The sequence below is a fragment of the Pinus tabuliformis genome, chromosome Q, assembly GCF_031772625.1.
Source record: "Pinus tabuliformis cultivar Carrire ecotype Pingquan chromosome Q, CPIR1, whole genome shotgun sequence".
Lineage (NCBI taxonomy): Eukaryota > Viridiplantae > Streptophyta > Pinopsida > Pinales > Pinaceae > Pinus > Pinus tabuliformis.
In genome coordinates, this window is record NC_142296.1 from 792,103,119 (window position 1) to 792,175,207 (window position 72,089).

The window sequence follows — 72,089 nt, forward strand, 5'->3', positions numbered from 1 at the left end:
AATATCAGCTATTCCCTCATTTCACAAAATAAAATAGCAGTCACTTCCTACATACATTACTCACCCTCATACTTTAAAAATCTCTTCATACTCATCAGTTTTCACTCCAAATTTCTAAGTATGGAGACAGATTCAGACTATGGGAGGGAAGATGAAACTTTCAGTTATTCCTCCTCAGAGTTTCATGTGCCAACAAAACCACATAAGGGAGGAAAAAATATCAGAGAGGAGCCCACCACTCTCACAGAATTACTTGCTTGCCCTCTTGCTATAACTTGTTTTCAACACCAGTCTTGTTATCAGTTTTGTGAAATGGCGGAGAGGGTTAAATATCATCATGAGCTTGCTAGGTTATTTTTTCTTCATCTTCACAATGGCCAAGTGAACCTAGCTGGTGTCTCTTTCACCTTGAAACCTGAAACCATTGCAGCAGCAACAGGCATCCCTAATGTAGCTGAACAGTGGAATAAGGGACAGCTTGTGGGCAAAGAGCATTATGAGCCTTACATTAAGGCTAGTTATCACAGGAAAATCAGCAGGGTTTTTCCTTTTAAATACTTGCAAAACACTTATGCTCCACTCATGAAACTCATCATCAAGTATTTTACCTGTGAAGGGAGGTTTTCCCGTCTATATACATACCATTTCAAATTGTTGATGCATTTCACAAGAGTGAGGATGATGAACCTCCCATACTTTATTTGTAGGAATATTGAGAAGATGGCTCTATATGTGCAAAGAAAACATTTTCCTCAGCAGTTCAACAGCATTTACCATTTCTCATTGATTAAAATTGTTGTTTTGCATCATCTAAGCTTGCTGACATATCATGGGATAGCTTCATCGCACATGAGATTTTCAAAGGCCCTCTGGTGACTCCATCGGTGCTTCAAGAGGAAGGAGGACCTTCAAACCAGCCAGATGTTCATGAGACTGAAACTACAAGCATGCCAGTGTTTGTCACTTATGAGAAAGGCACCAGGAGACTTTTTGTTGTTGCCAAATGAGTATTATCTCCACTAGGGGTGGAAGGGGTCTCATTTTATTCACCGGATCACAGGAAAATGCTATCTTCACCAGGGGTGAAATGGGCTTTACCTTCTTATTCAGTTGAATAGGTACAGGGTAGAGACAAAGGAAAGAAATAGGTGCATGAGGAGGGACCTACTGAAGGGCAAGACAGGTATTTTGTCTTAGTTGAGGAAGATGACATTGATTTGGGCTCTCAAAGCTTAAGACTCAAGGATATGATCATCAAAGAAATGGAAGCTGAAATCCAAGCCTTGTCACTTGACCTCGAGAGGGTCAAATGGATCATTAGCTTTCTTGAGTAGGAAAACAAACAACTGGAGGACAAACAAACTATTATGGAGCTGCAAACGATTAGAGAAAACAGGCAAGTGGCAAAAAGAAGAAAAACCAAGATGACATCTCTTGAGCAAGAAATTGAGGCTGGCCGAGAATCATGGTTAGAGAGGGCAAACATTCATCTGGAGAAATTTCTTGAGAAAGCTAACAAAGAGAAGAAAATGTTGCGCCATATGGCCTATCACTACTTAACCCGAAACAAAATTTGCAAAACAAGGGTAAAGAGGTTAAAGGCCAAGCTAAGAAGAGTTTTGAGGAGAAAAAAATAACAAGATAAGCTCAAGATCTTGGTTGAAGCATCATTGGCCCAGAAAATCACCTAAAAAGGATCACTCATGCCAAATTTCAAGGAATTTGGAGCATTTTTTGTCATTTTTTAAATTTTTAATGCAAAAAACAGGTTTTTTTCAGCAAGTGCGTAGTGCCACCGGCGCTGTTGGGGGCATACGTTTGCAAAAAGGTTTCCATTTTTGGAATCAACATGAAAAAATATGCATGCTCAAGAATGGCTGAGATTTTTGGACAAGTTCTGTTTCTCCAAAAGGGCAAAAAACACTCAAAAAGTGCCCTCTTTGCCACTTTTTTGCCACATATGAAGCAATCTTGGGAGATTCTGTTTTTGGAGGGGCAAATGAACTCCAAATCCAAAACTTCAAGTTGTTCCAAAAAGTAGACTCGCCAAGATTTCCAACAAGCTATCTTGCACTTGATTTTGACTTCGGTAAGCCTTCCAAAAGTGGCCTATAAAAATCGCTATGCATAGGATCAGTGGCACTGTGCATAGGAGAAATTTCGCCAGTTTTACCTGTTTGTTCAGAATTTCACCCAGTTTAGCTGTCAGTTGACTTTTTCTTCTCTCTTTGGTAAATTAATGATGTAATATGATGTGATATGATGTACTATTATGTAAATATGATAAAAAATGACTCGAGGGGGTAAATACATCAGTTAGAATTGCTTGGAGGATGAATGAATCAGTTTCCATAATTTTAGAGGCAAGTTGTTCCACTACCTATTTTGTAGTTCCTAGTTTAGATGTTGCTGAAACAGCTCCTTGACTCGTGGATTTGACCCCTGATGGCTAGCATAGGTGGTTTGATTCCTATATCTTGTACTTTCTTAGTCATTTGTTAAGGTTGGACTCTTGTGGATGCATTGAGCATTATTTTAAATTACTTCTGCAGTTTGGCAAGGAAATGAACCAGGGTTTTGCAGCATTTTGTGGGATTCTTTTGGTAATGTGTCTTGGCATTGTTTTCCCTTCTGTAATTTAGTTTCTCTTATATGTATGTGTTCCAGCATCTATTTCTTTCTTCATAACTAAATGAATCAATAGAATTAGGTAGAACCCATTGATATTCAATGTTCTGCCTAGAGGATACATTTAGTTTTTAATGTTTTCCACTATTTGAAGAGGACTCATGAGCCTTGCATGCCCTCTCCAACTCCTCACCAGCCTTTAGACTCACCATCACATTCATTTCAAAGTGCTAAAACACTTGACTACATCGCCCCACAGAAACCTCTACAAATCTGAGTTGATTTCCCAAACCCAAAGCTACCTTCCTCATCTAATCCAGCAACCAACCATTAAAAGCAATCAAAATCCTCTGAGCAAATATACCTAGCCTAAAATCAATATTCATTTTAGTCATCTCAAGCCCTAATTGCCGATATCCTAATTGAGATTTACAAGGAGAGAGCCCTCTCCCGACCTGGTAGGGCTAGCTACTGGGTTAAACGTGGTTTGATGTTACCCTAGACCTTCCTTCCTTCAGCCTGAGGTAGATTTAAGCTCTAACGTAATCAATGCACAAACTTAGAGTACCATCCTTCTTATTCACAAAAAATACCGATGCACCCCAAGGTGATACATTTGGCCTAATATATCCCTTATCGAGAATCTCCTTTAGTTGTAACTTCAACTATACTAACTCTACTGTGCTCATCTTATAAGGTTCCTTTGATGCTGGTGTTTCTCTTGGTACCAACTCAATAGAAAATTCCACTTCCCCGTGGGGAGACAACTCCAGAATCTTTGTTGGAAACACATTCTAGAATTGTTGTAATACAAGGTACCTCTTGAATATCTCTGCATCCTCAACATCCTTACCCTTGTCATTGGAAATATGAACTGCAAACATTACACACCCTTTCCTATGACTGCGCTTAACTTGCATAGTTGTGACCATCCTAACTTATGTAGGATTCCTCTTTCCCTACAAGATTATATTTTCCCCATTATCATCTAGGCACTTAATGGCCTTGTCATAACAATATACTTTGGTCTTGTGAAGGTACAACCAATCAATACCTAAAATCACACTATATGATCCCAATGGTAGTACATTCAGATGTATTTCTGTAGGTATACCATTCAACTCAAATGCACAAGATCTTACCCAATGATGAACTTTCTTCTTGGTACCTATAGCCAATTGAACCAACCAAGACTTTTCATGCACTTATTTTCTCAAGCCACACTTATCCACTAGGTCAAGATTAACATAACTATAATTAGATCCAAGATCAATCAAAATAGAAACATCTCAATCACAGAGCTTCCCTTTCATCTCAATAATGGATGCCTAGTTATCTTCCTACTTGTTGTCCATAAATGCATAAATCTAAGGAATGTTATGACCAACATCCCCAACTATCTGTGCCCCCTGATCACTATAGATCTTAAGCCTACCACCCTAGTGCAATGGAAAATCCTTCTTTCTATGATCTTTGCCACATATCCAACATTGTAATAGTATGCTACCATCACCCATGTCCCTTTTCATCTGCATTAAACTTCTTTTAAGGAGAAAAAAATTCTTTCTCACCTGCATCCTGAGGTCTTCCCCTCTTTGGTGGACATGTCGCTTTACCTTTCTCATTTCCAAGGTATCAAATTAATCACCACCGGTTAATTCATTCTCCTTCAAAAATGGTCGGTTGCCATTCAGTTCCAACTAAACCCTTACCTTTATTTATTTACACTATTGATTCCTAACTTCTTCACTCATGGATCTATTGTTATGAAACCAACCCAAGAAAAGATAGAAAAGATAGATCAATGCCTTATAATTCAGCCTCTTCAAGGGGGCAACCTCCTTTACATTACATAAATGAACAATTATTGGATGATACAAATGACAAAAACTCCTTTCTATATATAGGAGTCTAAGGAGTCACAATATAACCCAGCCGTCCTAACAATAATACTATAAAGCCACAAAAATAACAATAGAGGGTTTCTATGGGGCACAATAATAACAATATGGGGGCAATAGGGGCACAACAATATTAATAAGGGATACAACTACAATAGTAATGGGGTAATCACTAGTATTATAGGGATCTAACATGCCCCTATCCTTCAAAAAAGTGTTGTCCTCAACGCTTGAGTAGTTATGGATGCTTCTGTATAAAATTCTCATCCTCCCATGTGGAATCTTTAGTGGATAAGTTCTTCCACTTGATGAGATACTTTGAAATTGATCGATTTCGTAGTTGTCTAGTTCTTGTCTCTGTGACTACTTCCAGTTCCAATATAATTTTTCCTTCCTCGTCAAGTTCTGGCAATATTGTTTGAAGTGGGAGCTTCTCGCCTATAACCTTCTTTAAACACGAAACATGGAAAACTAGGTGCACTCGAGAAGCTGCATGAAGCTCCAATTTGTATGCCATAGTACCAATCTTTTGCAACACCATGTATGGACCATAATACTTTGGTGATAATTTATTATCCTTCTTAGCTTGCTTTAGGGAAATTTGTTTATATGGTTGTAGCCGTAGGAATACCCAATCACCTACATCAAAACTTCTTTCACTGCAATGTTGATCTGCCTATTGTTTCATTCTATTCTGTGCCAACACGAGGTTATCCTTTAAAAGTTGGAGGACTTGTTGTTGATGTTCGATGTGATGTTCCATTGCCTGAACCTTAGAATTTTCTCTTAAATATGATGTGATGGATGGTGGCTGATATCCATAAAGTGCCATAAATGGGGTCATTTTTTTGTTGTATGGAAGGATGTGTTATACCACCATTCAGCTAGAGGCAACCATTTGACCCATTGTGTCTGTTTATCAGAGACAAAGAAACGAACATATCCTTCCAAACATTTGTTTACTATCTCAGTTTGCCCATCAGATTGAGGATGATAAGATGAGCTATGAGCTAACTGAGTACCAAGACAAGAAAATAATTCTGTCCAAAAATTTCCAGTAAAGATGGGATCTCTGTCACTTACAATAAGCTTTGGATTTCCATGTAGCTTTTGAATTGTTTCCATAAATGCAGTAGAAATTGTACGAGCTTTAAATGGATGTGATAATGCACAAAAGTGTGCATACTTGGTAAGTCTACCAACTACCACCATGTTGACATTCTTTCCTTCAGACTTGGGTAAACCTGTGATAAAATCCATTGAAACCTCCTCCCAATGTTGGCTTGGAATGGATAAAGGTTGTAGTAGACCCGGGGTCTTAATTGTTTCAACTTTATTTTGTTGGCAAACCAAACATTCTGCCACAAACTTTTGAATATCCGATTTAAGGCCATCCCAAAAAATTTCGTTCTTAACCCTTTGGTAAGTTTTTAAAAATCCTAAGTGCCCTCCTAAGGGAGAAGTGTGCAATTTCATAAGAATCTTTTGTTTGAGTTGGGAATTCTTACAGAGTTATAAGTGATCTTTGTACCATAACGAATCATTTTGCCAACTAAATGTATTAGATGTACTGGAATCTTGTTGTAACTTTCGAATAAGTGCCCACACTTCTTCATCATTCTTCCATTCCTCCCTTGCTTCGTTTATCCAATCGGGTTGGATAATAGAAATGGCGCACAAAAATGCTTCCACATCCTCATCCTTTCTTGAGAGTGCATCTGCCACCACATTTTGCTTCCCTTTTTTGTAGATGATTTCAAAGTCATAACCCAACATCTTTGTGACCCACTTTTGTTGCTCTTCAGAGGATAATCTTTGTTCTAAAAATTATTTAAGGCTATCATGATCCGTTTTTACCTTGAAGTGTCTTCCCATTAGGTAGGGGCGTCATTTCTTAAGTGCATGTAGTATTGCCAACATTTCCTTCTCATAAATAGCTTTGTGTAAAAACTTTCCCTTGATTGGACGACTTTCAAAAGCAATGGGTCTTTCATCTTGCATTAAAATAGCACCAATTCCATTTCCTGAAGCATCACATTCCACAATAAAGGTTTTCGTGAAGTCCGGTGTAGCTAAGACCGGTGCTTGGCACATTGCCTCTTTAAGATGTTCGAAGGCCTTTGTTGCTTCTGGAGTCCATGAAAATGCATCTTTCTTCAATAATGTTGTTAGAGGTGCTTCTATTCTCCCATAATTCTTAACAAACTTGCGATAATACCTTGTCAACCCGAGAAATCCTCACAGATGCTTTATGGATGTGGGGATTTTCTATTCCTTAATGGCTTTAATTTTGCTAAGGTCTACCTTAACTCCTTCATGAGATACAATATGACCCAGATATTCCACCTCTTGTACTCCAAAGAAACATTTGGATCTTTTTGCATACAATTGTTTCTCCTCCAATAGTTGTAGCACCCTATCAACATGTTCAACATGATCCTTCCAAGACTTGCTGTAGATTAGTATATCATCAAAAAATACTAACACAAATTTTCTAAGGAAGGGTTTGAAAATGGAATTCATCAAACCTTGAAATGTAGAAGGTGCATTAGTAAGGCCAAAAGGCATGACCAAAAATTCATAATGACCCTCATGAGTTCTAAATGTTGTTTTCGGAATGTCTTTAGTCTTCATTCTGATTTGATGATATCCTGAACGAAGATCCAACTTGGTGAAGTAAATTGATCCATGCAATTCATCCAGTAATTCATCAATGACAGGAATGGGAAACTTATCTTTAATAGTGAGCTTGTGGAGCTCCCCATAATCCGGACACATGCGCCATGATCCATCCTTCTTTTGCACCAATACTACTGAGTGGAGAAAGAACTTTGACTAGGTTGAATTATACCAGCCTCTAGCATTTCTGCGACCATACGTTCAATTTCGCTCTTTTGGGCATAGATATCTGTACGGCCTGATGTTTGGAGGAATACTTCCTGGAATTAGATGAATAGCATGATCATGATCATGAATAGGTGGGAGACCTTTGGGAGTCTCAAATACCTTGGAATGATTGTCCAAGACTTTTTGGAGATCTGGAGAAATATATGATTCTGATGTGGAAGCATCTAGCGAACATAATTGTGCAATTACACCTCTTTGTTCCTTTTTTAGAAGCTTTGTCATACCGTTAGAGCTGATTATCTTTCCTGATTTCCCTGCAATACCCCTTAATTCAACTTCCTTTCCTTCCACATAAAATTTCATGAAAAGTTCTTGAAAATTAAAATATATTGTACCCAAGGATTGTAGCCATTGGACTCCTAGTACAACATCAGCACCTCCCATTGGAATGGAAAGCATTAGGCTAGTCAATACATATTCTCCCATGGATAGCTTGATATTATGGTACTTTCCAGAGAAATTTATAGCTCCTCCATTTGCAACCATCACTTGACACTCTGGTGTTGGATATAAGAAGCAATTCAATTCTTTTGCTACCTTACAATGAATAAAATTATGGGTACTTCCTGAATCAATCAACACTATTACCTTTTTCTTCTTGATTTGTCCTTCTATCTTGATGGTTTGAGGAGTTGTAATTCCCGCCAATGCATTACAAGATATGGTCGGATTCATTTCTTCTTTATCTAGGCTTTGTTCCTGGAGTATATCCTCCTCTTTTGACCTTTCTTGCTCCTTTTCTTCTTCCTCTTCGCAATCTATGCAGAATAATTTCTTCTCAGCACACTTATGACCTCTAGTGTATTTGCTATCACAACTGTAACAAAGCCCTTTTGCTCTTTTTTCTTCCAATTATTGTGGTGTCAACCTTATAGGTTATGGAAGACTAGTGGCAACAACACTTCCATCTTTATAGTTGTGAGTGGTATGCTTCCTGGTTGCCATAATTTTTCTTTCCATTTTTCTTGCTAACTTGAATGCCTTCTCTAATGAATCAGGTTCCCAAAGGCAAACATCATGTTGGATATTATCCTTTAAATTCCCTATGAACACATCAATCCTACGCTCCTCTGGAATATTTTTTACCCTTATGTTCAATTTTTGGAACTCCTCAATGTGCTCCATTATTGAACCCTTTTGTTTGAGACTTATCAATTGGCTAAAAAAAGTCTTGCTTTTTGTATCCTCATAATGTGGTGTCAATTCTTCCGTAAAAATTTCCCAAGTGATAATTTGTTTACGAGAGAAAATCCATTGATACCATACAAACTGATTTGGTTCCAAATATAAAGTGGAAATACGTACCTTTTGTGTGTTGCACATTATTGAGATTGAAAAATTGCTCCATCTGTAATATCCATGTTGCGGGATCCTTTCCATCAAACTTCCTCTTATCGATTTTTGGAATATGGTGGGTCTTTGATCCAACATTAGAGTCTATGAAATCATGATTAAGATTTCTTTTGTTCTCATAATGAGTTTCCTTTACTACCCTTTCACCATTAGTAAGCATTTCTTGTACAAACTTTGTCAAATTTGTCTTCAAATCTTCCATGCATGTCTTCAAATCTTCCATGCTTGTCTTTAAACAATCCATCTTAGCTTCTATGCCTTTCTTTAAACCATCCATCTTAGCTTCTACATCTTTCTTTAAACCATCCATCTTAGATTCTGTTGCTTTTTGTGCAAGTGACAGTTGTTGCACTTGGTCTCGTAATTTGGATATATCATGTTGCATTTCTTCCTCTTCTTCATGAGTCATGCTAGAGCTTTCAGGTTGCCTACTAGGTGTTTGCATTTTCTTCCCTCAGGTCATCAATTACCGATAATAATGCTTTACTATGCCCTTTGAATTCCTTCAAACTAATTTTTCAAACCAAGCTTATGCAAAATTTTTAAAAAACTACACACCTTTTTTCACTTTGTAGGAGCTTGATATTGAATCTAATGTATCTTTGTAATTTCGAATCATCTAGTTCTGAAATTGCAACCTATGATAGCCCTCTATGTCCTCTTTCCAATGCCACCAGTCTGATCCAAATTGGATTCTCCACACAAGAGTTATGCGAAATCTCCCACAGTGACATGATTATAGACTAGTTCAGTAGAGTGAACTTGTATGACGTGCCACGAGTCACTGCTTCAACCTTTGGCTTTGAAAAATATATACAAGAAAACTACAGTCCTACTCTTTATGTACCTTCTTAGTAAATTTCAATCCGTTGCTCAGAGAGAAAGTTATGATGATTTTCCCCAGGTCACCTGTTTGGAATTTAATTCAGGAGTCTGCAAAAAGACCAACTTCCTCAGATCATATCTCCGCAAATATAGAGCTAAAAGCTCTGAAATTCGGACCCGAGATTCAGTGCGATATCTTCTCAAATGGGTATTTTTTTAGCTTCTGAAACGTCGCAGAATAAAAATTTATAGCAAAACTTCCACGATGACCTGTTTGGAGCAACGAAACCCTAGAATCCAAAGCTCTGATACCAAGTGTTATGAAACCAGCTCAAGAAAAGATAGATCAACGCCTTAGAATTCAGCCTCTTCGAGGGGGAAGCCTCCTTTACATTACATAAATGAAAAATTCTTGGATGATACAAATGACAAAAACTCCTTTTTATACATAGGATTCTAAGGAGTCACAATATAACCCAGCCGTCCTAACAATAATACTATAAAGCCACGAAAATAACAATAGAGGGTTTCTATGGGGCACAACAATATTAATAAGGGATAAAAATACAATAGTAATGGGGTAATCACTAGTGTTATAGGGATCTAACATCTATCTTGATGATGAACCATGGAGGATGGTTCGAAACGTCGATTCCAAAAATTTGTATGCGATGACTCCGAAAGACAACACCACACATAATATTATTGCAACCAAAAGTCCAGGGTCCACCACTATATCACAATCGGTGGTTTGCAATATTATTGCAATCAACATTTTACCATGACATCTCGTTAAGCCTTGTGATATGAAAATTCTGATACACAATATTACATTAGGGTGTTTTATAATGGAGCAATCGGGTCCGCACCTTATATTGCAATCATAGTTTTTATTGTGACATCCCTTTATGACTTGTGATATGAAGGTTCATATGGTGGGTGTGATATTGTATTAAGGTGTATTGTAATGGAACTAGCGGGTCCACAATACATATCGCAATCAGTAATTTTAGCGTGACCCTTTTTAAGACTTGCGATATGTAACTTCTGCTAGTGGTAGATACGGTATTACATTAGAGCTTGTTTTATTGGAATAGTCGGGTCCATAGCTAAAATCACATATCAGAGGTTTTGGGTAGTGGCACATAATAAAATGTTGGTAAATTCGTCGATATAAATCCGCTGATGTGTTTTATTAGATGTGTTGGGGATTTTAATGGGTTTCCATGGTTTAATACTCCCTCCGCTTATTTCTTCGATATTACTGTTAAATCCTCCGTTAACATTGTTTATGCTCCTCCACTGCGTGTTCCTCTTTGTTTCTTAGTTCTTTCCTTTTCTGATGTGTGTTCCTCTTTGCTCCTTCAGGTGAACTTCTTCCTCTTACTATTTGGCTTTCTCTTTTGATGACTTTCAATATCTTTCCTCCTCGGCTTTCCTTCTTGGATTGCTCCTTGGGTCCACTACTTCTACTCTGTCTATATATATGTATTCAATCTACTTGTCTCCTCCATCTCATCATATCATCATATATCAAACTTTCGTCACTATGATCATTATGATCAATGGGCATCAATGGGCAATCATGTATCAAAGAATTTGCCATCACAAACACTTCCACATTGACATCAATGACAGCCTAGATTAACATGACCATGTGGTAGAGGATTGTCTTGTTTTGATGGCTAAAATGTAGGAAAAGAAGGATCAACAGCCTGTGCAAAACTTGAAAATGATGAGGTATGAACCACACGAAGATGATCCAAGTGTTAACATTAGTGACACAAAGTGGCACGGCTACAGAAGAAGACAAAACAGAAGGAAATATTCTTATGGTGGATACATGGGTCAAGAAGGCTAGAGAAAAGAGTATCGAGTTAAATATGTAGAGGGAGAAAGAAACCTCCCTATAAGTGAATAAGAGTTTCATTGGCCCAGAAGCTTCGACGTCAAAGACACTGATGCAACTTGTACCACGGAAGCATAATCGTGAAGTAGTTATTGTGACAGAGAACCCTGATTCAACCGTTTTGAAGTCCTTTATGCAAAAATGTATGAAGTTGCTAAGGGATCATAAAGCATTAGAAGGATTACTAGAAATAATTGATAATTGTGCTGGAAAGGAAAAGCCACAGCCTAAACAATGCACAATAAAAAAGGTAAATAGAAATAAGAAAAGAATTTGTCGAGAGATGCGATTAACTATGCAGATAGGTGAATTTGAAATGGATCAGGTAATTCTTGACTTGGGATCTTATGAAAATCTATTACAGAAGCTGACTTGGGAGAAAATGGGGCAACCCAAGTTGCAATGGTCACCAATTTAGTTGTGCATGGCCAATCAGTAGAAGATCATCCTGATGGGTCGATTGCATGGAGTTGTTGTGGCTATTGAAGGAGCAAGCATAGTAGCAGACTTTGAAGTTATCGAGATGTGGACGAAAATAATTTGTATCCAATGTTACTTGGACTTGATTGAGCTTTCGATATGGATATGATAATCAATTTGAAGAGGAGTATGGTGTTTGAAAATAACATACTAGGGTCGTTGTTCCTTTAAATCCCCCTGAATGAGCGCGATGCACAGAACCCATCCCCAAAGAATACGATGATGAATATATTGACCACATCTATTAGTTAACTACACAAGATGAGGATTGGATCAACCCCACCGCAGATGGGAGGATAATATGGGAGAAGGATAGTTCATGTGTCTCGGATTCTAATGAGGAATTAGAGGACTCAAATAACTGGTTTCACGAAGTTTCTACTCTACGTTGTAATAGACTTACAAAATCTCTTCACTGCATCTCAACAGAGGTACGAAATTTTCCATATTATGATGGGGTAGGTGATGTTAGTGTATTTATTGATAATTTTGAAAGGGATGTACTAGAAGAACAATGATTCTAGGCCTTGGATATACCTATCAAGGCTACACCTACGTGATGGTGGGGTACACATAAAGATAACATAGGAGATTGGAGGGATTATCGTCGATTGATGAGGCTCGGGTTTGGTTATGCAAACACAAGGCTCGGTAAGAAATATAATGGTAAGGATGATCCTTGAGAACATTTGTCAGGTTGGGCTAAAGTGTGGGGCAAAGAACCTCAGCGAGAGTGGGTACACACATTTTATCATACTTTGGATGTAATACCAATGAATTGGTATCTAGATACGGAGTTGTGTCATGGAACCGCTGACTGGTATGCTATGAAGGAAAGCTTCCTACTGACTTTTAGTTTCGAAGATGGGTTTCAGTGTATAAATGATGCACTTCAGGAGATCAAAGTAGTAATTTTTCGGACATTGAAAGAGCCTACGACTTGGGTACAACTTGACTCAAATGCACAGTTGCAACATGCTCTCGAATGCTATAATATGACCGCAGAGGAGAGCAAGGAAGATCCACACAACATTAACATCCCTGAATAGAAAGGACAACACAAGGTTGTGGGACCAAATGTTGAGATACCTAACATATTGTAGCTTGTTAAGACGAAGCAATTTAATCTAAGTTTAGAATCAGAGCCCGAGTTTGCGCTCATCGGTGATTACTGGGATGAGAATACAGTGGGTAAGGTTGTTGAATTACTGCATGAGTACCATGAGCTGTTTCCGACGAAGTTCATTGAGTTAAAAGGTATTGTAGGCAATTTGGGTGTAATGAAGATCACTTTGAAGCCATATACGAAACTTGAAAAACAACGACCATGTAGGCTAAAGTAAAAATACAAGGAAATGGTGAAGAAAGAGCTTGATAAGATGATTGCAATCAGAATAATTGAACTTGTGAAATAATCTGAATGTGTGAGCCTGATGGTAGTACAGAAGAAGAATGCTAAGGGAGACATAAAGATTTGTGTCGCTTTAAGAAAGTTGAATGATGTATGCGTGCATGACCCATTCCCAACACCATTTACTGATGAATATTTGGATAATGTGGGAGGACAGGAGGCCTACTCCTTTACAGATGGATTTTTAGGGTACCATTAGATTAAGATCACGCTAGAAGATAGGAGTAAGACCACTTTTTATACGGAATCGGGATCGTTTCAATATACAGTCATGTCGTTTGGATTGAAGAATGTACCTATGATATTCTCCAAAGTTGTCATCGCAGTGTTTAAAGAATTCATTCACAAATTTCTGGAGGTTTACTTTGATGGCTAGACAGTCTTTGGATTGTTCAAGAAGCATGTTTCAAGCATGCACTTGATGTTGGATACCTATAGGAAATATCAAATCTCACTGAACATAAGAAAATGTATTTTTTTTGTACCATATGGAATATTACTGGGACATGTTGTTTTCAAGCAAGAGCTAATGGTGGATCCTACCAAAATTGTTGTTGTTATCAATTTGGATCTGCCGAAGAGATCCAAAGAATGTAAAGCAGCTATGAATGACTCTAGACTATATTGTTTATTATTAGAAGTTCATAAAGGCCTATGTGCAGATCACTGTGCCGATGGAAAAATTACTAAAGAAATATGTCACCTTTTGTTGGGACGATGAATGTCAGAAGAGCCTCAACATCTTAAAGGGAAAAATGGTCACTGCGTCGATTTTGGTGTTTCCAAACTACAAGAAGGAGTTCCACATTCATGTAGATTCATCATGCCTGGCTTTGGGAGTTGTTTTAGTGCAACCAAGAGAAGGGTATCTTGATCACCCCATCGCATTTGCAAGTTGAAAGTTATCTAAGGCAAAAAGAAATTATTCCACAATGGAACATGAGGGCTTAGCTATGGTATACGCACTATAGAAATTTAAGCATTACTTATTAGGCGCGCACTTCAAGAGGTTCACAGACCATTCTATGCTAAAGTACTTGGTCAACAAGCCTGCGTTGGGGGGGAAGATCTGCAGGTGGCTATTGTTGTTCCAAGAGTATGATTTTTAGGTAATAGTTAAGTCAATATGATTGAATGTTGGGCCGGATCATCTGTCCAGAATTGAGACCAGCGAGGAACCAACGAACATTGAAGAAGGAATGCCCGATGCGCAGCTCTTTGTAGAAATGGTTTTTGATGATAATTTCATTGAAATCATTTACTATTTGTCTACCAAAGTAGCCCCCGAGGAGTATACGATGCAATAGAAGAAAGAACTGGTATGTAAAGTTGTACAATTTTCTCTGATTGCCAGACATTTATATAAAATGGGCCCCAATGAGATATTGGCAGATATGTCCTTGAGCATGAACGACACAATATTTTGGTAGAAGAACATGGTGGTGTTGTGGGAGGACACTATGCAGGAAAATCCATTGTGCAGAAGATTTTAAGAGTGAGACTATGGTGGGCCACAATGCACAAGGATTCCAAAGAATATTGTAGTGCTTTTGATGTCTTCCAAAGGACCGATAGACCATTAAGAAGGGATGAGTTACTGTTGAATCCACAAGTCAGCTTAAAGGCATTTAATAAGTGGGCGATTAACTTTATTGGGTTGATCAATCCACCAAGAAAGAAGATTAGTGCGTTATACATTATTACTGCAACGAATTATCTGACCAGGCGGGATGAAGCACAACTGGTAAAGGATTGTAGCACAAAAACTCCTGCACACTTCATCTTTGAATATATAATGTCAAGATTTGGGTGTCTAAATATCTTGATGAGAGACCAAGGATCACACTTCTTACACAAAACTATTGAAGCATTAACGGAGGAGTTTCAGGTACATCATCAGAAAAGCAAACCTTATCATCCTCAGTCGAATAACACAGTTGAGGATTTCATCAAAATTTTGGAAAAAGCCCTTAACTAAAGTATGCAACATGAACAGGAATGATTGGGATGTGCACATACCAGCAATTTTATGGGCATACAAGACTACTTGCAAGAATTTGACAGGACAGACTCTGTTTAGACTGGTGTAAGGACAAGAAGTTGTAATGCCTATGGAATACATAATACTAGTCTTCAGATTGCAGTTGCTATAGATATGGCAGACAAATATATTATGGAGGACAGACTGGAATAATTCCTCGCGCTGGAAGAATTTCTCTTTCTTGCAGGATTTCACCAACAATTACAGAAATATTTGGAAAAGGCATGGCATGATCGACATATTAAGCAAAGAACATTTAAGAATGGAGACTTGGTTATGTTGTATGATAGTAAGTTTGTGAAGTTCCCTGGTAAGTCCAAGATGAATTGGCTAGGACCATACATTAGCATGAATATCTTAGATGGTGGAGTAGTTCATCTCATGAAGTTGAATGAAGAATTATTTGTTGGACGAGTAAATGGTAGTAGATTGAAAATATACAGGGATGATTCTGCCCCTGGGACTGTGCAATGACTATATAGATGAAGGAAATTCTTAGTGCTACAGGAAGTTGGAAGGAAGCATGGGACTATAAAGTACTCTACCAAATAAGGACTTTGTTGAAGAAGGAGGTTTGCGCGGTATTCAGGAGGATGGTGCAGGTGGAGGAAGCTGCGATGAAGAAAGGGTAGTTGCATTGCAGGGAAAGGTCTGACAAATTTTTTCAAGAATATGACTGTTGGGGTTGCTACAGTTGATTTGATAGGGAACTTAGCATTAAAAGGAGTGGGGGGAACGCATTTAAGGAACGTATCTGGGAAAATCTGCCGCCACATTCACATTTATGAGTAGGATTTGGAGGATATCGAGCAGTTTGAATTTGAAAAAGGTTATCAATATGGCACCCCACTCCACATTCAGAAACTTTTCTTGTTGACAATTCGAACTATGATTTTTTGAATAAGTGTGAGCCAAGCATTTTGCTGCATGTCTGGTTAGAATTGGGACATAATTGAGCAATATTTTCTTATATGAGGGCTAGGATCCATTATGACTACTACACTGTAAGTGCATGCCACTTCACCAAGATCATCAAGGAAAAAGCCTATTGCCGCAACAACAGCATCCAAGAAGCATAGGAAGCCACAAAAACCTCTGGTTAGGCAATCATCGAGGAAAATCCCCAAGTAACAACGAACTAAGGAGAGAATGGATAAGTTGAAGCAACAGATGGAGCCCCAAGATTTGGATGAAGAAGAAGTGGTTAGCAGAATATAGGATATCATCGTAGACGAGGTGGAACTGATCTCTAGGTTTCCACCCTATATGCCACTGCGAAAGCCAACCTCAAAGGTGAACAGGGACCCAGATGCTATAAAATTTAAGGTCTTTACACCCCTGTTACCGAAGGAGGTTCTGATTGAGGGAGACTTGTTGGCAAGGGTGCCACAACTACACATGGAGGACTAGGATCTTAACGATCGAAGAAAGTATCCCCAATTCGAGCCCAAAAAGTATCTGAAATCCATTTACTATGAGGAAGATGGAGTAATAGGGTAGAACCACTATCATGGGTAGCAAGAATTCAACGAGTTGGTTTATTGAATATGCTATATGTTCCACACTTGGGCACAGTAACATAAATACAATTTGTGTGTGCCAGTTATTGGCTTTAGTGCATGATGGGTGTCTGTGTCTCGGGATGAAGATCCCCATTGATGATATGTTAATTATAAGGATCACTACGTTGCCTTACCAAGGAGCAAACCCTGCTAATGTATTTGTCAAGAAGTCTTAGGAGAAAATGCTAGTTGATCATATGAAGAAAGACTTCAGTTTGGTAAAGAAATACTGGGGATATGCCATTATCTCTATTAGTGATCTATCTGTGCATTTTACCACACACATTTTGGCTGGTAAGATAATGAGAAATTGTCAGGTGAACGAAGTGCCATCCCTAGTTGTATCTTTGGCTCCACAGTGCAGCAAGGGGTTCCATTTGAATTGGGCAGAGTATTTATGTTAGGAATTGTTCGATGACTATCGAGAAGCACAAGAAAGCAGAAATCAATTCCACTATGTGTGGTTATTTCTCCTAATCACACTGAAAACAGGGAGAATGTTGAAAGAGTCACAGTTCCACACTGTGGACCCTGATGTTTGCAAGGCTACGTAGTATGCCTCATTGTGGGCGTCTAAGGAACCGACCCGGGTTTCAGAGAAAAAAAAAATTGGGTATTATTTGAGATGGATCTGTGCACATTGATCAGCTAGAAGCCACAGCTATCACTAGTTTTATTTCAATAATATCGTAGCATTGTCGACATTAAAGTATACTTTCATCATGTCTATATCCGTGAAAAGAAATATTTGGAGGGGTATTGTATGAGTTGTTATAATTAGTTACTAAGGAGGACATCTTGTTAATAATAAGCAAGTGGTCTATGTTATAGACATTTTTGGGCACTGCAACCCCAATCATATATGTCCATAAACCGAGGGCTCCTAAGTCCCTAAAAGTGTTGTTTCACACCCTAAAATAACAAGGTCGGTTGATTACATCATCTCCCAGAAGTTCTCCACAGAAAATTGCTCAGAACTCGTTAAAACTGGACCATACAGACTGCCCAGTATAGAAGGTGCGATGCATACCACCTGTCCAAAGTAAAACTTGTGATGCATACTGGATAGCCCTTCTGCAGGGTGCGATGAGCGAGAGGGGACAAATGGCAGAGACAGTTTGCAAGGTGGATTGACATGGAATCTTCCAGAAACTTCTCCTATGACACTTGCCTCTCTGAATTCACCCAGGGATGAGTAAGAGATCATCAATCTCCAAGTGGAATCAAGAATTATCAGAGAGAGGACACTAATCAAATCTTAGAAGCTAACTCACCTCTCTGCAATCATCTATATATGGATCCCTCATCCCAGAGATCCAGAGACTGGAATTTTGTATCTTGTAAGGAAGTGTTACTGGTTTCTTGGTGTAACATCATAGTGTTGGGTGAGCTAAGCGTTTCCTGAGGTGAAGAAGGGCTTTCTTGCTGAGAGGATGATGCTGGGTCAGAACAATTGGTTGTAATCCTATTTTCTATTCTTGATATTAATAAAGCTATTCAATTTTTCCTTCATATTCTTGTATGACTGATGATATATGCATTTATGTGGTCAATATATATCTAGTCGTATATTGTTTGTGATAGTAGATCTCTGTTCTTGGATAGTGTTATGTTGCTTTGATTCCACAGGTGCTCTTTGAAGTTGGGTAGACGAGGAAGAGAGTGGCAAAGATCTATCGGAAAGGAGAGGAATCAAGCAAGGAACCAAGCGCAAGACAGAGGTTGGTCTCCTTTGTTCCCCTCTTATCTACTTCTCATAAGGGAAAATGAAAGTAGTTTTAGTTTGTTTGTTTCTAAGATAGCTACCAGTCTTAGTGGGACTAGCAGCTCTGCATAGACACTAGATTTCCCGATAACAAAATGGCGACTCCACTAGGGTACGAATAGCTTGTTTACTTTTCTATATTTGTTCATTTTATAAACTTACAGACGGAGCCTGAAGTCAAGCCAGCAAGCCTTCGAACTGCATTTGCTATGCAAGTGCAAAGTAGATCAATGCTGCTTCAGTCTATCTCCGGGTTTTGATTATAAACTGAATAATTGATTTGTAAACATCCTAATTGCCCTTGTGGTGGCTCTAGTAACCTCCTTAGATCTACCCCTGTGATTTATTTACTGATTATCACTTGCTTGGCCTAAATCCCTGAACTGTGCTGCAAACTGTGATCAAGAACTGGATCAAAAGTCTTGCACTGTACCATTGCACCCTCTCTTCAAGGATATCAGTATGCATTGCACTTCCCGTGTGTAGTAGGTGGGATGCATACTAGAATCCCTGTGTAACAGGTGCGATGGTCAAAGAAGGCTAATTTTGCCTCCAGACTTTGGTTTTTTTTTCACTCTTTTCAACTCTATTCAGGAGTTTTGTTGTCTGTAGTCAGTATACCTTTGTGGAAACCCCCTTCCTTGCCATTATTCCGCCTCCATTGTGCAAAGAACTATAAATGTTTTTATGTATTATGAGCCATTTTCAGTTCTCTTTTACAAAGAAGTAGCGTAATTGAATTGTCGTTTCTTGATTTGGAAGTGTCGCAAGTGTCGTTTTCAATCATAGAAGAGAATCCGATTGTTCTTGATAGTCGATTACACTGTTACTCTTGTATTTTATTTGAATTAGTAGTTTTCCAAGTGTCGAAAGAAAGTTTTCAGTTCCAAATCGCAAAGTGTCGTCATTGTCTTCATTTTGTCTTGAAAAGAAGCTTGTTAGTAATGTCACTTTGAAAAATAATTCGGATTTGCGCTTAGCTTTCTTTTTATCATTTACACATTAAGAAGGCTGAAAACAAATACATGCATGTGCATTTGCATTTAGACTGTTTGTTGGTTTGATTTAGGACAGTGCATATAGTGTGTGCTCTCTGATCTATGTTGAAAGAATATCATCTCTCTCTCTTTAGTAGCTAGGATTTTCATTGCAAAAAGAAGATTAAAAGATTGTTTATCATCTTAGATTGCATTTTAGGAATTGTATATCTACATCACGCAGTGAACCTGAAAGGAAAATTTCTTAAACAAGATCAACTGTAAAATAAATTTAATGAATCTAAAAACACTTTGGAACCTAACGCACAACATTTAGAAGTCTAGGCTAGAGACGTATTTCGGCATCATAAAGCCTCATAACTGTTGTTTTCATTGCTGGTTGGGTGATTCCTCCACTTTGAGATGAAAAGTTCCAATACGGACTTGTGCTCCCACGTACCATCGAGTATATATTGGGAGACCACAATAGACTATATCCTTTATCCATAGGAAGCCGTGTCTGCCGCCCTATCGATCGCAATGCACTGAACACAACATTCGGGAAGATTGACTGTCGTATCGTAAAAAGTATTCTATAGTTTTGCGATTGGTTTGGTAATCCCTCTGTCTAGACTTCCAGAGTAGTATCTTTCATTCCTTTTTAGACTCCTTAAAGGAAAAGGTCCATCTAAGCACTTGTCACTTCAAGCTCATTAAAAATCGAAGGCGATTAGAGTCATCTTTTGTTTTTTCTCGACTCTTAAAAATTGAAAAAACAAGTTGTGTCAAAGCGTCTAAAATTTATTTTAATCGGAATAAACATCACCTTTCCTATGTTGGTCTTAGGTTGAGAAAAATGGAGTCCACCAACCAAGGATTTCCCCTTGGAGGAAATCCTAGTCCTTTCTCCTCTTGGGGAGATGTTGGTGCACCCCATATGGCCACATTGTCACTTCCAGGATTGACAATCGGCCTACCCGTATGGCTCTTCTTGACCTCTGTCATTCAGAACACCATGATTCCTGAGCAATCAAGTCAGCAACTAGACAATACCAAAGCTACCCCCCAACCTTCTACTTCGTCTGATTCTTCCTCTCCCCCTTCCTCTTCGCTTGATGGAGCTAGTAAAGCCAAAAATAAAGTAACTAAGAAGGAGAAGAAGGGGAAGGAGAAAAAAGAGAAGAAGAAGAAGGAGCCAAAGGCGAAAAGGGGCAACCAGGCATCATCTAGTGAAAATCCACACACTGCACTGTCAAAGCCTAAATCTCCATGTGTCATTTGCAAAGGAGATCACTATCATCGAGATTGACCTTGCATCGCTCAAATCTTAAGGGACTGGTCTCCTCGTTTGCACAATCTGGTGTCAACAACCTCTGATGATCATGTTGAAAGTACACCGTCAACTAGTGAAAGCGAAATGTCGAGACAGGAAAGGAAAAGTAACCCTTGTAAACTGTGTGAAGGCGATCACGCTGTCCACCATTGTCCCTTCCTAGACGAGGCTAGAAGAGTTTTGGACGACCTTCCGGTTTCACTGTTACGGCTTCCTCCTGGATATAAGAAACTCTTGCCAAGTCCATCACTAGTTGAAAATCTGACTGACACGCCATTGTGGTCGGTCTAAGCGTCTATCATTGAAGTTAAACCATCTAAATTCACACAAGATGAAATTTAAAAGGTCGAGGTGGCAGTTGACCCAGTCTTGCCTTCAGAAGGTCCATATTCGGATGATACAGTCATCGGAGAGAACAAGAACGACACCATTCAAATTCTCTTCGTAAGCACAGACTCCGATGAACATGGGGGAAATCTACCCGTTCCTTTACCACAGGAAGGAATTTCATCAGAGTCATATCCGGCCGTCTATTCGGTCCCACCTCCAAGCAACCTGGTTGTTTCCTTCGATTGGAATCTACTAGGCAGACCCCGTTTACCAGCTAGTGTACCATTTCGAATCATTTCACAAATATACAGAATGGTCATGGCCAGTACCATCATAGATGAAGGGGATTCTGTGAGTATCCTTTCCTCAACTGCTTGGAAAGCGCTTGGTTCACCATCGCTTTTGCTTGAGATGAGAAATCTAACAGGCTTTGACAAAGGAACCAGTCAACCGTTAGGGATCCTTCCCAATGTGTCGATAACATTGAGAAGGAAAACCGTTCACATGAATGTAATGGTAGTCCAAGGACCCCTAGATTATAATTTACTCCTGGGACGCGACTATATTTATTGCATGGGAGCCATTGTCTCCTCGCTCTTTAGAGTAATGTGTTTTCCGCATGAAGGAAGAGTGGTCAAGCTCATAGACCAACTTTCGTTCCCTGGCTCACACATAGCAAGTCAAATACCATCCCTGAATGGTCTTTTCACACAAGGAATGTCTCGTCAATCCCTGGTCTGTCCACCTGATGAGCACGAGTGATTCGAGAGGACATGACTGAAACCCAGGGGGCATGCACCCTGGTTTGTTTTGGCAGGAAAACCTTGGGCATAGGGTAGGTTTCCGCGAAGGATATATGACCGGTTTATGAGATTAGACTGGAATAAGAATCCTTTGTCAAAGTTATGTGAGTGGAGGCAAGTTGCGCCACTCGCCTTTGTCTATTTCGGTAGACATCGTCGAGGAAGTGTTTTGTCTGCAGTGCGGATGGAACAATCTTTGGTAACCTGGAAATTTTTCGCTATAATTGGGGGCATGCCAACCTTTTGGCATGCAATTGAAGAGCGACCATTTATTTTTTAAATTTGTAGGTCCTCTAACCCTTTAAACTCGTAGGATTGGTCGTTTCCTAACTTGCATAAAGAAAGGATGCGAGGAAAAGCTTTGTAAGGTGCAAGCTCCATAAAAAATGGCATCTTAGATGAGACATCCTTATTATACGACTGGATCGAGCAGTTTTTCTGTGGAGTTAAAGCTCATTAAAAATTAAACATAAGCAATGAGCAAATGTTTCCCCGAGAGTTTAAGCTCGTTCATTAAAAAATGAACCAATTTCCGGTAAATAACCATCTTGAATGCATTATTATCAAACTTTGAGCCTTGGTCGTGTTCTCATCATCACCTCCACTCTGTTTTGGCCGATCATTCACCTCCATTTGATTGTTTACCCTTTTTGAGGAACAACTGCGAAGAGTGATCCTGTTAGCCATCCTTGTGACACTGTCGTGATTGGAAAATTCCAAACCTTACCTGGAATCAGCTGCTACCCAAATTTATCACTTGTTCCTCGAAAAACGAGTCTCCTTTAAGCTCTTTTCATCTGACTCGTAAAATGTGAAAAGATTGCCGAGCAATTGGCCTCTCCAGCTCGTTAAAGTGACCGGAAGTGCTATCCCTCCTTTAGATTTTAATCTTTTTGGACCTAAGGGATTATTACACAAAAATATCGAGCGCTTGTTTCGTTCGACTCGTTAAAATTACCGAAAATTCATCCCTTTTGTATTATTTTATACTTTTTCGGACTTAAGGGATTATATGACGAAAAAGTATTATTGGAGTTTTCTTTACATCCCTTTCAGACTCTCTAAAATTGAAAAGGACTGAGTTATCTTTATCATTAAACTCGTTAAAACCGAATAGCAACAAACTTGTCCATACAGACAAGAACGAGTTTCACTATCGCTAGGATCATTAAAACATAGCGACGGGTTTTCCCGAAGGGAAAATTATAGAACAAGAATATGTTATCCTCCTCAAACTTGACAAAAATAAAGAGTTACTAGTCAGCAATGACTAGGGAAAAATTGGAAAGAAAACTTGAAGAAACTTTGTTGGTAGCAAGTCACTCTTGAACATGACACTTTCACTCTGCATCCGAGTCGGGTTGGGTTGTTCCGTTCACTAGTCATATCACCATTGGTCCATCACACCATCCACATTTTGGGTTAACACTACCAATCCATCATGTTAGTGTCACCAATATGTTCAAGAGAAGTCGCTCAGAGAATTCACCTGTGTCTCATCCACTACAATACATTCACGCTCCATTATTTCATGACCGCCACCCTGAACCTTATATCATCAGATCGTTTTCACCCGCATTAAAATCATTTACTTCATTCCATGTCATAGATGTGGGATTCATTAAGGCCCTCCTACGATGGATCGCTTCTTGTCGACATCAGCTCATTATCCAGGAAGTCGATCTAGGAACAACCCTTTCAATACTTTGAAGCTTGCATGCCTCAATGGCAAGTTTCTCACTTCCGGCGATAGGTTTAAATCAATGGCCTTCGACCGAAAGATTTTGCGTGGTGTTCGACACCAAGTCCCTTTTTCACACCACATGAATTGTACTGTCGTACCTTGAGGGTCATCATCATTATCGGCGATTCCTCTCGCGCCCGTTAACAGCTTACATCACTGGCTAGTAATCAGGCAATGTCTTTCCATGTTAGACTTCAGAACATCTATCACATGGATCGACTTGTACTTTGAGTGAAGATCGAACGAGATTGAAGATCCCAGATCTAGTTTCATCCATCTGGGCTGCGATATATATTCAGGAAAATAAAGACATCAAATATACATTGTTGCATAGATAATCATCCAATCTAAGGGATGATGGCTCTACCAGAATCATTAGTATTCACACATACGGTTGTCTGTCTTATGTACATGGAAATGAATTTATAAATCTGAGCATGGGAATGCCCGCCTCAGCTAGATCATGAAAATATTATGAAGATAATGTATTGTATTGTATCTTATTACAGGTTGCCTTTGAGCTCGAAAAAAACTTCGGATCCTCATGATAAAGCATTTCACCCGACATCAAAAGATTAACGACCTCATGCTTTAGGGGGCAACTGTTATAGACATTTTTGGGCACTGCAACCCCAATCATATATGTCCATAAACCGAGGGCTCCTAAGTCCCTAAAAGTGTTTTTTCACACCCTAAAAGAACAAGGTCGGCTGGTTACATCATCTCCCAGAAGTTCTCTATAGAAAACTGCTCAGAACTGGTTAAAACTGGACCATACAGACTGCCCAGTACAGAAGGTGTGATGCATCCCACCTGCCCAGAGTAAAAGGTGCGATGCATGCTGAATAGCCCTTCTATAGGGTGCAATGAGCGAGAGTGGACAAATGGCAGAGACATTTTGCAAGGTGGATCGACATGGAATCTTCCAGAAACTTCTCCTATGACACTTGCCTCTCTGAATTCACCCAGGGATGAGTAAGAGATCATCAATCTCCAAGTCGAATCAAGAACTATCAGAGAGAGGACACTAATCAAATCTCAAAAGCTGACTCACCTCCCTGCAATCATCTATATATGGATCCCTCATCCCAGAGATCCAGAGGCTAGAATTTTGTATCTTGTAAGGAAGTGCTACTGGTTTCTTGGTGTAACATCATAGTGTTGGGTGATCTAAGCTTTTCATGAGGTGAAGAAGGGCTTTCTTGCTGAGAGGATGACACTGGGTCAAAATAATTGGTTGTAACCCTTTTTTCTATTCTTGATATTAATAAATCTATTCAAGTTTTCCTCCACATTCTTGTATGATTGATGATATATGCATTTGTGTGGTCAATATATATCTGATCCTATATTGTTTATGATAGTAGATCTCTGTTCTTGGATAGTGTTATGTTGCTTTGATTCCACAGGTGCTCTTTGAAGCTGGGTAGACGAGGAAGCAAGTGGAAAAGATCTATCAGAAAGGAGAGGAATCAAGCAAGGAACCAAGTGCAAGACAGAGGTTGGTCTCCTTTGTTCCCCTCTTATCTACTTCTCATAAAGGAAAATGAAAGTAGTTTTAGTTTTTTTGTTTCTAAGATAGCTACCAGTCTTAGTAGGACTAGCAGCTCTACATAGACACTAGATTTCCCGATAACGGTCTAGTAATTGGCTGACCCCAATTGAATAAGAGGAAAAGCAGGTAGGAACAAGTAAGACAAAGCAAGCCACTAAAGGTGCGTAGCCCGAAAAGCTAGCATCAAATAAGGATAAAAAGAAGGTGCCTCAAAAAGTCACAATAGACCTTGAGAAAAACACTACGTAGGAACGAAGTGCAAAGTTGAACAGGAGGAACAAGCCACTGATGAGGGTGATCAGGGGGGTGAATACCCTTTTGTGCACACTAAGGACTTCGATTCCCCATTTATAGTTATAAGGCAGAAGAAGAAAAGTGCTAGAGGCATGTGGAAGAAGCAAAAGTCAGACAAATATCCAAGCACAGAGCTGATATTCCTCACTAAGGGGGACTTTGATGAAATTGGAGACACCGTTAGAGTTGTGACGACAGATATTTGGGGAAACATTGAAGATCATTACAAGGTGGTATTGACAGAGGTCCAAAAGTGCCTCAAAGTGCTGTAGGTTCAAGCGAGAGTGTCCTAAGAAAGCGTGGTTTAGGTGAGAGTGAGTTAAGTAAGCACAATACCTTTAACTTCAATTAGTGCGCAAACAGTACTCACAACAAAGCTCTGAGATGTGAACTTAACAAATGGATCCCTACACAGAACTTAAAGAATCTGAGTCTCAATATTGCGGTGCTCCCCCTTCATACATAGCATGACTTACATCAAGGCATTACAGATGAACTCAAGGTGCAGGAGAAGCGCACTCTGTTGGTCATAAATAAGTGAAAATCAACAACCAACATATCTTGGACGAGAAGAATAAAGTAATACAAGATTGCGACAAGGCAGTTGCGTGTAAACAACAACTAGAAGAGGCTATTACTAAAGCTTGCATTAAGCTTCTAGAGCTCCAGATCTAGATAGAGGAAACCTCAGAAAAGAAGCTTCAGAATATTGCAATAGTGGTCAAGGAATCAAAGGCAGAGGTAAACAGAGTCAAATTTGAGTTGAAGATGCAAATTATAGAATTCCAAATGAGGCTGCAGCCTACCACACCACCTGAAGTTCAAGAGTAGTGTGAAGCTACAATAAAAAATAACATGGAAAAAATAGCCACTGCAGTCAAGGACTGTGGTCATATTTTTGAGGATACATTGGAGATATGGGCCTCGCTACAGAAAGACCCATATGTTCATAAGATCAAGGTAGAAATACGAGACAAACAACTGCAGTTTGATGAGCTCAAATTAATGACGCAGACCTTAGCACCTGTGGAATGGTTTTCCCATCTACAGGAGGGAACACTTCTGCAACAAAAAATTGATGAGCTATGGAAAAAGGCACATATAATCTCCACATGGACACAACCTTGGGAAACTGAGGTCAGTCATCTCTCATAGACAATGGATAGCAAGTTGAAGAGCATGAATCAGACACAAAGAACAATTGGTCTGGTGACATGTTGAAGCCCTGGAAATCGGGTCTACAACAAGGGCGATACCCACCTAGTCCAGACCTTGAAAGCAGCTCATTTTCCATTTGCGATGGTGGGTCTAACTGGGGATAATGAGACTAGTTTCCCAATTTCCTTTCTAATAATTCCTAACTAAAATTCTTTTAATCTAAGTCTAATTTAACAATATGCAATTGTATTCTAATGAACAGAAATATCTAATTCTAAAACTAACTCGGGATTTAACTTTTCAGTTATGCGATCTAAAATAATTTCTAACAGCAATTGGTAATAAAGATCATTCAATTGCTATAAGAAAATAATTCATTAAAAATTAACCGTTTTGAATACAAAGTTAGCTGAAACAATTGTGAGAAGCATATCGCATAATAAGTCATTCATACATTAAGCATAAATAGAATAGTCATCAATGTACAAAAGTTCCAAATGATAACTTAAACATCTAAGCATTTATATATAAATAACTGAACATAAATATCACTTTAACACATAGGTAGAAATCATTAAGAGATAAAAGTACCATTGATAACAAGTTCTACTCATGAGCTTCAGCAATAATGATATATCTCCTCCTAATTCAACATCTACTAAGAGTACAAAGTGCATTTCAGTAGCAGACATTAAACACAGATATCAATAAATCTTGTTCCATTCATTCATCAAAACCTCCTCCAAGGGTGCAAAAGTGCATGTTCTGAGGAAACATTTTTGAAAATTTCAGGACCCTTCTCTAAATGCATGAGAGGGGTTGAAATACTACCAGCTAAATCCTAAAAGAAGTCTATTACAAAAATATAGGAGGAGGTTTAAATGAACGTCCTCATATAAGGAAAAAATAAATCAAAACTAAAACTAAAACTGAATCTGGAAATTAATTATCTATGTATATGTTCTTTTTGGTCGCAAGAATTCAGCATCGGCTTGAGAAGAGTTGGTTGGTTGACCTCCGATTTTAGTTGCCCTACGAAAACAGAATCGGTAAGTGCTGGCGCTATCTTCTCGGCAGAATTCATAAGGAATTTGAGAGTCATGCATTGACTATGTGGTTTAACCAAGTACTGCCAGTAAGAATCCCAATTCAACTTAGTTAACTTCTTAACAGAATCTGCTCTTTCTTCAGTCTTTTATCTCCAACTTGTCTGCAGATGCTAAATCAAATAATCAAAAATTTACATACCACCTAAAGATATCCCTGATAAATACTGTTGGTTTTGAGAGCGTGGGTTTTGCCTTTATCCTTTAGCATTTTTTTCTACAGCTTTCCGAGTTTACAGGCGATTGAGCGATCATAGGCTTTCCTTCTCCAGGGGTTTTGCCCAGCGATGTGTGATTAGCGCTAGCATCGGAAACTGCCTCCGTTTCTCGATTCGAGCTTCCCTAGTGCCAGTTTTCACCCTTTGCTCATTTTTTGTTAGATTATATATAAACCTTAAATCTTGTGGAGTGAATGACCCAATGAGTTCTTGGCTTCGAGTCTTAAATTATCTGTCTATTATATCAACACTATCTAGTACCCATTTGACCATGTCTGTGTATGGAAGAATCTTGGGTCTCGCCGCTATCCGGTGCAAGAATGAACATGCAAGTTCTGTGATCAATGCCTCAGACGACCCGCGTGAGTCTGCAGTTGCTTTAACCTCCATTACTCTGGGGTTTTATTCTTCGAGTAGATTGTACATGCTTTCCCAAGTAGTTCTGTCAGCGTCTCTGTTACAGGTGGTGTCTGTGTATAAGGGCATCATTTCTTTGTCTTCAGAATTCGGAGCTTTTCCCTTCTTTCCCATCATACTCTAAACACTGCTATGTATACATTTCTACTTTCCTCTCCTGCAATTTATAAATAAGGAAAGATTAATGATAAGAAATAAGGTGATGGGAAAGCTTTTAATGCCGAAATCATATAAAATATACCACCCTACATGAAATGACCTTTCGATCAGATCTAAACCTTATCTCATTAATGATCATCAACTAACTCATTAAATTAACATTAATGCGCATAACTTGGCATTGGATTACGAAAAAACATTTTGAACGATGAGCCCTACAGATCTATGACAAAGAGATTTTTCGATTTGCTTCGCAATATCGCTAATCCATTGTGTTTAACAATCATCAATCACCACATGTTTCTATGAGATTCGATCTGTGAGATGCGTTATCGCATATTGTTGGGTTGAGGTATTTTACCTTAAGTGATACTTGAGGCATATGAAAATTGTGACGCGCGATGAGCTTCTTCAGCGTGCGATCTCGCATCGCGATTTCACAATCTTAGTAGTTTGTTTATATGGTGTCATTCATTACCATTTTTGCGATGCGACACTTTATTATTGAGAGAACTATTTTGTTCGAACTTATCATAAAACTTAAGTCCTTTTCGATTTTGCAGGTTTTCCCCTAAGTTTATGATAGTAAGATTTATTCAAAGGGGAATATAAGTGCTAATTTATTTTTTTGAAGGGTCCCCACTTATTTAGTATTAGAAATAAAACTAAATAAGAAGGGGGGTTGTTGTTGGCCACAACAATTGGCGATTCACATGAAAGAACCAGTTGTCTTTGATTATCTTTTGAATTTTCTAAACTTCCAAAACAGAATAATTTTTTGGAAAATCAAACTTTATTATAGAAAGATAAATTACATCATGCTTTCAGTTGTTTAATGATAGTTTGTTTCTTCTGTGTTAACTCTGATTATTTACTTCCTAAAGCTAGTCATTGTATTTACATCAGCCACTACTTGGTTTATAAAGATTAAAATAAAGTCTTCTCTGTAAATCAATTTTAGTATGCTCATTTGTTGTAGGTAGAGCCTTTGTTGCCAGCAGGCGTTCATAGCCTTGATAGGGTTACCTGTTATCCAACAATGATCCTGTATCCTACTTGGAGAAATATACAATTTTCAAAGGGAAATCCATATCCACACTTATCGTTTTTATTTTCTTTTAATTCTTAAATAACAATGTCTTGGTTTGGTAGCCAAATTATGACAGTGCCACTCACTTGATTTATAACTTTGTTGAACAAGCTGGCTCGTGATGAGACCCCTTTTATTTTGATTGCAACAATCTTGAGTCATTGCCTTGTTGTGGTATGCAATTTTTGCAAAGTCAGCAAGCTATAATATCTATGATCATGATAAGTTGGCTCATGATGAGACCTCTTATTCTTTAAGTTTACAATGTATCACTGGATTATTCCTTGAAGCTCGTAATTCTCTAAGTGGGGAGGAAGTCATTGGTTCCTTAAGGATAGCTCTGGACGACAATGGTAGAGTTTTTGGAAAGAGATTTTCTACAGAGAATCTTTGTTTTTTGTTATTGATGCTTTTCATTGACTGATATAAAACAAATTCCCACTAAAGGTTGCTTTTTATCAAATTCGCAAGGTTGAAACTAGTATCATTTCTAGGCATATAGCCTTTAACTGTATCTTTCAATAATAATGACCAATTTTCCAAATCAAACCTAGTTATACAAGCGAAAAAACAAAATCTAAACGAAATACTAGTCTTTTTCTTTAATTCCAAACGTAACCATTTACAACTAGTTTTATTATCAAAATATATGAAAAAACTAATTTACAAAAATAGAAGAAGTGATCTTCTATGGAAAGTATTTTTTGAGGATTTGTCCATTAACAGGTAAAGATTCCCTGCTAAATCTTGCAACATAAAAGTGGATGGACCTATGATTTCTGAAATTTGGAATGGGCCAAGCCACATTCGTTGGAATTTTGTATGTTTTCCTTTTTCTTCATGAGCCTTATCCCATTTTAAAGCTAAATCTCCAATTTGAAATTCCTTTCTGGATACCATGCTTGAATCCAAAGAAGCCTTTACTAATGCTTGATGATAAGCGTGTGTTATTTTAGCCTGTTCTCGTTGCTCTTCTACCTTAAGGATCTGCAGTTATCTTAGTTGTAAGGATGAAGTTGGTGTTTCATCAATAAATTGAACTAAGGCCAAAGAGGGAATTTCTAGGTGAGTTGGGAGAACCACTTCTTTCCCATAAACTAAATTAAAGGGATAAGTGCCAATGGAGGCTTTCTGCTTTATTCTTTCTGCCCACAGAACATACATCAAAGATTTGTGCCAATTTTTATGATTCTGATCGATGGCTCACTTAATGATTCTAATTAAGTTTTTATTCGTTGATTCGGCCAACCCGTTCCCCCGTGGGTAATAATTGGAAAAGTATTTAAGCTTAAAACCTCTTTTGACTGCAAATTCAGTCATAACATTGCCAGAAAAATACAATGCATTGTTAAACATTAAAGTAGATAGTAAACCAGACCTGGTGATTATGAACTAATCTATGAAATCAATGATGTGTTCAGCATTAGCTATCTTGAGAGGAACTGCTTCTACCCATTTAGTAAAATAATTTGTAGCTGTAAGGATATACCTATGTTGTTTAGAAGAGTGAGGAATGATCTCACCTATTATATCCAATCCCCATTGATCAAAGGGTTGATCGATATTGACTGGTTGCAAAGGCAACGATGGTTTCTTTTGTCTTCCAGTAGTAGTTTGACAAACTTGACATTTCCTTACATAGCTATGCGCATCTTTAAATAGTGTAGGCCAATAGTACCCTGCGCGCAAGATTTTATGTGCTATAGCATCTCCAGTACAATGTCCACCTGCTGGTCCATCATGGAGTTCCTACAACACTTTTTCAGATTTAGATTTCTCAAGACATCGAAGGAGAACATAATCATAATTCATCCTAAAAATTACATCGTTTACAAGATGATATTGCTTAGCTTTCAATCTTAGGGCTCTTTTCTTTGTATAATCCAGGTTTGAAGGAGCATATCCGTTCTTTAGATAAAATATGATATCAGCATATATTGATTCAATATTGTTTAGGCTTACCTCATACATTTGTACTTCTTGATTTGAAGATGGTATTTCAGAAATAAGCGATGCTCCAGCCAGCATTTTGCAAAAGCATTGACCTTTTACAATATTTTCTAGTTTAATGTCAGCATCATATTCTCGTAAGGCAGTAACCCAATTTGCTCTTTTCTCACCCACGTCTTTCTGTACTAAGATATTTCTTACTGCTGGAAACGGTACTATGATTTTTGTATGGGTTTTAAGAAGGAAGGGTTTGAAGTGCTTGATTGCTTTGAGAATAGCATAAGATTATTTCTCGATGTCATAATAATTTAATTCGGCCCCTTGTAGATTTGAACTGAAAAAGGAAATTGGGACTTCTGCCTTGTCTTGATTTGCTTGAGTGAGTATCGCAGCATATGATCTATCAGAGGCAAATCTATATAAAATGAAAGGATCAGAAAAATTTGGAGTTGCTAAGGATGGGTAATTTACAATTGCTTTCTTAATCAGATTGAACGCTTCGTATTCATATTGGCCCCATTTGAAGAGTGATTTTTTCTTGATCATTGCTTGGAAGGGAGATACAATCCTTGAGAAGTCTGGAACAAATCTCTTGAAAAAATTAATCTGGCCAAGGAAGGATTGCATGGCTTTCTTGTTGTGAGGCAAGGGTATTTCGGAAATCTCCTTAATTCTATCAGGATCCAGATTTTGACACTATAAACCCAAGAATTTTTCCTTCACTTAATGCAAAAAAAGGACTTTTTCGGATTAAGTGAAATCCCATACCTTTGGCAACATTGGAATATTTGCTTTAATTCTCTAAGGTGATTACCACGTTTTTTAGAATATACGTTATATCATCCAAGTAAATCACTACTGATTTTTTTACTAATCCCTTAAATGCAATGTCCATGGCCCTTTGAAATGTGGCTCCAGCGTTGATCAGACCAAAAGGCATCTTTTGATATGCGTAATTAGCCCACTTGGTTCTGAACGTGGTCTTTAGTTGATCGTCAGGATGGACCAAAACTTGGTTGTAGCCAGAGAAACCATCTAAAAAGGACATTAATTCTGATCCTACAACTACTTGCAATATTTGCTCCATAGGAGGCAGGTGAAAGTTATCCTTTTGGCATACTTTGTTAAGGTTTCGAAAGTCAATACAAATTCTAATGTCTTCGTTTTTCTTTCTAACGGGAACCAAGTTGGAAACCCATCTAGAAAGTCAAAAGGGAAAAATAATTTTGGCTTTCAATAATTTGTTGAGCTCAGACTTAATTTGGCTTTCCAGATTAGGATGGATCTTCCTCAGCTTTTGTTGGACATGTTTTTCATCAGTTATCATTGGGATAGTACGCTAAGTGATAGAAGTGTCATAAGTCTTAAGATCATCGTAGTTCCAGGCAAAGACACTTTTGTATTGTTTCAGGGGACGAACATAATCTAATCTTTCTTCAAGGGTTAGGCCAAGGCCTAGGTTGATATTCGGCGGCTTGGTATCAGTTCCTAGATTTACTAATTCATAGTTCAGAGTTGAACTCTAAAGTTTTGAATTGGTAGATCTCTTGAATCGGTCTTTCAAATCATATAGGTCTTCCAACTTGACTACATATTTTGGCATAGCATTATTAGTGCTATCTTTTTGTAACTGTTTGTCATGTTGGTCCTCATCAATTATCTGATTAGTGTAAGATCACTCTGATGTGAGAAAACTTACAATATCAGGATCATCGTTGAAAATTCTCCAGTTTGTAACATTATCAGGAATCGAGGGCCTAAATATCAATTCGATTAAGAATCTGTCTGGGCTATAGTCTTCTGAGGGAATGAGCTTGGAAGCTACATTTTCCAAGAGGTCAGCACTAGCATTTTGGAGTCTGGGAATTGGTGAAATATTGAATGCTATAAAATGTTCAGTCAGATCTTGCACTAAAGATTGATAATGCTTTAAATGACCTGATAGACAATGTATAGCATTTCGTACCTGTTTAATAACAATTTCAGAATCTTCGAAGACTTGTAGATACTTGATATCTAGTTTGATTGCCCTTGTATAATCCTTGGACTAAAGCCTCGTATTCTGTAGTGTTATTGGTGCAATCGAACTTGAATAAAGAGTCAACAGAATAGTTGCCAATTATATTGTTGTTGTATGCTATAGGTTCATTTTCTTCTTCCAATCCCGTCACTATGTATTTTTGATGTCTTTCTCGTTCAACCTTTATCTGATTCGGTCTACCATTGTAAGGGAGCCACATATGTGACCAATCGGTTGCAAAGTATCCATGAAGCTTTTCAGACCAATCCCTACTAAGAATTAAGCCATAAAATTCAGAAATGTCTACAACTAAAATATCAATGACTTGACATACCTTTGGATTAGATGACAGCCTTATGGTAACCTGATTTAGTTCACCGATCAATTCAACCTACGACCGGTCCAACTGAACTATGCGTACTGCATATTTTTGAGGTTGAACATTTAACTTTGCACATATTGATTTAGGTAAGATATTAGATGAATCTCCTGAATCTACTAAACAATTATGCAAGTTTTTGTTCAAAAATTCATAAGTAAGAAGAAATGGGGAGTATGAGATCTTTCCCTACCTCCAATTAAAGCGATATCCTTTGGATCAACTTTATTAGTCACATTAGTTGGAGGTCTTCCCATCTCATTGGAAGCTTACGAGATTACAGCGGCAGGCAGAGGTGCAACAAGTATTGCATGTAACTCTTTCAAAAGTAGCTTTTCTTGATGTTTCAATTTGCTTAATTCATGAAAAGTAATGTTAGCCCTAGTCTTCTTCATGTATTCAACGATATTATACTCCATCTCGTCAGAAACAACCAATGTTTTAGATGGAGTTGGTGAATCGGATTGGACTGGGCTTGTTTGAGTCGCTTTGGGTGATGATCTCTTACCTGCGACTTTATCTTTAGATATTGAGCTTGCGCTCTTCCGTTTAGGACTAGGTTGTGGAGGATTGAGTTGATTTCTACTTCTGGTACTGACTGGTGATGCCTGTTGATCCTCTTCGTCTGAGAGGATGAAGTCCCACATTCCCTGTACTTCTACAACTTCTTCTTCATCAGCAGGTTCCTTGTTAGAAACTTCCTCTTCTTCTTCTTCTTCTGATTCTGCATTTGTGATAGCATTGGGAGGCTTTGAATCAGTTGAAGTATTTTTTCTATAAGGCTTGTAAACCTTTTTAGAAGAGGTCTCCGCCACTTGTTTCTTAATGTCAACCATTTCGTTAGACATGGTTTTCAAAACTTTCTACAATCCTTCTAAATCAAATGGGTCTTTTGATTGTTTTTTCTTTGGATCATCTCTAAAAGTGACCTTCTTATATTTTCATTCATCGACAGCATTTTTCTTTTCTAAGGCTATGATACATTTTTCTACCACTATTGCTTCCTTCATATTATCATCCAAAGTTGTTTTGGCAACCCTATCAACAAAGATCGCTATGTTTGATGGTAGATCAGATATGTACCACTCACTTCGAACTTCTTCGCTAGGCTTGGAAGCCATAGGAATTTTATTCAAAAGTTTATTGAAATGCGAGTTAAAATCTTTGATAGATTCCCTTAATTCAGTCTTAAGATTCGACAGATCATTGATCAATGTTGCAGTAGACCTATCATCATTGAACTTAGTCAAGAATTGCTCTTGGAAAATATCCTAACTAGTGATGGATCCTGATGGTAATGAAAAGTACCAGGGTCTAGCTGCTCCTTGCAAAGTGTAAGGGAAGAGCTAGACAACAGCATCTTCATTAGTAACTCCATTTAGATTTATAGATAACATAAAGTTGTTTATGTGTTCTTCTACTAGCATGCCTGCATCAGGATTAAACTTAGGCAACCATTTTTCAATATGGGCCGGTATTTGACTCAAGGGTGCAGGCATTAAGACTGCCCCTGGGTTATTCCATGGGTTTGGGCCATCATTGAACTACTAACAAAGGAAAGCACAGAAGATGTTCCTTACGGTTGGGAAGATGAGGATATTATAGTTCCAGATGATTGAGAAGTAGATGTTGAAGTTCTAGTGGTCTGGTGGACAACAATTTGAAGTGGAGGGGTGGATGGTTGACTTCGTAGTGGAGAGGTCGAGATGGATGATGATGATGAAAGAGTCTCACTATCAGACCCTTTAGGTGACTTCCTTTCTCTTCTCCTTTTAGGTAGAGGTAATTCAATTGGTTCGATACCAAACTTTTCACTCTACAATCTAGTAAGAGGATGAGAAGGATTATATTGCAAAGTCACACTACCTTGAGATATTTTAGATTTTTGGGGTAATATAGAAAATCCTTGAAGTTTATGGATCAAAGATTCAACTTCAGGAGGTTCAATAGTAGATTTCTCTAAAATGTTTAGGTTTGTGGTAGTGGTTGTTGTTTTATCAACTTCTCGCTCAAGATTTAAAGATTCCAAGTGCGATGGAGAATTCGAGGGAGATGTTGAGGGCGATTTACTCTCAGAATGGTATTTAGATTTAGATTTACTAGCCATTCATAGTTCAAGGCCCTCCTTCTAGCTCCAAATATGTTGAAGCCCTAAAAATTGGGTCTACAACAAGGGGGATACCGACCCGGTCCAACCTTGAAAGCAGCTCCTTTTCTGTTTGGGATGGTGGGTCCCACTGGGGATAATGGGACCAGTTTCCAAATTTGCTTGTGTGTGATGAGAATTGATATTTCCTTTCTAATAATTCCTAATTAAAATGATTTTAATCTAAGTCTAATTTAACAATATTCAATTATATTCTAATGAACAGAAATATCTAATTCTAAAACTAAGGCGGGATTTAACTTTTCAGTTATGCGATCTAAAATAATTTCTAACAGCAATTGGTAATAAAGATCATTCAATTGCTATAAGAAAATAATTCAATAAAAATGAACCATTTCGTATAAAAAGTTAGCCAAAAAAATTGTGAGAATCATATCGCATAATAAGTCATTCATACATTAAGCATAAATAGAATAGTCATCACCGTACAAAAGTGCCAACTGATAACTCAAACATTCAAGCATTCATATATAAATAAATGAACGTAAATATCACTTTAACACATAAGCAGAAATCATTAAGAGATAAAAGTACCATTGATAACAAGTTCTACTCATGAGCTTCAGCAATAATGATTTATCTCTTCCTAATTCAACATCTACTAAGAGTACAAAAGTTCATTTCAGTAGTAGACATTAAACACATATATCAATAAATCTTGTTCTATTCATTCATCAAAACCTCCTCCGAGCGTGAAAAAGTGCATGTTCTGAGGAAACGTTTTTGACAAATTTAAGGACCCTTCTCTAAATGCATGAGAGGGGTTGAAATACTACTAGCTAAATCCTAAAAATAGTCTATTACAAAAATATAGGAGGAGGTTTAAATGACCGTCCTCATCTAAGGCAAAAATAAATCAAAACTAAAACTAAAACTAAATCTGGAAATTAACTATCTATGTATCTATTCTCTGTGGTCGCAAGCATTCAACATCAGCTTGAGGAGAGTTGGTTGGCCGACCTCCAATTTTAGTTGCCCTGCGAAAACAGAATCGGCAAGTGTTGGCGCTATCTTCTCGGCAGAATTCGTAAGGCATTTGAGAGTCATGCATTGACTATGTGGTTTAACCAAGTACTGCTAGTAAGAATCCCAATTCAACTTGGTTAACTTCTTGATGGACTCTGCTCTTTCTTCAATCTTTTATCTCTAGCTTGTCTACAGATGCTAAATCAAATAATCAGAAATTTACATACCACCTAAAGATATCCCTGATAAATACTGCTGGTTTTGAGAGCGTGGGTTTCACCTTTAGCCTTTAGCATTTTTTTCTATAGTTTTCCGGGTTTACAGGCGACTGAGTGATCAAAGGCTTTCCTTCTCAAGAGTTTTTGCCCAGCGATGTGAGATTAGTGCTAGCATAGGAAACTGCCTCCGTTTCTCGATCTGGGCTTCCCTAGTGCCAGTTTTCGCCCTTTGCACATTTTTTGTTAGATGATATATAAACCTTCAATCTTGTGGAGTGAATGACCCAATGAGTTCTTGGCTTCGAGTCTTAAATTATCTATCTATTATATCAGCACTATCCAGTACCCATTTGACCATGTCTGTGTATGGAAGAATCCTGGGTCTCGCCACTATCCGATGCAAGACTGAACATGCAAGTTCTGTGATCGATGCCTCAGATGACTCGTGTGAGTCTGCAGTTGCTTTAACCTCCATGACTCTAGGATTTTCTTCTTCGAGTAGACTGTACATGCTTTCCCAAGTAGTTATGCCAGCATCTCTGTTATAGGTGGTGTCTGTGTATAAGGGTGTCATTTCTTTGTCTTCAAAAATCAGAGCTTTTCCCTTCTTTCCCATTATACTCTGAACACTGCTACATATACCTTTCTGCTTTCCGCTCCTGAAATTTACAATTAAGGAAAGAGTAATGATAAGAAATAAGGTGACAGGAAAGCTTTTAATGCTGAAATCATATAAAATATACCACCCTACGTGAAATGACCTCTCGATCAGATCTCAACCTTATCTCATTAATGATCATCAACTAACTCATTAAATTAACATTGATGCGCATAAATTGGCATCGGATTACGAAAAACTTTTTGAACGATGAACCCTAAAGATCTGCAATAAAGTGATTTTGCGATTTTCTTCATAATATCACAAATCGCAATATCACTAATCCGTTGTGTTTAACAATCATCAATCACCACATGTTTCTGCGAGATGCGTTATCGCATATCGCTAGGTTGAGGTATTTTACCTTAAGTGATACTTGAGGCATATGAAAACTACGACATGCGATGAGCTTCTTCACCATGCGATCTCGCATCGTGATTTTGCAATCTTATTAGTTTGCTTATATGGTGTCGTTCATTACCTTTTTGCGATGTGACACTTTATTATTGAGAGAATGATTTTGTTCGAACTTATCATAAAACTTAAGTCCTTTTGGATTTTGCAGGTTTTCTCCTATGTTTATGATAGTAAGATTTATTCAAAGGGGAATATAAGTGCTAATTTATTTTTTGAAGGGCCCCCACTTATTTAGTATTAGCAATAAAAATAAATAAGAAGGGGGGTTGTTGCTAGCCACAACATGATAGAAGGGTCAACGACAAAGAAGCTCGTAGAGGAAGTTCGACAGGCTATAGCGCAATGCGTAGAGACACTTCATCCATTGAAGTTTGCATGCAATGGCCTCAAAGAAAGCGTTCAGGACATATCAGCTGATTGACTCAAGGACAAGTCACATATTTGTGTTGGGGGCCTGCTGGGTAGGGATCCTCTACGGCCAATTTTTGTGTAAGTCATGTAAAGTCTCTGCATTTTGATGGGCGGATCAAAATTCACGTAGAGTTCCAGGAGTCAAAGGGGCTTTAGGGTGGGTCAAATCCCCTTATTTTGTAAAGGGATGGGATAAATTCGACTATTTTGAGTCTGCCCATGGTTTGTGTACCATCGTATTGTAAGGGTAAAATATATATAAAGGGATTATTAAGGGATTATTGTAAGGGAATTTCTCTTAAGGAAATTCATGTGATGAAATGATTTTGATTCTGTAATTGTGATATATATTTCTTTATTTGGGCAAAGGGGAAGGCTCCTGCAACTGTGTGCATAGATACCTTGGTAAGCCTGCAACTATGTGAGAAAGCCCCTGTAGTTGCATGTGCAGGCCCGTGCAGTTGCATGCGTAGGGTCAGAAAGATTATATCTGTGAAGATTTGAGATAATAAAGAAGAACTTGGAACAGATCTTTTTATATGTTCGCATAGTTTCTGTAGCTTTTCATAATTAGTGTTCACTTTTGTATAATTCTTCTATAATTGCATCGTGAAGGTTCAAATACTATTTTATATGATGAATAATGCATGTTAGTCTAGTTAGGCATAGCTCGCAAGTCTATTAAGTAGGAAAATTCTCCACGATTGTAACGATAAGGTTCATGGTTCACGAAGGTCAGATTAAGCCCTAAACTGGAAGAAACCCTACAGCCACACAACATAGCCCCTTTGGATGTAGAAACCTAGTTCTAACATCCCCCAATATTTCCTCGGGTGAGACTGCATTCTGCGCTAAGCAGATCGTTGTTGAAAGGGTCGATAATATAGGTTTTTGTTGGTTAGCGCAACTAAATCTGACCCTAGATCTAAGCCCCTGAAGCCAATAAGGAAACTTGAGAATTAGAATGTTTCTTTTAGAGAAATATATCCATTCGTATTTTGAGACTAGGTTGAAATCCATACCAGAGGCTAGGATAATGTCAAACTCAAGTGGGGGAGGATGTGATATCCATTGACTTAAATTTTATTTGTAAATATTCTATATGTCAGACTTGAATGGAACTGGTTATTAGTGTTTAGCTACTAATACTTACTTTATATAAATATGTTTTATATTTTCATTAATAAAAATATGGAAAATAATTTTGAGGTTGTAAATGGCTATAGAGAAATTATGGATTGCAATCTAGTGGTGGGATTTAATTACCCTTGATGATGTAAGACCTAGGCATCTAATTCAAGGATTAGATTATTAATCATGGAATAATAAATTGATCAATAAATTCCCTAACAAGGATAGGACATTTCCTTAGGAAGTTGAGGAGAGTGGAGGTTATTAATGAGCAATTAATTACCTAACACCTCCTAAGTCACCTTAAGTAAGTGGAATCGATGAAAGCACACCATACAGGCCTTCCACATCAGCAACAAGACTCCCATGAACCATCCCAAACTCCCAGGTAACCAGCCCCTGGGTCCCACTGATTTTTTAAACCATTATACTCTCGGGAGCTCCCTTGATATGGACATTCATGTGTCTGGAGAGCTTTGGACGCTCCCATAGCATGGTATGCCAGCGTCTAGGGAATTTTCTACCCAGTGTTGTACTTGCATCCCAAGGATTTGAGCCATTTTTCAAGCCCAGGTCATTGCCTAGAACTAAATGACAGCTTCAAAACAAAAACATAATAATGGAATGATGATACAAATGTAATTACTTAAACAAGGACTTGATTGGACCCCTACTATCCATGACAAGCATTTCGTCAAACATATCACAAATATGTAATATACATATTTAAACAATAGATATGAGCATAGGGGTCTCATACTCATCTAAGAATCGTTAAGAAGCATTGATTCCTCAACACATTAGCTTCCATTGCATCCACTAGGCCATAGATGCATTGTTCATTCATTTACAAGTAAACAACTAATGAGATCCATACATAGCCACTGTCATAATACATGTTCATAACCAACATAATAACAATAGAAATACAAAGCAAGAAACAACCATATAATACACATATAAACCAGTATAATACTCATGAAATATAAAGGAGAAATAACCTCATATTAATGATGCAAATGCCAACTAGTTGTGGGACTTCCACAAACCACCCGACCATAGACATGGCTGAGCTAAAACTCTCTTCAAATAGTATCCCCCTGCCATATTCAAAGCATGAATGTGGGATCTCATAAAACACATCAATCAATCCATCCAGGCTTCCAAAGGCAAAACCACCTCCACCCATCAAACAGTGATTCCACCTCACGGTCAGACATCAAAAAACCATTTCCCAATTGGTCTCTACCCAAGCCTTCTAGGGCTCTAGAGTGTTTTTTCCAACCAAGGCTTCCAGGACTAGTAACTCAACCCACAAATTAGACAGAGCTCCAAATCATTTGCCAAACCAAGGCTCCAAGACTAGTAACTCAACCCACCAAGGGTTCCAAAGCATTTGTCCAAGAAAGGCTCTAGGACTAGTAACTCAACCCAAGTTGTTATAGGGCTCCAAAGCATTTTTCCAATCAACGTTCCAAGAATAGTAACTCAACCCAAGCTAAAGGAAACATGAGAACTAAATAGAAAATAAATAAATAAACCCATAACACCATGACTATCCAGGAAATGGAAAGATTAGGAAAATCCACTGTCAATCCAGGAAATCCTCCATGCCAGTCATAGATCATGACTAATAAACCACATGCATATGCCATGCATGCCAAAACTAGTGAGGAAAACATACATCCAACTCCATACCTGCAAGTGAAACCCGATGTAGACACTGATCTTGATGCCCTCTTGTGCTTTCCTACTCTTCCTTTGCCTCTTTGCTAAAAAACTCCAAGTATGCCACACTCTCCAAGAGTGCTCCAAGAAAACTCTAAGTGTCCAAGGGTATGAGAGAGAGAGAGAGAATGGAGAGAGAGCTCCAAAACTGAACTAACAAAAGTCTGTAAACTAATCCTTAGAAGCCTTTTTATTAATGAGGCCTCTATTTTTTTCATTTTCATTATTTTCCTTCATTTTCCTCCTCACGTGAAACCTGTGACCTTTCACCTCCCTTTTCTCCTAATTTCCATTATTTTCATAAATAAATGTCCCAAAATGCCATTTTTCCTTTCCAAAGATTTTGTCATTGCCTTTGCCAATTTCCTTGGCCATTAATGAATCACAGGTGATCCCCATCACTATGTTTTTTCCCAACATTCAACTTGGAATAAGTGTCCCATCAACCATGGTTATTATTTTGCCTTTATATAATTTTACTACATGGAATTTTCACTAGGGCTATTATAAAACCCTCCCCCTAGGGGAAACACTATCCTCAGTGTTCAACAACACCTACAACCAACAAGGCAATTGTAAGCAAAACATATTTCCCATGGAGATTTATAACTTAGCTCGTTGCAGTATTTACAATGATCATCTTGCTGAGAATAAAACCAACATGACAACATAAGAAGTATAACATCATAAGGACATGACACCCATACCACTTATTGGAGATTTATAGCATATCTCATGGAAGTATTTGCATCCATGTACATATGTACATATACCAAACATCACCAAAACATGTACCAAAAACATATACCAAAGACATATACCAAAACATCCACTCAACCAGCGAATAAGGGAGGATACATAGCCCACATTTGATCTACCATATCCCATGTAGATTCATTAGGACAAAAGTGCTTCCATTGCACTTTAACCTGCTCGATTTCTTATTTTCATAGCATGAACATGTTTCTCTACAATATACACTGTGGTTTCAACTGGAATTCTCCTTCTAGATCCACCTGCAATACAGACCAGTCAATCAAATGATCAAATAATTTAACGTGCTTCTTAAGAAATGACACATGGAAAACATCATGGACTTTCATTTTCGGAGGCAATGCAATTCAATAGGCTATAGGCCCAATTCTCTTAATAATCCTAAAAGGTCCAAAAAATCGTGGTGCTAGATTGGCACATGATCCAATTTGAAAATAGCTCTTCTTCGATTTGATGTGCAAGTACACATTTTCCCCAACCTGGAACTTCTTGAACAACCTATTATGATCTGCATAGCTCTTCCACCTATCGTGTGTTGCTTTCAAATTCTTCTTGATTCCCTGCATTTCCCACTCCATGTCCACCAACATGTTTGTTGCAATCAACATCTTTTTAATTTGATCACTCCAATTGATGAGAGTGTTACAACTCCGCCCCTACAATGCCTCAAATGGAATCATCATTAGTGACTCCTAGTATCCATTATTATAAGCAAACTCTACCAGTGGAAGGTACTCTTCCCACTTCCGCTATTGATGCATCACATACATCCTCAACATGTCCTCTAATATCTTGTTGACCCTCTATGTCTATACATTTGTATTTGGATGATAAGCTATACTAAAGGCCAACTTTTTGCCCAAACCTGCAAACAACTCCTTCCAAAACTTGGAAGTGAACTTCACATCCCTATCTGACATAATCTTCTTTGGAACATCATGCAACCTAACGGCATCTCTAATTAATACTTGCACTACATCGCTAGCTGAGAATGTAGACTTAACAGGAATGAAGTGGGCAAGCTTCATCAACCTATCCACCACAACCATGATGGAATCATTTTGTCTCACTGTCCTCGGAAATCCAGTGATGAAGTCCATGGAAATGACCTCCCATTTCCATTCCAAAATCATAATCGGTTGTAGCAATCCACCTGGATTCATACACTCTTCCTTCACCTGCTAAAAATCCAAGAACCTAGCCACAAACTCTGCTACGTCTCTCTTCAAATTCAACCAATAGTAAAACTTCTTCATTGCGGTCAATGTCTTCTGATAACCCAAGTGATATAAATATGGTTTCACATGAAACTCTCTCAATATCACCTTCTTGAGCTCATTTTTATTTGACACATATATCTTGTCCCTAAATCTAAACAATCCATCTACCATGAGTCGATAGTCCACATCCTATGCACTTGCATCCGTACTTATACCTGTACATGTACCTGTCCCTATACCACTACTTATACCACTATATGTACCTATACTATGTTGCAACCTGTGCACAATCTCGATATACTTGACATCCTTCCTGCAAGATCCTATCGAGTAAGTATGTCCCATAGGAGCTCATAGCTACTATGTGATTTACCTATATCCACCTGCTAAGAGCATCTTCCACCCTATTCTCTTTACCTTTGATATACCTCATTTCAAAATCAAACTAACTTATTGAGCTTGTCTGCCATTTAGATTTGGTTGTTCAAATAGATACCGCAACCCAATGTGATCACTCATCAATACAAACTTCTTGCCAAGAAGATAGTGCATCCATATCTTCAATGCATGTATAATTTCTACCAACTCAAGATCATGTATTGGGTGGTTCTGCTCATTCTCATTCAGTATCTGTGACACATAGCATACCACATGTCCATCCTACATAAGGATTCCATCAAGTCCTCTCTTGCAAGCATATGTACATACTACAAACTCTTTGTCCAAATCTACAATCTTTAGCACTAGTGCATGTGTCAAAAACTATATAGCGACTAAAAAATGGTTGCACACTCCTCTATCCATTCAAACTTATTACCTTTCCTCTATAATGATGTGATAGGATAAGCAATCTGTGAGACGTTCCTGATGCACCTCTTGTAATAACCTACTAACCCCATGAAAGATTTCACCTCATCTACATTGGAGTTGTCCACTCCATGATAGCTCTTACCTTTTATGGATCCACTACTATGCCATCCTTGGAAACAACAAGCTGTTATCAGGAAAACTAGTGTCTATGCAGAGCTGCTAGTCCCACTAAGGCAGTAGCTACCTTAGAAACAAAAAAACTAAAAACTACTTTCGTTTTCCTTTATGAGAAATATATAAGAGAAGAATAAGGAGACGAACCTCTGTCTTGCGCTTGGCTCCTTGCTTGATTCCTCTCTCTTCTGATAGGTCTTTGCCACTCGCTTCCTTGTCTACCCAGCTTCAAAGAGTACCTGTAGAATCAAAGCAGCATAACACTATCCAAGAACATAGATCTATTATCATAACCAATATAGGACCAAATGTATATTGACCACACAAATGCATAAATCATCAATCATACAAGAACGTGGAGGAAAACTTGAATAGCTTTATTGATAATCAAGAAAGAGAAAAGAGGATTACAACCAATTGTTCTGACCCAGCATCATCCTCTCAGCAAGAAAGCCCTTCTTCACCTCATGAAAAGCTTAGATCACCCAACACTATGATATTGCACCCAGAAACCAACAGCACTTCCTTACAAGATACAAAATTCCAACCTCTGGATCTCTGGGATGAAGGATCCATATATAGATGTTTGCAAGGGGAATGAGTCAGCTTTTGAGATTTGATTAGTGTCCTCTCTCTAATAGTTCTTGATTCCACTTGGAGATTTATGATCTCTTACTCATCCCTGGTTGAATGCAGAGAGGCAAGTGTCACAAGAGAAGTTTTTGGAAGATTCCATGCTCCTCCACCTTGCGGATTGACCCTGCCATTTGTCCACTCTCACCCATCGCACCCCATAGAAGGGTTTTTCAACATGCATCACACCTATTGTGTGTATTCAGGTGGGATGCAACGCACTTTGACCATGGGGCAGGTGAAATGGTCCAGTTTTGACCAGTTCTGAGAGTTTTTCATGGAGAACTTCTGGGAGATGCTGTAATCAGTTGACCTTGTTCTTTTAGGGATTGGAACAAAACCTTTAGGGACTTAGGAGCCCTTAGTTTATGGACATTTATGATTGGCGTTGCAGTGCCCAAAAATTTCTATAACAGTTGCCCCCTAAAGCATGAGGTCGTTAATCTTTTGATGTCGGGTGAAATGCTTTATCATGAGGATCCGAAGTTTTTTCAAGCTGGAAGGCGGCCTGTAATAAGATACAACACAATACATTATTTTCATAATATTTTCATGATCTAGCTGAGGTGGGCATTCCCATGCTCAGCTTTATAAATTCATTTTCATGTACATAGGACAGACAATCGTCTGAGTGTAGACTGATGATTCTGGTAGAGCCATCATCCCTTAGATTGGATGATTATCTGTGCAGCAATGATGTACATTTGATGTCTTTATTTTCCTGAATATATATCGCAGCCCGGATGGATGAAACTAGATCCGGGGTCTTCAATCTCGTTCGATCTTCACTCAAAGTACAAGTTGATCCATGTGAGAGATGTTCTGGAGTCGAACATGGAAAGACATCGCCTGATTACCAGCCAATGATGTAAGTTGTTAACAGGCGCGAGAGGAATCACCAATAATGATGATGACCCTCAAGGTACTACAGTACAATTCACGTGGTGTGAATAAGGGACTTGGCATCGAACACCACGCAAAATCTTTCGGTCGAAGGCCATTGATGTAAACCTGTCACCAGAAGTGAGAAACTTGCCATTGAAGCATGCAAGCTTCAAAGTACTGAAAGGGTTGTTCCTAGACCAACTTCTTGGATAATGAGCTGACATCGACAAGAAGCGGTCTATCATAGGAGGGCCTTAGTGAATCCCACATCAATGACACGAAACTGAGCAAATTATTTTAATGGAGGTGAAAACGATCTGGCGATATAAGGTTCAGGGTGGCGGTCATGAAATAATGAAGCGTAAATGTGTTGCAGTGGGTGAGACACAGGTGAATTCTCTGAGCGACTTCTCTTGAACATATCGGCGACACTGACATGATGGATTGGTAGCATTAACCCCAAATTTGGATGGTGTGATGGAACCATGGTGATGTGACCAGCGAATGGAACAACCCAACCCGACACGGATGCGGAGCAAAAGTGTCACGTTCAAGAGCGACTTGCTACCAACAAAGCTTCTTCAAGTTTTCTTCCCAATTTTTCCCCAGTCATTGCTGACCAGTACCTCTTTATTTTTGTCAAGCTTGAGGAGGATAACATATGCTTGTTCTATGATTTTCCCTTCGAGAAAACCCATCGCTATGTTTTAACGAGCCTAGCGATAGTGAAACTCGTTCTTATCTGTTATGGACAAGTTTGTCACTATTCAGTTTTAACGAGTTTAACGACAAAGATAACTCAGTCCTTTTCAATTTTAGAGAGTTTGAAAAGGGACGTAAAGGAAACTCCAAAGATCCTTTTTCATCATCTAATCCCTTAAGTCCGAAAAAGTATAAAATAATACAAAAGGGATGAATTTTCGATAATTTTAACGAGCCGAACAAAACAAGCGCTCGATCTTTTTGTGTAATAATCCCTTAGGTACAAAAAAATTAAAATCTAATGGAGGGATAGCACTTTCGGTCCCTTTAACGAGCTGGAGAGGCTAATGGCTCGGCAACCTTTTCATATTTTACGAGTCAGTTGAAAAGAGCTTAAAGAAGACTCGTCTTTGAGGAACAAGTGATAGATTTGGGTAGCAGCTGATTCCAGGTAAGGGTTGGAATTTTCCAATCATGGCAGTGTCACAAGGATGGCTAATAGGATCACTCTTCGTAGCTGTTCCTCAAAAGGGTAAACAATCAAGTGGAGGTGAATGATCGGCCAATACAAAGTGGAGGTGATGATGAGAACACGACCAAGGCTTCAAAGGATGAAGTAATACATTCACGATGGTTATTTACCGAAAAATGGCTCATTTTTTTAATGAGCTTAAACGCTGGGGGAAACACTTGCTCATTGCTTATGTTTATTTTTTAACGAGCTTGAATTCCGCGTTAAAACTGCTTGATCCAGTCGTATAATAAGGATGTCTCATCTAAGATGCCATTTTTAAGAAGCTTGCACCTTACAATCTTTGCTCCGCATCCTTTCTTTATGCAAGTTAGGAAACAACCAATCCTACGAGTTTAAAGGGTTAAAGGACCTATAAATTTAAAAAATAAATGATCGCTCTTTGCTGCATGCCAAAAGGTTTGCATGCCCCTAAGTATAGAGAAAAATTTCCAGGTTACCAAAGATTGTTCCATCTGTCACAGACAAAACACTTCCTCGGCGATGTCTACCAAAATAGACAAAGGTGAGTGGCGCAGACGCCTCCACTCACATAACTTTGACGAGGGAATCTTATTCCAACCTAATCTCGTTTTCCTAAATAGACGGGTGTGTCAGACTAGTCATATATCCTCCACGGAAACCTACACTATACCCAAGGTTTTCCTGCCGAAGCAGGCCAGGGTGCATGCCCCCTGGGTTTCAGTCATGTCCTCCGAATCACTTGCACTCATCAGGAGGATGGACTAGGGATTGATGAGACATTCCTTGCATGAAAAGACCATTCAAGGTTGGCATATGACTATTTGCTATGTGTGAACCGGGGAATGAAAGCTGGTCTACGAGCTTGACCACTCTTCCTTCGTGCGGAAAACACATTACTCTAAAGGGTGAGGAGACGATGGCTCCCATGCAATAAATATAGTCTCTTCCAAGGAGTAGATTATAATCCAGGGGTCCTTGGACTACCATTACGTTCATGTGAACGGTTTTCCTTCTCAATGTTATCGGCACATCGGGAAGGATCCCTAACGGTCGACTGGTTCCTTTGCCAAAGCCTATGAGATTTCTCATCTCAGGAAAAAGTGATGGCAAACCAAGCGCTTTCCAAGCAGTTGAGGAAAGGATACTCACAGAAGCCCCTTCATCTATGATGTACCGGCCATGACCATTCTATATATTTGAGCAATGATTCGAAATGGTACACTAGCTGGTAAACGGGGTCTGCCTAGTAGATTCCAATCAAAGGAAACAACCAGGTTGCTTGGAGGTGGGACCGAATAGATGGTCGGATACGACTCTGACGAACTTCCTTCCTGCAGTAAAGGAATGGGTAGACTGCCCCCATGTTCATCGGAGTCTGTGCTTACGAAGAGAACTTGAACGGTGTCGTTCTTGTTCTCTTTGGTGACCGTATCATCTAAAGATTGATCCTCTGAAGGCACGACCGGGTCAACTGCCGCCTCGACCTTTTGACTTTCGTCTCGTGTGGATTCAGATGGTTTATCTTCAATGATAGACGCTTCGGCCAACCACAAGGGCGTGTCAGCCGGATTTTCAACTAGTGACGGACTCGGCAAGAGTTTCTTATATCCAGGAGGAAGCCGTAACGGTGAAACCGGACGGTTGTCTAAAACTCTTTTAGCTTCATCTAAAAAGGGACAACGGTGGACGGCATGATCGCCTTCACACAATTTACAAGGAAATTTATATTTTCCTTTTTTTCCAGGGGCTTCACTTTCACTAGTTGATGGTGTATGCTCAACATGATCGTCAGAGGTTGATGACACCGGATTGTGCAAACGAGGAGACCAGTCCCTTAAGATCTGAGGGATGCAAAGACAATCTTGATGATAGTGGTCTCCTTTGAAAATGACACATGGCGATTTAGGCCTGGTCGGTGCAGTGTGTGGATTTTCGCTAGACGATGCTTGGTTGCCCCTTTTCACCTTTTGCTCCTTCTTCTTCTTCTCTTTCTTCTTCTTCTCCTTCTTCTTCTCAGTTACTTGATTTTGGCCTTTACCAGCTTCATCAAGCGAAGAGGAAGGAGGAGAAGAATAATTGGACGAAGTAGAGGGTTGGCGGGTAACTCTGGTATCATTTAGTTGCTGACTTGATTGTTCAGGAATCACGGTGTTCTGAACAACAGCAGTTGAGAAGAGCCATACGGGCAAGCCGATCGTAAATCCCGGGAGAGACAATGTGGCCATATGGGGTGCACCAACATCTCCCCAAGAGGAGAAGGGACTAGGATTTCCACCAAGGGAAACTCCTTGGTTGGTGGACTCGATTTTTCTCAACCTAAGACCAACGTAGGAAAGGTGATGTTTATTCCGTTTAAAATAAATTTTAGAAGCTTTGACACAACTTGTTTTTTCAATTTTTAAGAGTCGAGAAAAAACAAAAGATGACTCTAGTCGCCTTCGATTTTTAATGAGCCTGAAGTGACAAGTGCTCAGATGGACCTTTTCTGTTAAGGAGTCTGAAAAGGAACGAAAGGGACTTCTCTAGAAATCTAGACAGAGGGATTACCAAACCAATCGCAAAACTGCAGAATACTTTTTACGGTACAGCAGTCAATCTTCCTGAATGTTGTGTTCAGTGCATTGCGATCGATAGAGCGGCAGGCACGGCTTCCTATGGATAAAGGATTAAGCCTATTGTGGTCTCCCAAAATATACTCGATGGTACATGAGAGCACAAGTCCGTACTGGCACTTATCGTCTCAAAGTGGAGGAATCACCCAACCAACAGTGAAAACAATAGTTACGAGGCTTTACGACGCTGGAATACGTCTCTAGCCTAGACTTCTAGATGTTGTGTGTTAGGTTCCAAAGCGATTTTAGATTCATTAAATTTATTTTATAGTTGATCTTGATTAAGAAATTTTCCTTTCAGGTTCACCGCGTGATGTAGATGTACAATTTCTAAAATGCAATCTAAGATGATAAACAGTCGTTTAATCTTCTTTTTGCAATGAAAATCCTAGCTACTAAGGAAAGAGAGATGATTTTCTTTCAACAAAGAGTAGAGATCACACACTATATGCACTGTCCTAAATCAAACCAACAAACAGTCTAAATGCAAATGCACATGCATGTATTTGTTTTCAGCCTTCTTAGTGTGTGAATGATAAAAAGAAAGCTAAGTGCAAATCTAAATTATTTTTCAAAGCGACAATTACTAACAAGCTTCTTTCAAAACAAAATGAGGACAATGACGACACTTTGTTATTTGGAATTGAAAACTTTCTTTCGACACTTGAAAAACTACTAATTCAAATCAAATACAAGAGTAACAGTGTAATCGACTATCAAGAACAATCAGATTCTCTTCTATGACTTAAAACGACACTTGCGACACTTTCAAATCAAGAAACGACAGTTCAATTACGCTACTTCTTTGTAAAGGAGAACTGAAAATGACTCAAAAATACATAAAAACATTTACAGTTCTTTGCACAATGGAGGCGGAATAACAGCAAGGAAAGGGGTTTCAAATAGAGGTGTACTGACTACAGGCAGCAAAACTCCTGAATAGAACTGAAAAGTATGAACACAGAAGCCAAAATCTAAGAGCAGAGGAGGTCTGATCAGTGCACCTGTAGCACAGGGAAACTGAAATGCAACTCACCTACTACACTCGGCAAGTGCGATGCATTCAGGTTTCAGAGAAGACACAATGCGATGGACCAGGGATGAGACTTTAGCTGGGTTCCAGGTCACAGTCTGTAGCTTAGTTCAGGGATTTAGGCCGAGTAAGTGGTAACCAGTAAATCAATCACAGGGGTAGATCTAAAGAGGTTACTAGAGCCACCACGAGGGCAATTAGAGAGCTTGTAAATCAATCGTTTAATTCATAAACAAAACCCAGAGATAGACTGAAGCAGCATTGATCTACTTTGCACTTGCATAGCAAATGCAGTTCGAAGGCTAGCTGGCTTGACTTCAGGCTCCATCTGTAAGTTTATAAAGTAAACAAATGTAGATAAAAAAACAATCTATTCGTTCCCCAGTGGAGTTTCCATTTTGTTATCTAGAAAACTAGTGCCTATGTAGAGTTGCTAGTCCCACTAAGGCTGGTAGCTACCTTAGAAACAAACAAACTAAAAACTACTTTCGTTTTCCTCTATGAGAAATAGATAAGAGAAGAATAAGGAGACCAACCTCTATCTTGCGCTTGGTTCCTTGCTCGATTCCTCTCTCTTCTGATAGGTCTTTGCCACTCGCTTCCTTGTCTACCTAGCTTCAAAGAGTACATGTAGAATCAAAGCAGCATAACACTATCCAAGAACATAGATCTATTATCATAACCAATATAGGACCAGATGTATATTGACCACACAAATGCATAAATCATCAAGCATACAAGAATGAGGGGGAAAATTTGAATAGCTTTATTGATAATCAAGAAAGAGCAAAGAGGATTACAACCAATTGTTCTGACCCAGCATCATCCTCTCAGCAAGAAAGCCCTTCTTCACCTCATGAAAAGCCTAGATCACCCAACACTATGATATTGCACCCAGAAACCAACAGCACTTCCTTACAAGATACAAAATTCTAGCCTCTGGATCTCTGGGATGAGGGATCCATATATAGATGTTTGCAAGGGGAATGAATCAGCTTTTGAGATTTGATTAGTGTCCTCTCTCTGATAGTTCTTGATTCCAATTGGAGATTGATGATCTCTTACTCATCCCTGGTCGAATGCAGAGAGGCAAGTGTCACAGGAGAAGTTTCTGGAAGATTCCATGCTCCTCCACCTTGCGGATTGACCCTGCCATTTGTCCACTCTCGCCCATCGCACCCCATAGAAGGGTTTTTCAACATGCATCGCACCTACTATGTGTATTCAGGTGGGATGTGACGCACTTCGACCATGGGGCAGGTGAAATGGTCTAGTTTTGACCAGTTCTGAGTAGTTTTTCATGGAGAACTTCTGGGAGATGTTGTAATCAGTTGACCTTGTTCTTTTAGGGGTTGGAACAACACCTTTAGGGACTTAGGAGCCCTTGGTTTGTGGAAATTTATGATTGGGGTTGCAGTGCCCAAAAATGTCTATAACACAAGCCCCAAGCAATGTACCTCAGTCTGAAATAAACTGCACTTGTTGAGCTTAACATACAACTAATGATCTCTCAACGATCTCAACACTTCTGCTAAATGCTCGACATGCTCTTCCTCATTTTTATAATATACCAATATATAATCAATGAACACAATAAAAAAACTTGTCCAGGTACGGACACAACACATTATGCATCAAGCACATAAAGGTATATGTAACATTAGTTAAATCAAATGGAACTACAGCAAACTCATAATGCCCATACCTAGTCTAGAAAGTTATCTCGTAAATGTAATCTTCTTTAATGTGTACCTAATGATATCTAAATCTCAGATCAATCTTCGAGAACATTACGTATCCCTTCAAATGATCAAACAAGTCATCAATCCTCAACAACAGATACCTGTTCTTGATGGTCACTTTGTTTAATTTCTTGTAGTCAATGCATAATCTGAGAGTACCATCTTTATTCTTCACAAACAATATCGGTGCGCCCCATGGTGATACACTTGGCCTAATGTATCCCTTGTCAATCATTTCCTTCAATTGTAGCTTCAACTCTACCAACTCAGGTGTACTCTTCATGTAAGGTGCCTTTGATGTCAGAGCCACCCTTGGCACCAACTCAATAGAAAATTCTACTTCCCTATGAGGTGGCAACTCTAAAATCTCCTCAGGAAATACATCCTGAAACTGTTGTAGAACTGGGTACAGTCTCAAATCATATGCATCCTCAACTTCCTTACCTTTGTGAATAAAAATATGCACTGCAAATAACACACATCATTTCTTGTGACTACGCTTGTCCTGCATAGCGGTCACCATTCTAACTGATGTTGCTTTCTTCTTACCTCACAAAACTCTTGGTTCTCCATTGTCATCCAAGAAGTCAATAGCTTTGTCATAACAATCCACCTAGGTTCTATGAAGGTACAACCAATTCATGCCCAAAAACATAATGTATGATCCCAACAGTAATAGATTGAAATGTGTTGTGGTAGGAATACCATTCGAATCAAATGCACAAGCTCTTATCGAATGATGAAATTTCTTCTTTGTATTTGTAGCCAACTGCACTAATCAAGATTTTGCATGCACTTCTTTATTCAAACCACACTTATCCACCAAGTAATGACTAACATAATTATAATTATATCCAGTGTCAATCAAAATAGAAACAACTTGATCACAAATCTTACCATCCATCTCAATGATAGATTCCTGATGGTCTGCCTTCCTATTATCGAGCATTGCATAGATCCTAGGAACACTCTTTCCAACATCTCCCACTATCTTGCCTCCTGAGCACTATAAATCTATGGCCTACCACCCTGGTATTATGGACAATATCTCCTGCGATGATCTCCTCCATAAGTCCAACACTGCACGGGTTCCTTATTCTGCTCCTCATATCAAAATCCCTATTATCTGTCAAATGCATTGAACTTCTTAGATGGTGTGGCATTCTCTTTATTACCTACATCCTAAGGTCTTGCTCACTTCTTGTCCCATTTTCCTTTGTTCATTGCATTACCCTTCCATTCTGGCTTAGTCTTAGATATGTGCTTCAATTGCTCATAGCAATGATTTAGCTTCCAGATGGCCTCCTCTAATGATCTAGGCTCATCGAACTCAATCTTGTCTTTAAATGAAATCGGTAACCCACTAGTGAATCTTTGAATCTTGGCCTTCTCCTCCTTGAGGTAAGGCACATACCTCAGTAGCTCCAAGAACCTACTAGTGTACTCCTCATTTGTCATTGATCCCATATTTATCTCATAGAATTCTTTTTCCTTATCATCAAAGTATCTCTCTAATAGATACTTTTTCTTGAATATTCTCTCGAACTCATTCCATGTCAAGTCCTCCTCGTGAATACCTCTGACATTCTTAACATCTTCCCACTAAATATTCGTTTTACCTTTGAGACTGAATGTAGCTATTTTGGCTTTCATGTTCTCTAAGTAATCATGCAACCTGAAGAACTTCCTCATACCAAGAAACCATTCTTATGCATCTTGTGATTTCTTCATCTCTCCTTCAAATGTAGGTGGATTTCCTTTCTTAACATCATCCAGTAAATATCCCATATCACTTCTCCCATAAGGATGATAATGATGACAGTCATCATGCATGTCAGAACCGAAACTATAATAGTACCTATGTCCATCACCTCTCATATCTGAAGTATCCAAAAACCTGTCATCTCTCACCCTGTCATCTCTATCTGACCTGTGACTAATGCGAGACCTACTACCATATGCCCCATTAGTTTTTCCTCCTTCTCATGGCTGATCCAAAGTGGTCCCTGTCACTGTAATTCTGACAAAATTTGGAGTATCACTGCATTTAACTCTTCTTGTTTCTCCTCTTCCTATATGATTCCATCACTGTCTTGCATACAACTCCTTGTTTCTTCCTTTAAGCTTCTCATTGTATCTGCCAAATCAGAAGAGTGCCCAACACCACGCTTCTCATCTGACCATTGGGAGAGTCTCAGGAACTGTAGTCTACCATATTTCTAGTCATCTTTGATATTCTTCCTGCAAGGTATATCATGTCAACTAAACCAAATCACAACAAACCAACGTACCTTCGCATAATTTGGGGAGGATACCTCATCTGCAAGATCAACCAATCAATGTAATACATATATAACATATCCATGACAACATATAGAAATGTAATACATAAGCATATAACCATGTAACCAATCATTCTATCTAGATTCAAGTCATCAATGCATGACCACATCAACTACACATACCATGACCTCATGCATGACAAAAACCACCACATCAATGTACACTTGACCACATGTGAATATTAATGTAAAAAAACAATGCATAATCAACCATACACTCATGACGACACAATCCACAACAACACCATCAACTTCCATGGTGATATCAATACAACCATAACCCATACCATACAAATGCAACAAGCTCAGGGTCTTACAACACAATAAACACATACACAACTGACATGAAAGCATGACCAACAAACAACCCATCCAATCCAAGGGGTGAACCATGCTCTGATACCACTCTGTAACACCCTCCTCCCACATCTACCCAATTAACTGACCAATCGAGGTAAACATGTGACAAAAAGTTACTATGATATGATTTGACCTCCTAAGTCACCTTAAGGAAGTTGAATCGATGGAAACACACCATACAAACCTTCCACATTAGCAACAAGACTCCTAGGAACCATCCCAATCTCCCAGATAACCAGCCCCTAGGTCCCATTGATTTTTTAAACCATTACTCCTAGGCGCTCCCTTGATATGGGCATGCATGCATCCAAAGGGCTCTAGATTCTCCCATAGCATGGTATGCCAGTGTCTAGGGAATTTTCTGCCCAGTGTTGTGCCTGTGTCCCCAGGATTTGAGCCACTTTTTCAGGCCCATAGCCTAGGTCACTACCCATAACTAAATGACACCTTAAGAAAAAAATGATAATAATGGAATGATGATACAAATGAAATTACTTGAACAAGGACTTGAGAAAACCCCTACTAGCCATGACAAGGATTTCTTCAAACATATCACAAATATGTAATCTACAGGCTTAAAAAATAGATATGAGGATATGGTTCTCGTACTAATTTGAGAATCACCAAGAAGCATTGATGCCTCAAAACATTAGCTACCATTGCATCCATTAGGCCATAGATACATTATTCATTCATTTACAAGTAAAAACATGATGGGATCCATACATAATTACTGTCATAATACATGTTCATAACCAGCATAATAACAACACAAATACCAAGGAAACAACAAACATATAATCCATATATAAACTAGTATAATATTCATGAAATAACAAGGATAAATAAACTCATATTAGTGATGCAAAGACCAACTAGTTGTGGGACTTCCATGAACTACCTGACCATAGACATGGTTGAGCCAAAACTCTCTTCAGCTGGTCACCCCCGTGCCATATTCCAAGCATGAATGTGGGATCTCATCACACACATCAATCAATCCATCCAAGGCTTCTAGAGGCCAAACCACCTCCACCCATCAAACAGTGATTCCACCTCACAGTTGGACATTACAAAACCATCACTAGATTGGTCTCTACCCAAGCCTTCTACAGCTCCAAAGCATTTTTTCCAACCAAGGCTTCCAGGACTAGTAACTCAACCCATAGCTTATACAAGGCTCCAGAGCATTTTTCCAACCAAGGCTCCAAGACTAGTAACCTAACACACTAAGGGTGGAATAGCCCTGGTGAAAAATCCATTTAATAAAGGTTAAAAACAATAAATATGTTTGATGGTACACTTATTCCAAGTTGAATGTTGAGCAAGACATCCTAGGGGGTGTTCATTTGACTATTTATGGCTAAGGAAATTGGAAAGGGAATTAGGTAAGGCTTTGGAAATGAAAAATGGAATTTTTGGCACATTTATTTCTGAAAATAATGGAAATTAGGAGAAAAGGAAGTTGAAAGGTCACAGGTTAAATGTGAGGAGGAAAATGAAGGAAAATAATGGAAAATGAAGAAAATAGAGGCCTCATTCATAAAAAGGCTTTCGAGGATTAGTTGGTAACATTTTTTCAGTTGAGTTTTGGAGATCTCTCATTTTTCTCTCTCTCTCTCTCTCTCTCACTTTTGGACACGCAGATTTTTCTTAGAGAAATTTTTGCATTGGAGCAAGAAAGGCAAAGAAGGCAAGAGGAAGCAAAGATCAAGCAGGGAAAGGCAAGATCAAGCAGCTACAACGGGCTTCATTGTAGGTATCAACTTGCATGTGTATTTTCCTTGCTATATTTGGCATGCATCATATTGCATGTGGTTATTTTCTATCAGGGCATGGGTTTTCCCAAGTGTAATCATGTTTTTCAGCCTAGTCTTGCCATTTTCGGATAACCATGGTGTGATGGGGTTATCATGTTTTGGTTGAGCTATATTTCTAGATGGATTTGAAGATGAGTGGGTTGGATCTCCAAATTATAAAGCACGTGGACTAGTGGTCCCTGAGCCAGACTATGGATAACGGTAAATCCATTGGCCTCGTGACCCCTAAGCCAGACTATGGGTTGTGGTAAACCCAAGATTGTGTTGACTTGGTGGGTCTAGGAATCCTTGTCAGCAATGGAAGGATATACAGTAAATACAAGAGATGGTTTTCTCTCCGTTCGGCCTAGTAATCCCGATTTTGGGATATGTGGTAAAGCCTAGAGAGTGGGTCTTGGTTTAGTGCCTAGTGATCCACGTTTGGATTACAGTAAAGCCTGAGAGACTAGGAGACGGGAAAATTCCTCATGGTGTAGGTGGAGAAATCAGGTGGTATCCATGCTTGTTTGGCCTATTGATCGGGTGGAGATCAAGGTAAAGCATGTTATGATGTATTTATTGTGTTGGCCTAGTCATCCAGGATGGATTATGGTAAAGCCTAGTTTTTATTGATAAGGGTGAGGTCGTTTAGCCTCGATATTCCCTGGTTGGTTCTTTTGGTTTCAGTCCCACATTCATGCTTGGAATATGGCACGGGGGTGAATGGCTAAAGAGAGATTTGTCTCAACCATTCTATGGTCAGGTGGAACGTGGTAGTCCCATCTCTGATTGGTGTATTACATTAATTAATGATAAATTCATTCCATTGATTTTCATGTGTAAATTTACTAATGTATATATGGATTTCATGGCTGATACGTTTAAGATATTTTTGTCTCCTATTATGCTAGTTATATGTATGTTTTATGACAACAACTATGTATGGATCTCAGCATATTTTTACTTGTATATGAATGACATGTCTATGACCTAATAAATCATAATGCAACAAATGAAATGAGGGGAAAATGGTTCATAGCTATTCTTAGATAAGTACGAGATCCCTACACTTAATTCTCTTGTTTACACCTATAGGTTAGATGTTGAGGATATGTTTGACAAAATTCCTATCATGGCTAGTAGGGGTCTGGTTAAGGTATTGTTTAACTTATTTATTTGGTATCATTGTTTCCTTGTACTTTTACTAATTTTGATCTATCACTCCATTCTAGGCAGTGACCTAGGCTCTGAGCCTGAAAAAGTGGCTTAAATATCGAGTTTGGTGGCACAAAACTAGCAATTTTAGTCTCTGGTCATTGGTAGGCAATCCTATGAGAGCAACTTTGGGTTTTTGGTCGCTCCCTTTCCTATAACATGAGAGCCACTGAGGCCTAAGATGTCCATCACATCAATGGGACCCAGGAACATGCAATTTGAGTGGCTGACATGTCTCCTGAGGATTCTAAAGCTGATGTTGGATGAATGTGTGTGATGTTTCATATGGTTCCACTTCCTTAAGGTCACATAGGAGGTCGACTCCAATCATAGTGGCCTCTCGTCTCATGTTTACCCGATTGCTAGTTACTTGGGTAGATGTGGGAGGAGTTTGTTACAAAGTGGTATCAGAGCATGGTTCATTGCTCAGACTGGATGGGAAGTGTGTGTTGGTCATGTATGCATGTCAATTTCATGTGTGTCTCTTACACTCGCATTCCATGTGCTTGTTACATTTACTGGATGATTGATTATGGTTGTAGTAATGTTGCCATGGAAAATTTCATAATGATTTTGTGGAATGCATTTGTCATGAGTATGTGACTGGTTGTATATGGTTATATGTCGCTTACATGTTGATTTTATGTCTCCTACTTAAATCCTTGTATATTAGGTTACATTCTTGAATATTTTGATTCCATGTATCAGTCTTGTAGTTTGATTATAAGAATTGATCACGTATGCTCAACTACATGTGTTTATGCATAGGTGTAGTTGATTTGGCATTGCTTATGCATGTTGATGGTTGCATGTGGCAATGTGTACAATGGAGTAATCGTTGTTGTCATGCATGAAGTCATAGCATGCATTGTTTATATGGCCTTGCATTGATGATTGGACCCTAACTAGATTGATGTTTATATATTCATACATTTATTTGTGAATGTATACATGATGTTATGTTTATGTTATACATGTATCATGCTGATTTGGTGATCTTTCAGACAAGGTATCCTCTCGAAGTTATACTAAGGTACATTGATTTATTGTGATTTGGTTCATCTAAATATTATCCATTGCAGGAAACAGATCAAATGTCTAGCAAGATGATAGAGTACAAAGACTCTCCCTATGAATCAAATGAGCAGCATGGTGTGGGGCACTCTTTTGATTTGGAAAACACATTGAGAAGTTTGAAGGAAGAGATAAGGAGTTGTAAGGTAGATAATGACTAGATCAGACAGGCACAAGAGAAGTAAGCAGAGGTTAGTGCTATACTTCTTTAGAGTTTTTCAGAATTTCAATGACAAGGGCTGCTCCGGATTAGCCATGGACATGAGGATTGAACTAATGGGTCATATGATAGTAGGTCTCGTGGTAGAAACAGGTCGGATATATCTGACACAAGTAGAGATGGCAGGTTGATGGACACTCTAGATAGGAGGGGCGATGAGTACAGGTACTATTCTAGTTCTGGTTTTGATAGACATCATGATCGTCATAGATATCATCCTTATAGGAGGAATGATATGGGATACTTGCCGAATGAATTCAAGAAATAAAAACCACCTACTTCTAATGGATATGTGAAGAAGTCGAAAGAGGCATAGGCTTGGATACTTGGGATGAACAAATTCTTTGAGTTGCATGAGTACACGGATGACATGAAGGCCAGAGTAGCTATCTTCATCTTGAAAGGTACAACAAACATCTAGTGGGAAGATGTTAGGTGGGTTTGAGACATTAAGACAGATGACTTGAGTTGGTGGGAGTTCAAGAGGCTTTCTAGGAATAAGTACTTGTCAAAGAGGTACTACGACAGTAAGGCCAAGGAATTCTATGAGCTAAATATGGGATCAATGACAGACGAAGAGTACACAACCAGGTTTCTGGAGCTATTGAGGTATGTACCATATATTATTGATGATAATGATAAAGTTCAATCATTTTTCAATGGTTTTCCATTAGCATTTAGAGATTGAATTGAGTATGATTAGCCTTGGTCACTTGAGGAAGCTATTGGGAAATTGAAGCATTGATATGAATAGTCAAAACGTAAGAATGAATCTCAGCATGGATGGAAGGAAAAATACAAAGGTAAAGGTAAATGGAATCCTAAGAGGACAAGGCCACAACATGCAAATGAAAAAGAGAATATGGAACCGCAAAATAAGTTTAATGCAACTAGACAAGGACATGAGTTGCAACAACAACATAGAGGTGTAGGTACTAGTGAGTTGGAGTGTTGGACATGTGGCAAGGAACACCTTAAGAGAGATTTTCCACATAATCAGGGTGGTAGGCCTCAGATATACAGTTTACAAGAGGCGTAGACTATTGAGGATGTTGGGCAGAGCATTCCTTGTATCTATGTAGTAGTGGATAAACAAATAGGAAGAGCATCAAACATCTACATTGAGATGGACAGTTGATGAGCACCAGTATTGCAGTAAGAATGTTGCAACTCCTGTGGCTACCAACTTTACTTTATCAACCTGGGGTTCATATAAACTTAGAGTTGATAGTGTTGTATACACAAGTAAAAGTGATAGTTTTTCCTTTTGTCACTGTTCAACTGGCGAGAGACCACTAGGGTTTTCAAGCTAGACTTCTATGGATTCAGAAGAAACTTGATTACTGATGAAAGAAAGAGAAATCTACTTCTAGGAGAAAGCTTGTCTATTGCAATAAGGAAAAGGACTAAAATCCAATGCTAAAAACACACCATTTCCCAACTAACTGCTGAGAAAATATAGTTTACAAGAATGCCAAGCTAACATTTATGAAATTCTATTGTCCTAAGCATGGAAGTTCAAAACATCGAACATCACTACTGTGCATGTAAAGGATTCAAATAAATCTATTTTTTTATTTTTATTCTTTTTATGGATAAACAAGTGTGAAAGATAATCTCTTTTGGTGGTGTGGCAAGTGTTTTAGGGATGTTGGTGGATGTTTGGAAGGTTTGGGAGACCCTTAGGTGACCTTGTGTGGCTTCCTAGAGATTTTCCCTCAATTCAACCTTAAAATAGTCCACTACATGAAAACCTACAAGATGTCCTAAAATCCTACAGGATTCCTTGTATTTCTACAAGATACAGCTGAGAGCAAAATGATGGGTGCTGAAGGTGATAGAATGATTAGGGAAGGTGGTTGGTGGATGGGATGGGGTGAGAAAATTCCTAGGATCCCTCAAAACTCAAAACCAAGGTTGGGAGATGGTTGGATTTGCTCAACATGCTTTAAGAAATTTCCTTGAAGAATGCTGACATTGGTGAGGGTCTTAGTCAAAGTGAGGAATGATCATGTATGAATGAAGTTGGAAGTATTTTTCTTGCTATGAAATATTTCTCTACTTCTGAAACACCTACACTACATCAAACAATGATATTTGCCCAAAAATCATGTAAACAAGAAGAATTTCAATGAGCTAGAAAAACATAGTCTAATGAGCTAGTTGTCTACTTCATGCATGAGGAAAATTTTTTGAATAAGATGAATTCATTGATGATATCTGCTATAAGACTGAATATGGAAGAAATGATGGCTAATTCCTACACTTGAAAACTAATCAAATGCTGGCTTAAGCATAGGAAACTATAATTTCTATGAGAAAGTAGAATTTTGTCTTTTTGGGGTTGCATGGGGGTCCTTTCCTCAAATCATGATCCCTGAAGGAATAAGTGAGGCCAAGAAACCTACTTACAAATATTTGATGCTCATTTTATCCCTTTTAACCTACTTCTAAAGTAAAGAACAAATTCAAGCAAACTAATAACCAAACTAATCAAATCTACACTACTTGCAATGAAACACTTCCAAGGGAAATTCAACCATGAATATATGAAATTAATCTAAGAATACAGATACAAGAAGAGGATACTTTGCTGCTAGGGTTTGGCCCTTACCCAAGAGATTCATCCCTCTGAGTTAACTCAGTACTGGATCATGAAAAATCTCATTCTCATTATCAAAACAAAAAATTACATAGCAATGTCTTCCACAATTCTGGAGCTCAAAATTAACTTGTATTTTTACAACAAAAATTTGAATCCTTATAAGGATCTAGGCCTATTTAATTATACAAATAAAGTCTCCAATGACTTCCTTAAATCTATGGAGGCTCGCCTCCCAAACTTGAGATGAACTAACTCTTTGACTATCACTTGCTCGACTTCCTTTTGATCTTCATGACTTGGCTTCTTGTACTCGGAGCTGGTGTGATTGATGGAGGAATATTCAAATGAGGGAGGCGTAAATGAGGAGGATTTACCACCTACAATCTCTCTTCCTTGTCCCATTTGAGTTTCAGACCTTAGTCTTGCCAAAATTTCTTGATTTTCTCTCACAAACCTACATTCAATGCACATTAGTCCACTAGGCATAATATCTCACTTTAACTCATCCCATTAAACAAAATATAATCAAAACATGTAATAAATTGTTAGAGGAGTTGATTTGACTAAGCAAGGAGGTGAATTAAGGTCCATATGGTTACCCAATGATTAGGCTCATCATCACCCCCCTATTGAAAGTGTTTCTCACCCTCTGAGAAACTCAGTCAATATCTATGTCTTTCATAGCTCTAGTGGCCTCCCTCACATCCCATGCTTCTGTCGTGGCTTCTTCTTCTTGTGCATAGAATCATGCCTTCCTTTCAACCTTCTCCCACTTCTTTCTTTCTTCCTCTTCCTTCCTTCCTTCTAACATCCCCAAGAGCAGTGGTGGACTGAGTCTCAAGCCATTCCAATTGACTTTGAGCCTTTGGATGGTTTGTTTGTACATGGGTGTCATGTTCAATGCTTCTCTCATCCTTTGAGGAGAATGGTACTCTCTAATTTTCTACCTCCAACTGAGCCTTCATTATGGCCTCTCTGTCCCTCAAGCTACTTAGTTCTCTACCCATCTCTTTTATCTTTTCCTCCATGTGACCAATGTCCTCCACTCCCTTGGACTTGTAAATCTACATCCATCTATGTGTTCTGGCTCTTTCTTTCTCAAGCTCAAAAAATAATGGGATAGAAAATTTTTGTGGAATGACCCTACCCCCTTCAATAAATCTATAGTAGGAGTCAAGGTTAGGTTGAGGACTAGGTTCCCTTAGCTCTGGGTCCTCTCTCTTTGTTTCTTGCTGCATATTTCCTGCCTTATCCAATTTTTGAGTTTCTTGTAGGTTTAGCAGAGTTTCCTGTAGGACTACCTCTACTTCATGTAGGTCCCATTGTGTATCTTGTAGGATGTATTTTCCTTTGGATGAAGTAGATCTAGTTACAAGTCTTCTCTCATAAGTGGTAGGATACTTAGGGGAGGTTTGTGCTGAGGATCCTTCTTCTTGATTTTTTGTAAGAGGAGCCATCTTATCCTACTATTTAGGTGAGTCCTAAATAACAATGGGAACCTTGGTTGGAGTTTGAGGTTTTCCCTGCCTTATCCTTGTACTTTTTCTTGTTCTGAATTATAAGGGCGTTTGCCTCTTTCTTTTGCCTTTTTTTTTTATAGGGTTGCTAAGGGTAGTGAGGGCAGTTGCTGCCCCTTTCTCAATGGGTTTTGGAGACAGCCTGGGTGAATCCTCCTTATCCTTTGCCTCCTCTTTTCCATTTCCATTTTCACCTTTGTCCTCCTCCTCTTCTTCTCCCTCTAGATCCTCATCTTGTTTACCAGTTTCCTCCTTGACATCTTCCTCTGTTTCTTCATCACTTCCCTTCTCTTTCTCTTCCTCTTCATCCCTCTCTGCTTCTTATTCATCTGTTTCAGTCTCTTCTTCATCCTTTTCACTGATAGTAGGACTTCTATCATATGTGAGGGCCTTGATATCCTCCTCTGCTGGCATGTCTCTGAAAATTTCCCAAGTGATAGGAATTCTAAGGTTTTGGAGGGCATCTTTTATGATGATCCTAATTAACCCATGGTGGGCTAGTTGTTGGTAGTTTCCTTCCTACACCTTCATTCTTGTATTTATTAGTGATTGTAGAAGGAAGTATGGTATGATGAGCCTGTGGTGAGGAGGTGTTTCTACTCCAAACCTCAATTCTTCAAGAAGCCTAAAGTGATATCCATATACCACACTATACCTACCTTCACATGATATGTATTTTATAAGGTGGTAGCTTACCTCATTCTAGGGGTATGGTAGGCTTGCTCTCCTCACTCCATTTTTGTCTTCAATGCGGTCCTCTCCCTCTAAAAAGAATTTCTTCTTTTCATTTTGGTTATTTCCCTTGTCTTCCTTTCTCCAAGGCACTCCTAACGGAAGTGTGGTAATTCTGCTTATGAGTTTAGGGATGAGCTTTATGGAGAGGCCTCTCACCACAATAGTGGCATGGGTTCTGGTCAGTGGAATGAGGGAGAGAAAAAATCCTTGGGCTACTTAATCATCATACCCCCTCAATTTCTCAAAGTACCCCATCCAATTATGCCTTGTGAATATTTCTAGCACAGGAGGGTGTTGGTGAATCCTTACAGTGTTAATAGGCTCCCTTCTATTAAACCCCCCTATCATTTTGTCTCTTGAATTTGAGGAGCAGACATGTATGATACAAAATTTTAATGAAGGAGGAAATGGACTGAAATTTTTATGGATACAATTCCTTTATACAACTATCAATTTCGATCAAACTAGGAGATTTTTCTATTCTTTTTACTTGGAAAAATGGGAGGAAATGTAGATCCTACCTCCTCATAGTGCTTGATGTAGCCAACCCATGTGTTTCTCCCTCTGAAATTTCTCTCTACCAATCCTATAGACTTCCTGACTGTATCATGTAGGATTCTTGTGTGATCCTATAGGATTTCCTGTATGATCCTGTAGGAAGTCCTGCGCGGGAAAAAAAATGAATTTTTCCTCTCTTATAGGTTTCTTGGGGACAAGAGCAAATTTGCTAGAGTGAGCCTCGAGAAGATGAATGCATGAGTGCATGGGGATCATTGTTTATTTCCTCTTATGGTCGAGTTGAGTGAGGTGGTGTGCTAGCAGCCGAAGTACAAATTTCTATTTTTGGACCATTGGTCCCCGATACCACATCATCATTCCCCTCACCTCATAATCAACTCCCACTTCGGGCATCTGTAGTCTTTAACTGCTTTCGACCTCATCCTCCTTTCCTTTGACTTGACTGCTGCCACGTGTGTGAGGACTAATTATTTTGTCCTTGTTGACTGAACAAATGTGGCCAAGTTAACTGGCCACCTTTCGCTTATAAACCAACTCACTCATAACCTTTACATCTTTTGACTACATTATGCAAATGAGAGAGTGAAGCGAGATACTTACCTATGGTAACAATACCTTGCTACAGTTTGTTGAAGAAATGAGATTTTTGATGTATGTTGGTTGCATGTGATCTTCTCCTTCTTCTTCTTCATTTTTATTTTCCTTTGATGATTTCCTTGATGCATAGGTACATAGTGTTGAAGATTATGGTGTTGCTGCTACTCTAGAGATTCTTCTTCCCTTGGATCTCCATGTTGGAAACTTGCTGCAACTTATGATTTTTATTCTGTGGCATAGGCTGCTACAAGATGTCTTGTACTTGCTTCTCCCTCAACAATTTTAATCATTTCGAGGATGATGAACATGGATAGAGAGGAGGCCTAGGGCTATGTGAATGATGAGAAATAACCTTTAGGTGTTGTTCCCCTTTGCTCTCTATCCCATTTTTTTTCTCTATGTTTTTTCTTCAAGACTGTATTTTTTTTTTAACTTATTTTTTTAATGATGAATGCAGGGGTGATCAAGGTGGAGAGAGGTATGGTAATGAAGTGGTGATGTAGGGATTTTATTTTTTACATGGGAAGTTCATTTCCTTGCCCTAGGGTTACTTCCTTTAGGATTCCCAAGCCACTATAATTCCTAGAGGATCATCTTGTAGGTTTTCAGGGGATCCTGTAGAAAACACAGTACCTGTCACACGGAATTGGTCAAGGGTGCGGACACGACTGACCTTCCTAGAAGTCTAAGACGTTCTAATGACAAACAAGACAAAATGGAGTGATCTTTCTCTAAATACACCTTTTACAACATGAAAACTACAAGTGTTTAGGCTTACCTTATTCCAAAACGCTGTTGTTGAAGTCCGTTCTTGACGATCCGGATGAGCTCCTCCTTCAAGTCAATTCCTGCAACCACAAACAACCAAACAATTACCAAGCACTTGCATTTCATATAATAAAACATATATTCAACATGCAGACCAAGGAACACATGAAATAACTCATTAACACAAGCTATTGAGAAAAATAAACCAGTTTGTATTAATAACGAAACAAAGAAACTCTTACAACCTGGCCTTGGTGTTGTGCAAGTTCCTCCCAGGGTCCATCAAGGGTTTTCCTCTACTTTGACAAAGCTCACCCTCTCCCAAGTAGAATCAAGTGAAGACAATCTCTCCTCACAAAGGCTCTAATGGAAGACCTAAATCCTGCAGCATTTACCCAAAGAAAATGTATAGCTCCAACCTCTTCTCCTTCTGGCTCAATGCCTTTATTTATAGTGCTGTAAAGAGGTTATTCAGGTCCACTATCAATGGGATCATCCCCCTCTTTGGGTGGGATAGCTCCCTTATTGATGGGATAAGTTCCCCCTTAATAGAGATACATGAACCAACTGGAGGCGCATCCATTTCATCAAACCGACCTCTAGAATGTTCTAGAAGTAACCACAAGTAACTTTTTCAAGATAAAACTCGCGCATTTTGCCTTTTACAGAGGGACGCACCTGTCCCTTAACATACAGAGCGTCCATGGACGCAGATTTTGTGAACATGATCAGCGTCCCCGCAGGTAAGGCTAGAGAGAACCTGCGACCCCAGAGATAAACATAGTTTTTACAAGACTTTCTCTCTTCTTTGAGTTTGAGATGGATAACAGAGGCATAAGACTTGCCTAGGAGGGTAGCATGACTGTTGATTTGAGCCATACTAACTGTAAGTAGTCAAGGTGACATTTTTTAGTGTAACAGATTGCCCCCTAAAGTGCGAAGCCTGGAATAGAGTAGGGTTTTATAATTCTAGGAAGGGTGAAGTGCTTTATCATTTCAAGGATTGCCTTGTGGATGGCCTGGTTGGAACCTGCAATTTTCAACACAAAATACATGGATAAGATTATATCATCACTGAGGTAGGCATTCCCATACTCAGATTCAAAACTTTAACTAATGGACTAACTATTCTGATACAGGAATGATCTTGCAGTACATCATTTTTATAGACTTTTGTAGACACAGTATGGACGCAGCCATCTGTTTATGATTAGTCTACATAGATAATGAATACAAAACTCCTCGCAGCCTGGATGGTAGAAAACTAGATCCAGGGTCTTCACTTCTACTTCCCGAATTGGTACGATTCTAAGCATGTGATTAAATGATTCGATGTCGAACATGTTAGAAACCACTTGATTACCAGTTAATGATGTGAACTGTTAACAAGCGTGAGAGAAACCACCAGTAATGTCAATGGTCCTCAAAGTACCAAGCACAACCCGTGAAATGTGAATAGATGTTTTGATGTCGAACATTTCACGGAATCCTTTGATCAAAAGTCAATGATGTAAACTGACGTCAAAGGCGAGAAACCTGCCATTGATGCATGCAGACTTCAAGGTACTGTCGATTCCTAAGTCATCTTTCTAGATAATGTGTCGATGTCGATAGAAAGCGACCCGTTGCAGGCAAGCCCGCAACACGAAATCATTGTTCAAGTTGAAGAAATGTTGCTGAAAGGACTGACTCAGGGATGGTCAAATGGATGACAAGTATTTTGCAGATGAAAGTTTTTGCTTGCAGACCTCTTGAACACATAACGACACAACAGATGGCTTGGTGACGAATAACTCAAAGTTAATCCCCGGAACCCGGTTAAAGACTTTCAAAGTGATTTGGTCAACTGTGAGGTAAAAGATTTCCCAACCCAGGTGAATGAAAAGTGTCGTGTTCAAGAGTGGTAATAAAGTTTCTTCTGAGACAAAAGGTGACAAACAGGTTCATTCTTCTCTCTTTTCCCCCACCATTTCTGGCAAGTACCTCTTTATTTTTAACAAGCTTGAGGAGGATAACATATGCTTGATTATAAGCTCATCCTTCGGACGAGTCCAACCTAGTTTAAATTCGAACCCTAGGAAGGAGTGGTTCGTTCCTGTTTGTAATTGAACAGGTCCTCTACTGTAAAAGTTTAACGAGCCCAGTATAGGAGAAACTCGGCGTTTTTCAATTTTAGAGAGTCTGAAAAAACTAAAGGAGACTCCACGTTGAACTTTTTCGTATATTTGTGTCCCTCAAGCCCGAAAAAGTATAAAATAATACCTGGGGGAACCGCTTGATCTTGCGACCAAGGAGTACTTTCATAATAGTGTCGTCAACCTGAAAAGTAAAAAGCGATCAAGGACACGTCGTTTTATTTCCTTATCGAGTTTGAAACGACAAAAACCCGGCAATCTTTTCCTGATTTTGCGGTCAGAAAAGAGCTAAAAGGGGACCGTCTTTTAATTCCGTTTTAACGAGTGTAAAAGAAACACTCGGCGATCTTTTCATGTTTTAGGAGTCAGAAAAGGGCTTAAAAGATGACTCTGATATTTTTGTTTGTGAAAAATTACAATTTCCCTCGAAATCCCTTTGTCCTGCACAAAAGCGACACATTACTCATACCTGTTTAAAATAGGCAAAAATACATTTAAAAACATCTTTTCATGGTAAAAAATGAACTAATTCATCCAAAAAACCTATAAAAAGACCTTTTACCATGTCATTTTTACCGTTTCACTGTTGAGGTTGAAAAAGGAGCTTTTGACAAGAAACTTCCCGTGGTCGCTGCGGAAAATCTGACCGTTGGAATCGAACGCCGTCTCATCCAGGTATTTTACACATCCTACTCTGCATTTCTATCCATTTAGAATCAATTTTTAGGTTTTAGTTTCATTTTTTGGGGGGGTTTTGGTTTTGGAATGCGCCTCTCGGCGGACGCAGGTGCCCTTCGGGTGACCTGCGTCCCCCGACTTTTTCTCATACGGGAAAACGGTCGGAAGACGCAGCCCGCCTTCAGGTCATCTGCGTCCGGGCGCCCTGTGCTACAAAGCCGGGCGTCCTCCGAGAAACGCGCATTTCAAAAAACTCTCTCAAAAAACCACCAAAAATTCCCAAATCAATTTCTAATTGCTATTTTTGATATGCAGGGCATTAATCATGTTAGACTGGAGAGAAAGAGAGCATGTAGAGGAAGATGAAGCTGCAATAAATCATCAACCTTCCCTGGATGCCCTAAGAGCATGCGGATTATACAAATATTGGACCATACCGGGCATGAGGGGCCAGGTAAGATTCTTGGAATGGCTGGTTGAGCGATGGAACGTACAAGAACAATGCTTTTACATAGGAGGGCACCAGCTCGAGATAGAGCCCTCGGATGTATACTTTCTCACTGGCTTGCCAAACAAAGGTGAGCAACTCAGTCTTGCGGGGACTAGGCCGGGTGGCCAATCCCTTGATAGTCTCCGCGAGGATTGGTGCACACGTGGGGCTCACCATTCAAAAGGCATAGAGATAAAACACATCACTCTACCGGAACTCAAAGTCATAGCGTTCACGGTTACCAGAATTTGCGGCGCGGCCGCTTTACACATTGCTTCCGGATCCCAAATGCGGATGGCAATTGACTGTTACCAAGGCACCATTTTCAACTGGTGTGAAGCTGTGTCGGCTCATATGAAGAGCCAACTGACCAAGGCAAAGAACGGACGACTAAAGACTTTTGGATATGGGCCTATAGTCGTGAGCTTTGCCTTGGAGAGAATTCCAATGCTGATCCCTCAGCAACTCACTGTTGATATCTTGGGTCCTCGGCAGCCAAAGCTGATACGATGGGTTGCGGTGATGGCCCGGCATCCTGACGAGGGCGCGACAGTAGTTCGATTCTCAGATAGTTATTTTGACTGGTTAGAGGGCCAGCTTTTTGTGATACAGGACTTTCCGTATGCCGGAATGGATTTCAGAGGTGATCCGGACATGGTTCTTCCACAGGGAGAACAATGGGACGACAGAGGTACTTTTATTTTCACAAGTTTTCTAGTTATGTATTTTTTGTATTTTTTATATATATCGTCTCAAAACTAATAGTAAATCTTTCAAAATGCAGATGTTGGTCCACAGCGTCCAGCCAACCTCCGGCCTTATGATAGACTACATCCAGCTGCACCGGTACCGGCCCCACAGGACGCGACAGCAGAAGTACTAGCTGAGTTGGAGCATGATCTAGAGCGTCTCACGGCAGATATACCTGAGACTACTATGGACGACATTCCTATCAGGCTTCAGCGCTTCGTAGTCGCGGTCCCTGGACCGTTTAGGAGATTTTTGCGTAAGGTAGCCCGCGCAGTGGTGTCGTACAGAGAGCACCACCAGTGATTGACTAGTCACTTTTGTAGTCACATGTGACATTTTTGACTTTTTGTACTATCATTTTGCCGATCATAAGGTGTTTTAAACCTATGATCGAAGACGATGTATATATTTTTGACACACTTCTACCTATATATATATCACTATTACCGGCTTATCTTGTTTAACATGTATGATGAAATGTTTTTAAATTTACTTGCATGATTATCGTAAATGTCTGTCCAACATTCGAGAAGCAATTGCATCTGCTAATGTATTCAAAGACCTTGGAATATGTTGATATTCAATGTAATCAAATTCACGTTCCAAGAGACGCACTCTCAAAAACAACCTTAATAACACAGGATTTCTAATGGCATAAACTCTATTAAGCTGTAATACAACAAGTTCAGAATCTAACCTCACTATCAAACGTCGAATTCCAAATGAAATAGATTCGGATAATAATTCAACCACTGCACTGTATTCTGCAATGTTATTCGTTGTTTGACCGAGGCTTACCCCATGCATAGAAACTAACTCGTCAGAGGGCGAATAGATAACCCAAGCTGCGGAAGAGATATTCCGTGTATTACGACAAGCACCATCAGCAAATCCAATGTATGTTTGGAGAGGCGTCGACATCTACAATATCAAGAGTAAAACCAAGATAAGCCAGAATAATGACGAAAAACCACACTCGCTAAGCTAAGCACACTGACTAAACTAACACACTTGCTAGCTAGAAAGGAAATCTAACCTATCTAAAAATTTCTCCATACCCATCATTTTAAGCATAATACCTCTTTAGGTAAAGTCCATTTCTGGGTTTACCCAAAGAGTCCCCATCAAAATCAACTAACTCATAAGCCCCTTTTGCTAGCTTTCGCTTTACAATGTAGGGCCCATGCCACATG